At 45.7% G+C, this 72,089-nt stretch overlaps 3 protein-coding genes across 3 annotated transcripts in view; 1 reads left to right on the forward strand and 2 right to left on the reverse strand.

The window, feature by feature from the left end:
• Positions 1 to 22,380: 22,380 nt before the first annotated feature.
• LOC122930492 (zinc finger protein 501-like) lies at positions 22,381 to 28,987 on the reverse strand. Its single transcript, XM_044283941.1, has 3 exons — positions 28,897 to 28,987; positions 28,108 to 28,164; positions 22,381 to 23,995 (listed from the first exon to the last, which is right to left on the reverse strand). Exons 1-3 carry the CDS (start codon positions 28,985 to 28,987, stop codon positions 22,794 to 22,796), a joined length of 1,350 nt encoding a protein of 449 aa, XP_044139876.1. The 3' UTR covers positions 22,381 to 22,793.
• A 5,701-nt stretch (positions 28,988 to 34,688) lies between these two features.
• On the forward strand, positions 34,689 to 52,570 carry LOC122937907 (gastrula zinc finger protein XlCGF17.1-like). The gene is made up of 2 exons (XM_044293094.1): positions 34,689 to 34,750; positions 51,360 to 52,570. Exons 1-2 carry the CDS (start codon positions 34,717 to 34,719, stop codon positions 52,412 to 52,414), a joined length of 1,089 nt encoding a protein of 362 aa, XP_044149029.1. The 5' UTR covers positions 34,689 to 34,716; the 3' UTR covers positions 52,415 to 52,570.
• A 13,235-nt stretch (positions 52,571 to 65,805) lies between these two features.
• The window catches only part of LOC122937899 (zinc finger protein OZF-like), a 10,705-nt gene continuing 4,421 nt past the window's right edge, over positions 65,806 to 72,089 (reverse strand). The window contains exon 2 of the mRNA XM_044293082.1: positions 65,806 to 67,245. Within this exon, the coding sequence (XP_044149017.1) occupies positions 65,945 to 67,245 (1,301 nt within the window). The 3' untranslated portion in view covers positions 65,806 to 65,944. The remainder of the gene's footprint in view (positions 67,246 to 72,089) is intronic.

A 72,089-nucleotide genomic window follows, 5' to 3' on the forward strand; every position in this document is an offset into this window, starting at 1 on the left:
GGGCAGAACTAAAGCCCGCCCCTCAGAGCCGGTGACGTCACCGAACACACTGCTGGGCGGAAGTTACCGCCCGGCAGTGTGTTATTGAAAACACAAGAGCCTGTGCCCTGCGCGATCTAGCGCAGGGCACTGGAGCGCATCGGAACATGAGATGCTCCGATGCCAGGCTCAGGAGGGCTGCCAGGGTGATAATAAGGGTATGTCCGGGTTCAGCTCTGAACCCGGACAACCCCTTTAAAGTTGGCCTTTCTTCTGGCTATAGCCTCAGCCAAAAGAGTCTCTGAATTGCAGGCTTTCTCTGCAATTCATCCATACATTATTTTCTTACAGGACAGAGTGCTCCTGAAGTTTTTACCATACTTCAGACCTAAGGTGCCTACCTTTCAGAACATCAACCAGGTAATCTCTTTACCAGTTTTGTTTACAGCCTCCTCCTCTGATACTCCAGCTAGAGATCCGCTGGATATTTCTAGATGCCTCCAGATCTATGTGGATAGATCCAGAGAGTTCAGGATAGATGAGAATCTCCTTATCCTGTTTGCCGGTAAGTCTAAAGGCCGTAAAGCGTCTAAAGCCACCATTAGTCGCTGGATCAAGGAGGCCATTAGGGAAGCCTTTGTCTCCCAAACCTTAGATCCTCCCGAGTTTGTGAGAGCCCATTCTACTAGGGCGGTCTCCACCTCGGTTGCGGAAAGAAGCCTTCTCCCCTTAGAGTTGATCTGTAAGGCGGCCTCCTGGAGCTCTGAGTCAACCTTCATCTCCCATTATAGGATAGATGCTAGGATGGCAGAGTTTTCGGCTTTTGGGCAGACAGTTCTTAGTTCTGCCAGGCATGAGGACCCTCCCTAGGGGTTTTATCTTGCTATCTCCCCATCTGTGCTGCTGGTAGGACGTAAGAGAATTGTTAATTTCAAACAATAATTTGTTTTCCCTTAGTCCTAACAGCAGCACACAAATATCCCTCCCTAAATACATCATACTTGTTAAAAACACGGTGGGCTGGGGGGTGATCTCCTCCCTTTCAGGGAGCTGAAGATCGTTTATTGGTTCTTGGGCTCATTAAAATTCCGCCGGTCCTACCAGTCCACAGGGGCAGTTAACCCCATCTGTGCTGCTGTTAGGACTAAGGGAAAACAAATTATCGTTAGAAATTAACGATTTTTAATTACAGAATATGACAGCAGTATATAACCCTTGAATTTCACATGTACAGATGCAGCAAGGGCTGTTAAATTTAGTATTTTGCCAAAAAAGAATGTTTTTATTAATAGCAGAATAGAACCACAGTATGTAAAGGGTGTATCTCACACGTACAGATGTAGACTAGGCCGCAATTAAAGATTTTTGCCCAAAATGGGTGTTTTATTAATAGCAGAATAGAACCACAGTATGTACAGGGTGTATCTCACAATGACATATGCAGCAAAGACTGCAAAATTTATTTTTTGGTCCAAAAAGGGTGTTTTTTTACTAACTGAATATGACAGCAGTATATAACGCTTGAATTTCACACGTGCAGATGCAGCAAGGGCTGTAAAATTGTGTATTTTGCACCCAAAAAAGGGTGTTTTTAAAAACCCAGAAAATTAAAGCTGTATTTCTAGCTTAAATTGCACACTGACTAAGGCCTCATGCACCCGACTGTTCTGTTTTTTGCAGTCCGCAAAAAACGGAAGCCGCCTGTTCTGTTCCACAAATTGCGGAAGGCACACAGGCGGCTTCCGCCATTGTAGAAATGCCTATTCTTGTCCGCAAAACGGACAAGAATAGGACTTGTTCTATATTATTTTGCGGGGCCACGGAACGGAGCAACAGATGCAGACAGGACACGGAGTGCTGTCCACATCTTTTGTGGCACAATTGAAGTGAAAAAACTGCGGCTCGGATGCGGACCCGGACAACAGTCGTGTGCATGGGGCCAAATCCTGCAAAGGCACCAGATGTAGGGTATTGCCAAAAAAGGGTGTTTTTTTTAAAACCAGATTATTATTGCAGTATTTGAAGCTTTGACTGTCACAAATGCTCATATTCAGTGCTGGTGCACTGAGCTTGCATAAAATGGCCGCCGCCGCTGCCCACCTAACTAGCAGACGGATAAAAGTTATTTTCACTGGGCTCAGGGCAGGGTAAAAAGATTGTGCACTGCACTGGAGGCTTGGGCAGATAAGTGGCAGATGGGGTTTAACACTGATAAATGTAAGGTTATGCACATGGGAAGGAATAATGCAAGTCACCCGTACATACTAAATGGTAAAACACTCGGTAACACTGACATGGAAAAGGATCTAGGAGTTTTAATAAACAGCAAACTAAGCTGCAAAAACAAGTGTCAGGCAGCTGCTGCCAAGGCCAATAAGATAATGGGTTGCATCAGAAGGGGCATAGATGCCGGTGATGAGAACATAGTCCTACCACTTTACAAATCGCTAGTCAGACCACACATGGAGTACTGTGTACAGTTCTGGGCTCCAGTGAACAAGGCAGACATAGCAGAGCTGGAGAAGGTCCAGAGGAGGGCATCTAAAGTAATAACTGGAATGGGGCAACTACAGTACCCTGAAAGATTATCAAAATTAGGGTTATTCACTTTAGAAAAAAGACGACTGAGGGGAGATCTAATTAATATGTATAAATATATCAGGGGTCAGTACAGAGATCTATCCCATCATCTGTTTATCCCCAGGACTGTGACGAGGGGACATCCTCTGCGTCTGGAGGAAAGAAGGTTTGTACACAAACATAGAAGAGGATTCTTTACGGTAAGAGCAGTGAGACTATGGAGCTCTCTGCCTGAGGAGGTAGTGATGGTGAGTACAATAAAGGAATTCAAGAGGGGCCTGGATGTATTTCTGGAGCTTAATAATATTACAGGCTATAGCTACTAGAGAGGGGTCTTCCTCTGGATCAACTTGCGGGATAACAGGCCGAACTGGATGGACAAATGTCTTTTTTCGGCCTTATGTACTATGTTACCCACACAACTAAATCTATGTAGATCGCTGAGTTCAATTGGAGTTCTGATATCAGATTCTGTCCTATTCTCTCCCTCACAGCAGCAGCATCCTCTCCCTACACTGATCAGAGCAGAGTGACGGGCGGCGCTACGTGACTCCAGCTTATATAGAGGCAGGGTCACATGCTGCACTGGCCAATCACAGCCATGCCAAAAAGCGGCAATAAATCGCCGAACACCAAACCCAAACTTTTACTGAAATGTTCGGGTCCGGGGTCCAAAAATCCTAAAGTTCGGTACGAGCCCGAACTTTACAGTTTGGGTTCGCTCAACCCTAATAGTAATGCCTCCATTAGCCCCCTCCAGAATTAGTTCCCCCAGTAACAGTAATGAACACTCGCTGTTGGGTGGAAGCTCAGGACAGGACCTGCACTCCAGAGCGATGTCGTCTCTCCGCTCCTGTCCTCCAGCGAGCAGCGAGTGTTCACCGCAGCGCCATCAAATGGAGGAGGTCAGTTTGTTTTAAGTTTTTTTCTTAACACAAGTGTGTGTGGAGGGGGGGGGGGGGGGGTAAAGGCTGCAGTAATGAGCGCCCACAATGGAAGCCTCATTAATAACAGACCTGAGAGGAAAATGCCGGCAATTATTATTGGCAGTAGAAAAAAAATTACTGGCACCGGCCGGGTCACAACCCTACTCAGATCAGACTTTATAGTCTAGGAACTACCTGATGGAAATTTTGGATGAGGCTATGACTAGGGAGGAGCGAATCGACTTCAGATGTTTCATCGATTCGCATAAAACTTCTACTGTAAAAAACTAATTCACTTGGGAAATTGTTTCTTACAGTACAAAATAATTTATGAAGTTATTGCACGAAGTCTCGCGAGACTTCGCAAAGCAATAACTTTGTCTCATTGGAGCCAATACATTCTAATACTGTACGGAGCTCCAGCCTCGTATATCACAAGTTAAAAGCCGTCATGTGCAGTGTATACACGTGTGTGCAGTGACATGTGATGGAGGAGCACCAGCCTCTTATATCACAAGGTAAGAGCCGTCATGTGCAGTGTATACACGTGTGTGCAGTGACATGTAATGGAGGAGCACCAGCCTCTTATATCACAGGGTAAGAGCCGCCATGTGCAGTGTATACACGTGTGTGCAGTGACATGTAATGGAGGAGCACCAGCCTCTTATATCACAAGGTAAGACATGTCATGTGCAGTGTATACACGTGTGTGCAGTGACATGTAATGGAGGAGCACCAGCCTCTTATATCACAGGGTAAGAGCCGTCATGTGCAGTGTATACACGTGTGTGCAGTGACATGTAATGGAGGAGCACCAGCCTCTTATATCACAAGGTAAGAGCCGTCATGTGCAGTGTATACACGTGTGTGCAGTGACATGTGATGGAGGAGCTCCAGCCTCTTATATCACAAGGTAAAAGCCGTCATGTGCAGTGTATACATGTTTGTGCAGTCACATGTAATGGAGGACCACCGGCTTCTTATATCACAAGGTAAGACCTGTCATGTGCAGTGTATACACGTGTGTGCAGTGACATGTGATGGAGGAGCACCAGCCTCTTATATCACAAGGTAAGAGCCATCATGTGCAGTGTATACACGTGTGTGCAGTGACATATAATGGAGGAGCACCGGCCTCTTATATCACAAGGTAAGACCCGTCATGTGCAGTGTATACACGTGTGTGCAGTGACTTGTAATGGAGGAGCACCAGCCTCTTATATCACAAGGTAAGAGCCATCATGTGCAGTGTATACACGTGTGTGCAGTGACATATAATGGAGGAGCACCGGCCTCTTATATCACAAGGTAAGACCCGTCATGTGCAGTGTATACACGTGTGTGCAGTGACTTGTAATGGAGGAGCACCAGCCTATTATATCACAAGGTAAGACCCGTCATGTGCAGTGTATACACGTGTGTGCAGTGACATGTAATGGAGGAGCACCAGCCTCTTATATCACAAGGTAAGACCCGTCATGTGCAGTGTATCCACGTGTGTGCAGTGACATGTGCAGTGTCCTGAAACACACTGCTTAATACTGTGATTGTGTTTCATGTAAATTGTGCTTGTATATGAGTTCTAATAAAGTTGCATAGGAAGGCAGAGGTTCTAACAAGCATCCCAGGGCTGACCCCAACTCCAAAGTTAGCTCCATGCCTCAGCCCATAGAAGGGAAAGATTACTGAAGAACCAGGCAACTCAGAGAGGGAGTGAGAATATTGGCAAAGGAAGGTAACTGTCGTTTTTTTAGGCTCTAGTCTCCTTTACATTAGGTGGAGAGGTCCTGCCCACCATAACCAAAGACAGAAAGGCCACCTGTCAGAACATAGTAATCCTAAAGAGGATACATAAGTATATGATTATACAGTACAGCAGAGATAATCCATCCCTCCAGCCTGGAGAAACAAGGGAAAAAGATTGATTGTCATAGAAATCTGCCCCTTATGCAACTTCTGGGAACTAATCTAAATCACTATAAAAGCTGCCTTGCTGTAAATGACTTTTGCATACATTGATGACCTTTGGATCAGCTTCATAAAGTACTGGGAGTTTGTTAAGAAACTTGATCTCCTTATTCCACATCATCTCCTAATTGCACCCCACGGTGCTGGCATCACGAACACAGGGGCCCAGCCACCAATGCACCCTAAGCATACCCTTTACCATCAAGGGCACCCCAACTTCCACCTGGCTGGTGTTCCCTGCAATAGAGAGTTCCCTGGAGGATTTAGTGCTGTCTTCCCCATCACTGCACTCCGACCCAGAGAGGCTCTGCTAACTGTGAGTACCAAAAACTGATACTACACCCATCGGCCCACCGTAGCCTCACGTGTTGCCCCTGCGGAACCGGTCGTTGCAATAATTTGGGCGGTCACGAACAAGATCACTGCTGAAGCTTATAGCATCTGTAAAAACCCCATACAAGTGACTGTATTGCATTTATTTGCTGCTGGTAAAACAAGGGTTAATCAGCCATCGTGTTTTTGCTCTCTACAAACTGAGGGAGACAAACGGCCACAGAGGAAAAAAAGTGTTTGAGTGCAAGTTCCTAGGAGGACAGAAAAACCAGCTGTACCCATAGAGGAAGTGAAAGCAGCTCGACCGTGAAAGATAAAATAGAGTTCCCTTACGTCCTAACCAGTGGCACAGATGGGGTATTCTGCCCCTGTGGACTGGTTAGGACAGGTGGAAGTTTTAATGAAATAAAAGAACTGAACATATACATGCCCTCCCTGCCCCCAATAAAGAGGGGCGTGACCTCGTGTTTTTTTATGTCCTGCGGACCAGACAGGACGGGTGGTCTACTCCTCCATCCCTAGTGGTGGAAATAGTGTTTTTTTTTCCGTTTGGGAGCGCTTTTTCCGCTCCTTCTATGCCGCCTGAGGTCTAATACTCCCTTAGTTTCTGGAGCGTTCAGCCTTACCTCGTTCCAAGGACTGAGGCGGCGGTATCGGCGCCCCGCATGTTCTGCTGGGCGCCGCCATCTTGCGGAAGTGACGTCAGGTGACGTCACTTCCGGTTTTCTCCGGCCGGTTGCAGCAGATTCGGCCGGGGAGTAATTTTCTGTGTTTAGGGCTGTTTTGCGCCTTTATCAGATTTAGGGGGCCCTCTCTGGGGTCCCAGAGGATGTTTTCTATATAAAGCTAAGGAAGTAAGCTTTATAGGTTTACCTCGCCCCTTTAGTGGGCGGAACTTCTGTTTTGGCGCCCAAACACTCTATTTAAATGTGGTGAGGCTCCAGGTTCAGTCTCCTTGAGCGCAGATTTCTGTCAACCTTGAGATTGTCCGTGTGTGTTGGTTTGCTAGGGCTGTTTACTTGCAATCCTCTGTTATTGCTAAAAAGCCTTTTTTCTTGCTAGGATCTTCTGGGTAAAGATCCTGAAGCTTGCTGTTAAAGGTATTTTTTTCTTAGAATTTATGCTTAATTCATATCTCTTCTATTTTTCAGCCATGTCTTCTACCGGGGACGGTGAGCGAGAGCCCAGCAGGAAGTCCTCTGGCAAGAGACGCCACCTGCAGTGCCATGACTGCCATATCGTGCTGGAGGACACCTATGACTTTTCCCGGTGCCCACCCTGTAGGGCCAAGACACTCCCCCAGCAGGAGCCGTCGGTCCACGACGTTGTCGATTGGGTAAAGGGCTATATGGAGACCAATATGAACCAAGTGAATGCTTCCATAGAAGAGTTGAAGCATGCCCTGGTTTCTAAACGCCGTCGTCCCTCCTCTCCCCATCGGGCAATGGAGGTTTCGGGGATTCAGGATGCGAGAGACAGTTCAACCTCTTCCTCCTCTGAGGAGGAGGACATTTTTTTGTATTTTTTTCCAATGGAAAAAGCCCAGCGGCTACTAAGATCCATCCGGTCGGGGGACCAGGACGTTGATCCGGGGGAAGCCTCATCTTCTGCCTCTAAGGGGCCTAGGGCCTGTAAAGCAGATAGTTCTCTCCTATCTCTGATGAAGACGGAATGGAGAAAGCCGGAGAAAGGTCCAGTGTTGACCAAAAGATTTAAGGCAGTATTTCCGGTCAAAGAGGATCAGGTATCTTCCTGGGGGCCTGTCCCAAAAGTGGACATGGCAATTGCGAAACTATCAAGAAGGACCCTAATCCCATCAGACGACGGGTCAAGTTTGCAAGATCCAATGGATCGGAAGGCGGATTGCGCCCTTAGGCGCGCTTATTCCTCAGCCTCCGCCTCAGTCGCGATTTCTTCTTCTGAAGTGGCGAATTTCCTAAAGACAAGATTCACCTAGATTCAGTCTGACCTAGACCATGGGATCTCTAGGGACGACATTCTGGCCTCATGTAAAACGGCCAGCCTTGCAATAGACTTCCTGTGTGACGCAGCTTCACAACAGTTAAAGCTGGCATCTAAGTCAATGGCTCTCTCAACCGCGAAGCACAATCTTTGTGCCATGGCATACGAACCCGGCAAACTCTTTGGTGCAGAGCTTGACCAAATAATGGAAGGGCTGTCGGACAAGAAGGGCAAGTCCCTTCCCCAGCAGTCCTTTCGTGGTCGGGGCAAAGGGTTTGGTTCCAGGTCGGAACCTCAACCCAGAGCCCAGAGGGATTGGGGCTCCCGTAGAGGAGGAAAATCCTCTCGGGGTTCTAGACCCCCCAAGAAATCCTCGGCGCTCTGATTGCGGGCCTCCTCAAGGCTCTTGGTATTTATCCGGTCTGACTGGAAATCCCAGGCTCCCTTCTCCCCACATTCCCGTAGGCGGTCGCCTACAGCATTTTCTACCTTGTTGGCAGGATCATATCCAGGACAGTTGGGTCCTGCGCATAATTTCTCAGGACTACCTTGTGGACTTGAGCAGGCCGCCTCCGGACAAGTTCGTCCAAACAAGGCTTCTTCCCAGCAACAAGCAAGAGATTCTAGAGAATTACGTGCTAGAATACTTTCAGAAGGGGGCCTTAGAAAAGGTTCCTATCCAAGAGAGGGGAACAGGTATCTACTCCCCAGTTTTTCTGGTACCCAAGAATACCGGAGGTTGGAGGATGATTATAGATTTGAGGTTCTTCAACCATTTCACAAAATAAGTTCTGTTTGGAAACTATCCAGTCGGTGACCAATCTTCTTTTGCCGGGAGATTTCTTGGCAACCTTAGACCTCAAGGATGCTTATCTCCATATTACCATCCATCCTGGGTCCAGAAGATTCTTAAGGATCGCGGTAAACATCGGGAGGGGGTCCTAAGACATTTTCAGTTTGTGGCCCTCCCGTTTGGGATTTCTTCAGCCCCACACACTTTCACCAAAGTGGTGGTTTCTGTGGTGGCCACGCTAAGGCTTCAGGGCCTTAGTATAGTTCTATACCTGGACGACCGGCTCCTCAGAGCTCCTTCCCAAGCGATCCTGTCCCAACACATCCAAAAGGCTGTTACATTCCTGCATCAGTTGGGATGGATAATCAATTGGGACAAATCCCAACTTCAACCAGCCACCTCGGTAAGGTTCCTGGGGTTCATGGTGGATTCAGTCAGGATGACGATTCATCTCACTCCCGAAAGACGGCAATCCGTGCAATGGACAGCCCGTTCTTTCTCTGTACCAAAATAGGTAACAATTCGAACATTGATGAAGATGTTGGGACTAATGTCATCAACCGCAGAGGCGGTTCCTTGAGCATTATGGCATCTGCGTCCGCTTCAGTCGGAGGTACTAGCACTCCCTGTCTTATCATGCCCGATCCTCTCTAGGATGGTGGTCTCACCTCAAGGACGGCAAGTCCCTGATCCAGCCCTCTTGGATCATACTTACTTCAGACGCGTCCCTAGTAGGCTGGGGAGCTCATTTTCTGGACAAGACAGTCCAAGGAACTTGGACACCACAGGACAAATCATTGTCATTGAATCTCCTGGAGATCAGAGCAATCAGACTAGCTCTTTTTCATTTTGCTCCCTTCATTCGAGGGAAAGCAGTAAAGGTACAGTCAGACAGCATGACCGCTGTGCTGTATATCAACAAGCAGGGAGGCACGAGGTCACAAAGTCTCCTGAGAGAGATAGGGGTGATATTGGATTGGGCAGAACTGAACCTCACCCACTTATCAGCCGTTCACATTCACAGAGTTCACAATGTGATTGCGGATCGCCTGAGCCGAGGTCTTCTAACCGGAGAATGGTCACTTCATGCAGAGGTCTTCAAGGAGATAACGCTCAGGTGGGGCATGCCAGAGATCGATCTCCTGGCAACAAGGTTCAACACCAAGGTGGAGAGGTATTGCTCCCTTTACAGGGAGGACAACCCGGTGGCTATAGATGCTCTGTCAATCCCATGGAGGTTCAGGCTGGCCTACATCTTCCCTCCAATTTCCTTGATACCAAGGGTCTTGATGAAAATCAGGCAGGACCAAGCATCAGTTATCGCCATTATCCGATACTGGCCGAAAAGAGCCTGGTTTACCCAGATGAGTCGGGGTCAATTTCTGAGGCTTCCCCCAGAGAGAGTACTGGTGTCGGGGGACACCCAGATCTCCTCAAATCTTCAAATGTTCAACCTGACGGTCTGGAGGTTGATCAGTCCCTTCCAAGGATAGAAGGGCTATCAGGGTCAGTCTTGAGAACCTTAGAGCACTCCAGATCAGAAGCTACCAATAAGGCCTACTCCATCCTGGTGTACTAGGCATCAGCAAACATCCGCTGAAGCTTCCATCCCGATAATTCTCCAATTTATACAAGATGGTATGGACAAGGGGCTATCACCCTCTACCCTTAAAGTGCAGATTTCAGCAATCTCTGCTTGTCTCAACAGAGCTGTTTCTCAAGACCCCCTTATCAAGAGATTCCTGAAGGGAGCCTCAAGATTAAAGCCTACAGTAATCAGACCTATCCCTGTTTGGGATTTATCGGTCGTGCTCAGGGGGTTATCATCTCCCCCCTTTGAGCCCCTAGAGGAGGCGGGATTCAAGTTCCTGACCTGGAAGATCATCTTCTTGTTGGCTGTTACCTCTGCAAAACGAGGTGGGGAACTCCAGGCTTTTTCTGCCTTTGAGCCTTACACAAAGTTCCTGCAGGATCGAGTACTTCTCAAATTTTTGCCTACTTTCATTCCAAAGGTTCCTTCCTTTGACAATATCAACCAGGTGATCTCCCTGCCAACTTTGGCTCTACCCCCCTCCTCTGAGGAAAGAGGGCTCGACATTTCGAGATGTCTTAGGATTTACCTGGAACGCTCCAAGGTATTTAGGAGGGATGAAAACCTCCTTATCCTTTTTTCCGGTACCCATAAGGGGAGGAAAGCCTCTAAGCCCTCCATCAGTCGTTGGATTAAAGAGGCAATTCGGGAGTCTTATATGTCTCAGGGCTCAGAGCCCCCTGAATTTGTAAGGGCCCACTCTACTCGAGCAGTGGCCACTTCTTTTGCAGAGAGAAGCTTGATCCCATTGGACGTGATCTGTAAGTCAGCTTCTTGGAGTTCTCACTCCACTTTTATCTCACACTATAGAGTGGATGCTAGAATACATAGTTATTGCTCATTTGGCCGGACAGTGTTATCTTCCGCCAGGCATGAGGACCCTCCCATGGGGGTTTCTACTTGCTAAATCCCCATCTGTGCCACTGGTTAGGACGTAAGGGAATCGTTAATTTCTAACGATAATTTGTTTTCCCTTAGTCCTAACAGTGGCAGACAAATTTCCCCCCCTTTTTTAGTTTTATCGTAATTGTGGTTATGTTTGTCTACTTGTAATCACATGATGTCCTGAGGGTCACGCCCCTCTTTATTGGGGGCAGGGAGGGCGTGTATATGTTCAGTTCTTTTATTTCATTAAAACTTCCACCTGTCCTAACCAGTTCACAGGGGCAGAATACCCCATCTGTGCCACTGTTAGGACTAAGGGAAAACAAATTATCGTTAGAAATTAACGATTCCAACTCCCCTTCAGCCTGAGAATCATCCATGAATGTCCCAGTGAGTGTAGTTGGGGTAAATTAACCTGAATAAGGATGGTTTGGGATTACAATCTACCCTACAGAGCGCCATACTCCTCTATATTAAGCTGTCACAGGGACTATTAAAGGAGCCATGCACCAATTCTGCTGCTGTTACCCATAGCAATGCAATGCAAAAAGTATGTAAAACTGTATTTAACCTGCATTATATTGAAAGACTGTCACTGCCATTTCTGAACAAGGAGATAGTGAACAGCCTGACCTTAGCAGGTTCGCTGCAGCAGCCGCAGCTATTTCTGGCACAGCACCAGCCGCTGCAGCACTAAGTAACAATGCCTTATTTTCTAGGAGCACCCTGGTTCCCACGATATGCTGGGGAAGCTCATACTTTAAGGGAATTTGAAGATTTTTTTGGGGCTATATTCAAATTGTACCCTGTGTCAGCAGAACAGCAAATGGTAATCCTCATTGCACAATTGGAAGGAGCCGCCCTCAGAGAAGTGAAATCCTGGCCAAGCTCAGAGAAAAGAACAGCGGAGCAGATATTTGAACGACTCTACACCACTTTTTAAACCCAGGACTGTGTCAGAGGTCAAGATGAGATTCTTCAGCAAGAGACAGCAGCCCGGTGAGTCACTCAGAGACTTTGCATTATCCTTACAGGAAGCCCTGCGAGATGTTATACAGGTAGGCCCCCATGAGGCAGAGGATCAAGATAAAAAGCTGAGAGAACAATTCATTGAAGGTGTTAGGACAGAAACCTTAAAGATTCAGTTAAAGATGTTAGCTGCACAGCACCCAAGTTCTACCTTCCTAGACTTCAAAGAGCTAGCTATCAGTATTCTGGGGAAAGACCCATAACCAGAGCCTGCTAGGCCTGCTGAATGTCTGTGAATAAGCCAGCTATATCTCCAAAATGTCACTCTTTAGTCAGTCAGGAAGCCCAAGCTCCAATTCCTGATGCAGTTGCTGCCTTGACAGATCAAGTCAACTTCCTAACCAAAAGTCTGCGGAAAGTATGCCCGAATACTAGAACAGTAGGAGAAACCCTTATTGATGGAGTATGAGACACCTTGACCAAGGAAGCATTTCCCCCCTGATGATAAAGAGACTTATCCCAGAAACTCTGGTAGACGCCCCACTGACTGCTTTAACGAGCAAAAGCGACCCATTTGTAGATACTGTCACAAGCCAGGCTATACAGAAATGATGTGCTGGCAGTTAAAAGGTCAACCCCCGAGGCCAAGGACCGCCCCTCTGGAGGTAAAGCAGAAGGTCCAGAAGATCCAAGCTGGATTCCCAGATATGTAGGACCCCGTCCATAAGTGGTTCTCCGAATCAATGGGGTTCCCTTTGTTGCCTTATTGGACACCGGATCTCAAGTCACAACTATCCGACAGACTGCATTTGAGAAATACTGGGACCACAACGAGCTGACACAGCCACCCGAATCCTGGCTGAGCAATGTGTCATGGGTCAAAGTTCGGCGCTATGCAAACAAATATGTTGTGTGCAAGTATCGCCATATGTTCGCATGTTCGGCGAATCGCGAACGCGCAAAGTTCGTCACAAAACGACCGCCGGGTGAACCGCAAGGCCATCTGTAGTAATATGAACATTTTTTAATTTTTCATAAATTTCACCCAAAAGCCAAATATCCCAATTTTTTGTAAGTAGTGTATGTGTTTATAATATGTATCATCTATTCTGTCTTCTTTGGTCTTCCCTGTTAGCAGTCTGTTCCTGGGCTGTCTGGATGAATGTTGGTATGCAGAATTGATGATGTCATATGGGGTATTCTCTATTTCTAAACCTCTCTGATAATTTCTTTGATTCGATGGCAAACATGGTGTCATTACAGCAATTCCACCGAGCTCTAAGGAATTGCCCTTTAGGGACTCCCCCTTCTCAACGGATACAGATGGAAACACTTACCGACTCCATTCAGGCATCAGAATAACTCCCTGAATCAAGGACCCTTCTCCAGAAATCTAATAACTATAACCTGTAATATTATTACACTCTAGTAAAGAAATAACCAAATAATATTACACACATATAGTATGAACTCAATCTTTATTGTTTAAAAAAGAACAATTAAATACATAATACAGCAAATAATGCATATAGGGGTAGCAGTGCAAGAAAATACTGCAAAAGGTATAAAACCACCATCCCTCCAACACCAATAACTTCTATGGTTCATTTTGCACAGTCAATAGAGAGATTGTATACCAAAAAATTAATAAAAATATTGTGTAATAATCACATATAAAAGTATAAATAGTGGACATATATCATACCTTGACCACATGCCATAATAACTAGCCATACCCATTAGAGTATCATTGCATGTTAGTTAGACATAGAGTCTCCAAAGGCATACTCCAAATACACCATAAGTGTGCTAACTTAAATGCAAAAATGGATAATGGATAATGATAGGCATGAAACAAGCAATTACTGACCCGGAATAGAGAGGGGATGATGGCACCAAACCGACGCGAGTTTTGCCTCGCTTCTTCAGGGGGAGCCCCCTGTGGGAGCAACACCGTCAGAATCCACAAAGCCACACTCCTGCCTCTTCTCCTTCTCCTCTCTCCTCCCAGTTGTCCTCCACTCTACCTTCCACCGTGCCGTCGTCGAGCGAAAAAAGATGATGACGCCGGATAACCCTCTTTCCCAACTGCTAACCGCTGTCTTGTTGGAACTGCTAGCCCGCCAACTACTGCCATATAAACTGGTGGACTCGAAGGCCTTTAGAAATTTTGTGGCCATAGGAACACCGCAATGGAAGGTCCCAGGAAGGAAATATTACTCCCAGAAGGGCCTCCCAGAGCTATATGGCCATGTTCAGCAGCAAGTGAATGTATCGCTGGCACACAGTGTCGGTGCCAAGATACATCTGACCACAGACACGTGGTCTAGCAAACACAGACAATGAAGGTACATAACTTTTACTGCCCATTGGGTGAACCTTCTGACGGCCGTCAAGGATGTAACCCGTGGCACCCGTGTGGATTTGGTATTACCACCACGGATTGCATGCAGGCCTGCCTCTTCTTCTTCTCCTCCTCCTACTCCATCCTCAGTCTCCTCCTCGGCTGACTCCTCCTTTTCCGCTGCTACCGTCTCTTCCACTGCGCCCCCCAAGCTCTCCAGAACCTATTCGATGTGCCAGGAGAGACGTTGCCATGCTGTGCTGCAGCTGTTGTGCCTGGAAGCCATACCGGTCCTGCACTGCTTTCAGCTCTGCGGTCACAGGACGATCAGTGGCTAACCCTGCTCAATATGACAGTTGGTAAAGTGGTGTGCGACAACGGTGCCAATCTGCTGAGCGCGCTGAAACAGGGCAAAATGACACATGTGCCGTGCATGGCACACGTCCTGAACTTAGTCGTGCAGTGATTCGTTGCCAAATACCCTGGGGTCCAGGACGTCTTGCGGCAGGTCAGGAAAATCTCTGGCCATTTTAGAAGATCTTAAACGGCCATGGCTCGCCTTGCTGACATTCAGCGGCGACAAAACCTGCCCGTTAGACGTCTGATTTGTGACTGCCCGACGCGCTGGAACTCCACCTTGTATATGCTTGTTAGGCTGCTCCAGCAGAAACGTGCAGTTAATGACTACCTGTACGAAGTCTAAACAGAAGTCAGAGGAGGATGGTGCCGGGCGGAGGAGCAAGAAGAGCATGCTTTAAACGTTTCTGGGATCCCTGGTGTTGTCCGTAGCTGGGGGGATGAGAACGAGGACGACATTATCCTGGATGATGAGCAGGAGCCAGGCCACTCCACTGCTTCCAGTTTAGTGCAAATGGGGGCCTTCACGCTCCAGTGTTTTAAGAGGGACCCCCGTATAAAAAGCATAAAGGGCGAGGACCAGTACTGGGTGGCAACGTACTTAGACCCCCGGTACAAACACAAAATGGTGGAAATGTTATCACCATCACAGAGGGCTGTCAGAATGCAGCACTTCCAGGCCTTGCTGAGAGAGATGCTGCATTCTGCTGTTGCGGGCACTGGCAGAAGAATTTCTACTCACAGAGAAACAGTTGCGGGTACCAATCCAACAGCGCATACAAGAAGAGGGCGTTTTGAAGATGTGTTGGTGACTTTGGATATGAGATCATTCTTGCAGCCAACCCATCGACAGCCGTCCTCCGGATCCAGCCTCAGGGAACGCCTAGACCAACATGTGTCTGACTACATTGGGTTAACATCCGATGTGGATGCTCTAAGAAGCGATGAACCGCTGGACTACTGGGTGTGCAGGCTTGACCTGTGGCCAGAGCTGGCACAATTTGCCATGGAACTGTTGGCTTGCCCCTCGTCCAGTGTCCTGTCCGAAAGGACGTTCAGTGCAGCAGGGGGCATCGTGACCGATAAGCGCACTCGCCTAGCTCACGACAGTGTGGACTACCTCACATTTCTAAATATGAATGAGGCATGGATCTCGGAGGAATTCAACACATGTGACGAGTCAACCATGTTTGATTGAAATTCCTCATGACAGCCCACAAATATCCGCCACCACCCAGAACAAATCATGGTCCCTGTCTTAGGTAAATACAGCGGCATAAAAGGCCTTTTATGTCCGTTGAATGCCTAATTTTTGTGGCCTGTACTAGCCGACAGTTACATATTTATCCTGTGACCGCCTAATATACCTCCAGCCACAGAATCCAAAGTTCTTTGCTGTCAGGTGAATGCCTATTGGCTAATATTTGGGGCCTGTACTGGCCGACAGTTAAATTTTTTATCTATAGCCACATAATCACACCCTTGTCTCACTCCTCATTATGGTGGCGTATGAACCGAATTCACCATAAGGACCTTCTAATATCACAGGGTCATGTGACTGTGCCCCCCACCCTGTACTGTGCCCCTCACCCCGTACTGTGCCCCCTTATACCCTGCATTGTGCCCTCTTACCACACCCTGTGCAGTGCCTCTAGTCATTCCCTGTACTGTACCCTCTTATAGTCTTTTATCTCGTCACGGTATGGCGGTGTTATCAGGTCACTGTACAGAGGTTTTTTCCGGTCAATGTATGGCGGTGGTATCCAATATCTGGATGGCCATAACTGTATCCATTTCTCTGCCCACGCCATCCTTTTTTAGACCTGGCATGAGCGGGAAAAATATGCAGTTTGTGGTGATAAGGACCTGTGCGCCACAATCTGTCAGAAATACGCCTAACGTAGATGTATTTCTATAAAATAAATGATCATCTAATTGTATTATTATTCGGGGGGTAGGACTAATATCTTTATATTATATAGATTCTAGTGTATTATACTGGGCCCTGTATTTCCCAGTAGATAATTATCCTTGGGAAACACAGTCCTCATCCCTGACCACCAGGACCAGGTAGCGCTCTGTCAGTACATGGCGGCCTCCCTTCTCCGCCACGCTGCTCCGCTGTGTACTGGTGCTTATTCTGACACTAGGGCTGGGTTCACATCCTATTTTTGCCATCCATTTAATGTATACCAAAAATGTATGCGTTAACAGATGCCTCAGACTGATGCCGTACAGTGGCGTCCGTTCACCATTCAGTTCCATGATAGAAATAAAATTTACGTTAAAGTATGCATTTTTTTTTATAGACTCTGCAGGATACAAAAAACGTGGAGTGCTGCACATTTGTATACATGAAACCGATAGGAAATAAAAATTTTCTAGGCGCATAAAAATGGCTCCTGATTAAAATACATATTGTTTGTGGGAATTTTTGCCAATGATCCCCCTCTGGTATATCACTGTCCATGTTGTGGGACTATTTGTGCACTCATAGTTTGTATTTGGTGGCTGCAAATATTACCTGAATGTTTTTCAGGTTCGCCTGCCATTAAAGTGAATGGGGTTCGCCGCAAACTTGTGGTTCGCGAACATTTGATCGCGTTCGCGGAACTGGGAACCATCCCAGCCAATGTTCGTCCATCACTACTCATCACCAGCATCTATGCCCCTTTTAATGCTCCCCGGTATCTTATTAGCCTTGGCAGCAGCTGCCTGACACTGGTTTCTACAGTTAAGTTTACTGTCAACTTCCTAAGTCCTTTTCCATGTCAGTATTGGGGCTCATACACAAGAACATATATTTTTTCTGCATTTATCAGTGTTATTATTATTTATTACAAAGAGTAATTAATTCCAGGGCACTGCACATGAAGAGAGGGTTACACATACATAATATTAAAAAATACAAATACCATAAACATGATGTCACGGCTGTAAGTGAGCAACAAAAGCCTACACAGTGAATAGCAACTGACCGGACCCAAACTAGGGAGGATAAAGGGTGACCCCTGTCAGACCCTAAAAGCTCTCCCTAAGCTGCTATGCACATGTCCAGATCCATATGGTGGATCGAGACATGCCCGCGTACCTAAGGCTGATGACCACTGAAACCCCTACAATAGCGGAAGGGGCACGGCCACCGGTGCCCTGCTCAGTATGTGGACAGAACCGGGGTCGCCTCGGATCCAGTCAGCAAAGAAACAGAAACACACAAAGTCTGAACACTTAACTGAAGGAGCTGCGGCTGCAGTGAAAACAGATCCAAAGTCAGCAGACAATATCCGAAGTACTTGCTTCAGCAGAACACAGATCCAGTGAAAAGATATCACACAGGTGAAGTTACTCAAGCGAGAGATACAGCTCAAATGAAAAGTATAATCCGCCCCTCTACAAAGGAGGAGGGGTGATTTAAAGGCAGCGAAATCAAACACAGGAGGGACAGCTGGGAGGAAGGAAACAGAAAGTAAAGACCTCATCACAGGGGCGGAGAAACAGGGCAGAGGGAACTCCTCCAAGCTCTAGTAGTGACATCATCACAGGGGTGGAGAAACAGCTGTGAGAACGTCTCAAAGCTCTGGTAGTGACACATGAAGCCGGTACAGAGGGGAGAGGACCCTGACCACAAGAGCTTACAATCTACAAGGGAAGGAGAGGGAAACAGTAGGTGAGGGTAAAGCTGCTCATCTGGCTGTGTGGTGGCAGCATGCTCATTGTAGGTGGTAGACTTTCCTGAAGAGATGGTTTTCAGGCTGCCTATAAAGGTTTGGATGTTTGGGGAGGGTCTGATGTACTGGGGTGGCGAGTTCCAGAGTATGGAGGATGCAGGTGAGAAATCTTGTAGACAATGAACAGACAAGAGGAGAAGAAAGAAAGAGGTCTCGTGAGGATCGGGGATTACGTGTGAAGATGTACTGGAAAAGCAGGTGAGAGATGTAAGGAGGGGACAGATTGTGGACGGCCTTATATGTAGTGGTTAGTATTATAAACTTAATTTACCGGGCAATGTGGTAAACCTCATTTTCCACTTCTCTGCCCAAGCCTCCAATCTATCCAGATCCATCTGAGGCAGTATAAGTGAGCTGGATACAGTACCTACAGAATTCTGCATCTGGATGGAGGGAGGATACATATGAAACACATATATGAGCATCACTTGGTCACTGAAGTCATGTTGGCATTATTCAGGGGTTAATTAACAGATGTGACATCACCAGCGATTCCCACCAGCAATATATCACTCAGCTCCAGTATCTAGATAGGTTTACCATTAAAAGGCAGGAATGTACATATGGGGTAATTATCACAGATCACCCGGTCAGATAAATCAGTGATATAGTCATCATGCCACCAATATCACTGTCTCCGCACAGGAGGGTTAGTCTGTAGGAGCAATGAAGGTCACAGCGCTAGGAGAAAGTATAATGTGAGCCAAGAAGACAATGTCTGTCAGTGACAATGGTGACGCTGTCGTGGAGCAAATAGAAGACTTTATTTTATCTGTAAATACTGTTTGTATGAAGATGAAATATTAATATGTCCACATACGTTATAAAACTATTACACGGAGCGTCGTTACTTCTCCCCCATGTCACTCTGGACTCTCCCGCAGTGTGGGTGGAGGTGTGAATACAGTGATAAGAAGCAAGGTTCATGGGACGATTCATCTTCACTGCTCTGGAGGTAAACAAGGCTCTTCTTCTCTTCCGAGAAATATAATGCAGTTGTTTGGCTGATTCAGGATAATTCCTCCCAAAACATAAATACTCTTATTGGCTTTTAAGCTGGAGATGCACAGTGACATCAGATGATATGTTGCATTGTGACACTACATATAATGACTGTAAATGGGTTCACGACACGACAAGCTATATGTCAAGACAATTACATAAAATCCAACACTTGGATTCTTAATCGCAAATCTTATCCGACTTTCCCATGATAGTAGAAAGATCCACAGAACTCATCCATTTGAATAATCCATTGTTTTATTCGGGAGGCAGCAAACATAGCGACGTTTTGACGTGAAGTCTTTTTTGTTATATTGGTTTCCTATGATAGAACACAATGCAAGTCATGTGCAACCTGCAAGTCTTGTACAGTTTGGCAGATATTTTTTACTGCCAAATCTCAGCTCTAGAATAGCTGTAGGACAGCAAGTTGCAGACAAGTTGTGAGACTGTTCTGAGACTTGCAGTAAAGTGATGCATGTTGCCATGTAGCCCAAAACTTAATGTCTGTGAATAAGATGGGTTTAAAATAATTTTTTGCTCTTTTCGCATTTCCCATATCTAAAAAACAATATAGCGTATTTTTCGGCCCATAAGAAGGTTTTTGAGGAGGAAAATAAGAAAAAAAAAAATTTGAACTAAAAGGTGTGCTTTTGGTGGACTTTGACCTAATGGTGGTCTGTGGATGGCACTGTTATGGAGGGATCTGTGAATGGCACTGTTATGGGGGGGATCTGTGGATGGCACTGTTATGGGGGGATCTGTGGATGGCACTGTTATGGGGGGATCTGTGGATGACACTGTTATGGGGGATCTGTGGATGACACTGTTATGGAGGGATCTGTGAATGGCACTGTTATGGGGGGGATCTGTGGATGGCACTGTTATGGGGGGGATCTGTGGATGGCACTGTTATGGGGGGGATCTGTGGATGGCACTGTTATGGGGGGATCTGTGGATGGCACTGTTATGGGGGGATCTGTGGATGACACTGTTATGGAGGGATCTGTGGATGACACTGTTATGGGGGGATCTGTGGATGGCACTGTTATGGGGGGATCTGTGGATGGCACTGTTATGGGGGGATCTGTGGATGGCACTGTTATGGGGGGATCTGTGGATGGCACTGTTATGGGGGATCTGTGGATGGCACTGTTATGGGGGGATCTGTGGATGGCACTGTTATGGGGGCATCTGTGGATGGCACTGTTATGGGGGCATCTGTGGATAACACATAAAGATGCTATATATGTGTCATCCACAGATATCCCCCATAACAGTGTCCCTGTGTACAGTAAATAGTGACCCTAAAACAAGGGGGGCCGGCAACTGGTGTTAAAATCACTGCGGGGCTCGTTGCAGTCACTGTACTCTAATACACCAGGTCCCGTACATACCAGTATTCAGATGTAAACTGTAGGCAATTGATACAAACCGGATTCCAAAAAAGTTGGGACACTATACAAATCGTGAATAAAAACTGAATGCAATGATGTGGAGGTGCCAACTTCTAATATTTTATTCAGAATAGAACATAAATCACGGAACAAAAGTTTAAACTGAGAAAATGTACCATTTTAAGGGAAAAATATGTTGAATCAGAATTTCATGGTGTCAACAAATCCCCAAAAAGTTGGAACAAGGCCATTTTCACCACGGTGTGGCATCTCCCCTTCTTCTTACAACACTCAACAGACGTCTGGGGACCGAGGAGACCAGTTTCTCAAGTTTAGAAATAGGAATGCTCTCCCATTCTTGTCTAATACAGGCCTCTAACTGTTCAATCGTCTTGGGCCTTCTTTGTTGCACCTTCCTCTTTATGATGCGCCAAATGTTCTCTATAGGTGAAAGATCTGGACTGCAGACTGGCCATTTCAGTACCCGGATCCTTCTCCTACGCAGCCATGATGTTGTGATTGATGCAGAATGTGGTCTGGCATTAACTTGTTGAAAAATGCAGGGTCTTCCCTGAAAGAGATGACGTCTGGATGGGAGCATATGTTGTTCTAGAACCTGAATATATTTTTATGCATTGATGGTGCCTTTCCAGACATGCAAGCTGCCCATGCCACACGCACTCATGCAACCCCATACCAACAGAGATGCAGGCTTCTGAACTGAGCATTGATAACAACTTGGGTTGTCCTTGTCCTCTTTGGTCTGGATGACATGGCGTCCCAGATTTCCAAAAAGAACTTTGAATTGTGACTCTTCTGACCACAGAACAGTCTTCCATTTTGCCACACTCCATTTTAAATGATCCCTGGCCCAGTGAAAACGCCTGAGCTTGTGGATCTTGCTTAGAAATGGCTTCTTCTTTGCACTGTAGAGTTTCAGCTGGCAACGGCGGATGGCGCGGTGGATTGTGTTCACTGACAATGGTTTCTGGAAGTATTCCTGAGCCCATTCTGTGATTTCCTTTACAGTAGCATTCCTGTTTGTGGTGCAGTGTCGTTTAAGGGCCCGGAGATCACGGGCATCCAGTATGGTTTTACGGCCTTGACCCTTACGAGATTGTTTCAGATTCTCTGAATCTTCGGATGATGTTATGCACAGTTGATGATGATAGATGCAAAGTCTTTGCAATTTTTCGCTGGGTAACACCTTTCTGATATTGCTCCACTATCTTTCTGCGCAACATTGTGAGAATTGGTGATCCTCTACCTATCTTGGCTTCTGAGAGACAGTGCCACTCTGAGAAGCTCTTTTTATACCCAATCATGTTGCCAATTAACCTAATTAGTGTTAATTGGTCTTCCAGCTCTACGTTATGCTCAAACTTACTTTTTCCAGCCTCTTATTGCTACTTGTCCCAACTTTTTGGGGATTTGTTGACACCGTGAAAATTTGAATCAACGTATTTTTCCATTAAAATGATACATTTACTCGGATTAAACGTTTGAGCTGTCATCTACGTTCTATTACAAATAAAATATTGACATTTGCCATCTCCACATCATTGCATTCAGTTTTTATTCACAATTTGTTTAGTGTCCCAACTTTTTGGGAATCCGGTTTGTATGTTAACTGTAGGCAATCCATATTTAAACTACAAGGTAGCGTAATCCGCGTACCTTAGTACTCACTATTGAACGCCCGTACGTGCAGGCAGGCTTGCGGTCACACACTTCCTGACGGCGCAGGCTCCGCCTGCTTCATTAATAAAGTGGGCGGAGCATGTGCCGCGAGGAAGTGAGTAACTGGCCAGCCTGCCTGCAAATGGCAGCATTCGCCCCATAAGACACACTGCCATTTCCCCCCCCCCACTTTTGTGCGTCTTATGGGGCGAAAAATACGGTAGTTTTTCCTGATCTGTTGAATTTTAGTTCCTTCTTACAAAGCGTTTTCAACATATAAAACATCAAAATGGCTTATCTCATGTGTGACTTCTCTGATGAATATTAAGTCTTGTTTTAGTAGTAAAACATTTCTTAAATTCTAAACATGGATCCTGCTTCTCTCTTGTGTGAGTTCTCCTATGTTTAGCAAGACTGGATTGATCTGTGAAACATTTCTCACATTCTGAACATGAATATGGCTTTGCACCCGTGTGACTTCTTTCATGTATAACAAGATCTGCTTTCCTTCTATAACATTTCGTACATTCTGAACATGAATATGGTTTCTCTTCTGCGTGAATTATTTCATGTTTCACAAGATATGATTTTTGTGTAAAACATTTCCCACATTCTGAACATGAATATGTTTTCTCTCCTGTGTGACTTTTCTCATGTCTAATAAGATAGGGTTTAACTCTAAAACATTTTCCACATTCTGAACATGAATATGGCTTCTCTCCTGTGTGAATTCTCCCATGTATAACAAGACTTGATTTATCTGTGAAACATTTTCCACAATCTGAACATGAATATGGCTTCTCTCCTGTGTGAATTCTCATATGTATAACAAGTGTTGATTTATGAGTAAAACAGTTCCCACATTCTGAACATGAATATGGTTTCTCTCCAGTGTGACTTTTCTCATGTCTAATAAGATGGGGTTTAACTCTAAAACATTTTCCACATTCTGAACACGAATATGGCTTCTCTCCTGTGTGAATTCTCCAATGTATAACAAGACTTGATTTATCTGTAAAACATTTCCCACATTCTGAACATGAATATGGCTTTACTCCTGTGTGAATTCTCTTATGTTTAACAAGATATGATTTTTTGGTAAAACATTTTCCACATTCTGAACATGAATATGGACTCTCTCCTGTGTGAATTAGCTCATGTTTAACACAATCTGATTTACTTGCAATGCATTTCCCATTATCCTGCTGTGTTGTGTGAATTTTTCTGTGTGTAGAAACTCTTGATTGTTCTGTAAACTCTTTACTACCCTGAAACCTTTTATCCCCTTTCTGACCTGTATTTTTGGTAACAATCTGTAATTGGTCAGGGGAAGGTTCCTCATGATGAGGGGGATTATATAATAGATCTGTACTGTGAAGTCCTGGGTGTACATTAAGGGTAATGAGGTTTTCTCCTGAAGAGCGCTGCAGGACATATTCATCTTCTTCTTTGTAATTTAGTGATAATATAGCTTTGCCCTTAATAATTTTACTGGAATTCTCTGTAAAACAAAAAGTGGAATTTGCAATTATTTTTCAAACCACAGAGTGGACAAACCTATAACATCCCTATTAGGCTGTAATTAGATACAGTCAGGTCCATACATATAGGGACATTGACACAATTCTAACATTTTTGGCTCTATGCACCAACACAATGGATTTGAAATGAAACAGACAAAATGTGCTTTACCTGCAGACTGTCAGCTTTAATTTGAGGGTATTTACATCCAAATCAGGTGAAAGGTGTAGGAATTACAACAGTTTGCATCTGTGCCTCCCACTTGTTAAGGGACCAAAAGTAATGGGACAATTGGCTTCTCAGCTGTTCCATGGCCAGGTGTGTGTTATTCCCTCATTATCCCACTTACAATGAGCAGATACAAGGTCCAGAGTTCATTTCAAGTGTGCTATTTGCATTTGGAATCTGGTGCTGTCAACTCTCAAGATGAGAGCCAAAGAGCTGTCACCATCAGTGAAGCTAGCCATCATTAGGCTGAAAAAACAAAAACAAACCCATCAGAGAGATAGCAAAAGTATTAGGCGTGGCCAAAACAACTGTTTGGAACATTCTTAAAAAGAAGGAACGCATCGGTGAGCTCAGCAACACCAAAAGACCCGGAAAACCACGGAAAATAACTGTGCTGAATAACCAAAGAATTCTTTCCCTGGTGAAGAAAAGACCCTTCACAACAGTTGGCAGGATCAAGAACACTCTCCAGGAGGTAGGTGTATGTGTGTCAAAGTCAACAATCAAGAGAAGACTTCACCAGAGTGAATACAGAGGGTTCACCACAAGATGTAAACCATTGGTGAACCTCAAAAACAGGAAGGCCAGATTAGAGTTTGCCAAACAACATCTAAAAAAGCCTTCACAGTTCTGGAACAACATCCTATGGACAGATGAGACCAAGATCAACTTGTACCAGAGTGATGGGAAGAGAAGAGTATGGAGAAGGAAAGGAACTGCTCATGATCCTAAGCATACCACCTCATCAGTGAAGTATGGTGGTGGTAGTTTCATGGTGTGGGCATGTATGGCTGCCAATGGAACTGGTTCTCTTGTATTTATTGATGATGTGACTGCTGACAAAATCAGCAGGATGAATTCTGAAGTGTTTCGGGCAATATTATCTGCTCATATTCAGCCAATACTTCAGAACTCATTGGACGGTGCTTCACAGTACAGATGGACAATGACCCAAAGCATACTGCAAAAGCAACCAAAGAGTTTTATAAGGGGAAGAAGTGGAATGTTCTGCAATGGCCGAGTCAATCACCGGACCTGAATCCGATTGAGCATTTCACTTGCTGAAGACAAAACTGAACGGAAAATGCCCCAAGAACAAGCAGGAACTGAGGACAGTTGCAGTAGAGGCCTGGCAGAGCATCACCAGGGATGAGACCAGCGTCTGGTGATGTCTATGCGTTCCAGACTTCAGGCTGTAATTGACTGCAAAGGATTTGCAACCAAGTATTAAAAAGTGAAAGTTTGATTTATGATTATTATTCTGTCCCATTACTTTTGGTCCCTTAACAAGTGGGAGGCACAGATGCAAACTGCTGTAATTCCTGCACCGTTCACCTGATTTGGATGTAAATACCTCAGATTACAGCTGACAGTCTGCAGGTAAAGCCTATCTTGTTCGTTTCATTTCACATCCATTGTGGTGGTGTATAGAGCCAAAAAAAATTGAATTGTGTCGATGTCCCAATATTTATGGACCTGACTGTACATGGTATAAACCAGCTCTGCCTCTAATGCCACCAGATGTCAGGTAGCTATCCTATAAGTCAGGGTCCGACCTTTTAAACAGGTCTTGAGGCGTGACTTGGATAATGATAAAGTCAGCATCATTAGCTGCTCAGTAGATGCAGTCTCCCAGGTCCTGCAGTGAGATCCTCCTTCCTCCAGCAGCAGGTTCAGTGTGTAATTACAGCTCCTGTTATTTTACTGCAGCCTGGACTAAGCTTGTGTGAGACAGCGGGGGCGGAGGTACACTGAGAGGAGCACGTCACTTATAGGGGGTGTCTCACTTCAGCAAATAGCATTTATTATGTAGAGGAAGTTAATAAAAGCCACTTACTAATGTATTCTGATTGTCCATATTGCTTCCTTTCATTATACACTGCTTGTTTCACTGCTTGTTTCCATGGTTATGACCACCCTCTAATCCAGCATCGGTGGTCGTGCATGCAAACTATAGGGAAAAGGACTATCACGGTCCCAACCACCAGAGAGGCCGGCGCTTTTTCCTATAGTGTGCAAGCATGACCGCCCCTGATGAATTGCAGGGTGGTTGTAACCATGGAAACGAGCAGTGCATAATGTGATGGAAAAATGAATCCAGCCAGCAAAGGAAGCAATATGAATAATTACAATACATTAGTAAGTGGTTTGTATTAACTTCCTCTACATAGTAAAGGCTATTTGCTGAAGTAAGACAACCCCTATAAGGAACAGATGGACGCTGGGAAGGCACAGAGTGAGAAACGAAAATGGGAAATCGCTATGACCTCAAAGGGTTAAGACTGTAATGCGTTTTGCACGCGCGTGAGAAAAATCATGCATGTTTGGTACCCGAACCCGAACTTCTTCACAGAAGTTCAGGCTTGGGATTGATGTTCTGTAGATTGTATTATTTTCTCTTATAACATGGTTATAAGGGAAAATAATAGCATTCTGAATACAGAATACATAGTACAATAGCGCTGGAGGGGTTAAACAAAATATTATTAAACTCACCTTAGTCTACTCTTGATCGTGCAGCCGGCATGTCTTCTGTCTCCTTTGCTGAACAGGACCTGTGGTGACGTCACTCCGGTCATCACATGGTCCATCACACGATCCATCACCATGGTAAAATATCATGTGACGGACCATGTGATGACCGGAGTGACATCACCGCAGGTCCTGTTACTACAATCAGCAAAGACGGAGACACAAGAGAAGCCGGGCTGCGCGATCAAGTGGACTAAGGTGAGTTTAATTTTTTTTTTTTAAATGTAACCCCTCCAGCGCTATTGTACTAAGCATTCTGTATTCAGAATGCTATTATTTTCCCTTATAACCATGTTTTCCCTTATAACCTAGCAACCGTGCGTGAAAATCGCACCGCATCCGCACTTGCTTGCGGATGCTTGCGATTTTCACGCAACCCCATTCATTTCTATGGGGCCTGCGTTACGTGAAAAACGCACAAAATAGAGCTTGCTGCAATTTTCACGCAACGCACAAGTGATGTGCACAGCCCCAAAGAAATGAATGGGTCGGGATTCAGTGCGGGTGCAATGCGTTCACCTCACGTATCGCATCCGGGCGGAATACTCGCCCGTGTGAAAGGGGCCTAAGTGTATGGACATGACAATGTGGTCTGTATAGCCTAATGGCCGCACAGTCCCCAGATCTCAGGTTTATAGACATCTTCAGGATGCAGTGGAATAGACAGAGTGAGGTCATCAATCAGAACCTGTAATAAAGGTCTCCAGCACCTTGTTGGGTCCATTACACTAAGAATTCAGGATGTTCTAAGGGGAACGAGGGTCCTATCAAGAATTAAGACGGTGGAGCTAATGACGTGTCCTGTGAGTGCAGGTGACCATCACTGAGACGTCTGTGTCTGTACAATAATCACATGTGACATCGGAGCTTCCTGATAATCATGGAGCTGAGGACAGGAGTGCACCGGAAGGAAGGAACAAACACAACAACCAAACAGCTTTAACCACTTAATGACTAGGCTGGTTGTCATTAAATTACCTTTTTTTGAATTCTCATTGTTATATTCCAAGACATCAAACTTTTATATTTGTGTCTGTGGCCGTACGAGGACTTGTGTTTTGTGACATGAGTTGTACATTTCAATGGAACCATTTACTTGTAATTTATTGTTTTGGGTTTTGTTTTATTTTTTATAACAACATAAAAATCCCTGCAATTGTCTCATTTTGTTTCTTTTTTTTGCTGTTTTCTTTGGCGTGTTTAAAGAAATAAGTGTCACATTCTGTCTAAGGGGGCGGGGCAACACAGAGGGGAAGTCACATGGTCGGCAGATGTCAGCTGGATAAGGGGAAGACTTTATCAGAATCACTTTCCCCATTCATGATTCCATACCTGTGGTGACATCTCCTGGAATGTCCTCCTCCACCTCACTCTTACACGGGGGGTCGCCCATCATCCTCTCTTCTTCATCCTCCACTTTAATAACAGTCAGATCTTCCCCCTGATTTGTCACCTGTAACAATTCAGTACAATACAGCAGACAGGTGGGAAATGTAACAGATCCACAGAAGAGACCCCCACAATCTATGACCCCTCTATGACTGCAGGACCCCCCTATATAGATGTGTACAGGGCTCAGCTCCATCTACCTGAGGGTTCTCTGGGACCTTCTCCTCTGGACAGTCCTGGGAATACAGAGGACGGGGACATCTCTCTGGTGGATTTCTCCTCCTGGATCCATCTGTGGAGACACAAGCACACAGTGACTGAATACATGGCCTCCTGTAGATCTGTCTATAGATCAGACTCTTCTCTCAGCTCCTTCACTTCTAGGTTTAGTTATTAGGGAAAAATCACAATATTCTGCTCCTCACCACCTGTGCTGAGATGCCCACAATGGGCCCCTGAGCATCTGAAAAGGAGCAATGGTAGAATAAACATGATCTGAAGAATCACATTACATCATGTGGATGGCGAAGTGCATGTGCGAGCCACGTACCTGGGGGACAGATAGCACTATGGGAAGAAGACAAGCTGGTGAGGGCAGTACGATGCTCTGGGCAATGTTCTTCTAAAATACCTTGTCTCCTGGCATCATGTGGATGTGACAAGTACCACCCTTCATGGTAGAAGTGCCCCCTAATAGCGTTGCCCTCTTTCAGCAGGATAATGTCAGGATACACTGCAAAAACTGTCCAGGACTGAGGAACATCACAAAGAGATGAAGGTGAAGACCCGTCTCCAGATGCCCAGATCTCAAGTTGATCGTCATCTGTGGGATGTGCTGAAAAATGTCCGATCCATGGAGAATGCACTGACCAACTTATGGGACTTGCTTTAGAGATACTGGTCTCCCCTTGTCTGAAGACATGGGCTATGGTCACTGAAGGAACGTGAGGAGAATGGCTCTAAACTCCCTCCCATGGTGAGAATCCTCCTCCTGACCCATATTCTACCTCCCCTGAAGTGGGAAAGATGCCGGTAGCTCCCATCCTGACCGACTTGTATCTGAGGCAGTTACTATGGGATTCCTTTTACCCATTGACCTCTGTTCTGTCTATTACACCTTTTATGTCCTGTTCGCCATAATGTCTCTTCACTGTGAGGGGCTCTGATGGCGGTTGTGCAGGGGAAGGAGTCGCACCATTTGGGGGAATGTATTAAGTCTGGCGTTTCTTACTCCAGTGTAACTAGTGAACCCGCTGGAGTACGATGCACCCGGATTATGAAGCGGTAATGATTCTGGAGCATCTTCAGGAGTTCTTTGTGGCTGAATCTAGGGCTGCTCAGGACCTGGAGATGATTTCTGGTCTAACGTGCACCAGTTTTCTGTGCACATGCTGTTAAATGATTTGGGCCGCAGAGATGTTGGTGCAGGGGAAACACAGGAGGCGCCACTGAGCGACTGCAGGTCTGAGACAAGCCGGAGAGGGAGCACCATAAGAGAGTTACAAAACTGCAGTTAAGTCTCACCACCTCAGACATGTTGCAGTATCTTCTGGATGGGTCATCAGTATCTGATCAGCGAGGATCTGACACCCGGGACCCTTGTAGAGTAACCTAAGCCACTGGTCATGTTCATCGGTCACATGGCCTAGGAGCTCCGTCCTATTGAAGTGAATGAGTCTGAGCTGTGATACCAAGCACAACCACTATACAATGTGCAGCGCTGCGCTGGGTGAGCTCTGCGGAGGCTGCGGTGGTGATAGGAGCGTCGCTGCCTCCTCAAATAGCTGATCGGTGAGGGTCCCCGGGGTCTGACCCCCGCTGATCAGACAGATGACCTATAGTGAGGATAGGTCATCAGTATAAAAATGTCAGAAAACCCCTTCAAATGTACAGAAGACTTGCAGCTCCATAATTCAGATCCCGGAGGTTCCTCTTTCCTGGCCAGTATGGAGACAGTCCATGGTGTGGTCATGGACATCAAGGTGAGACATGGTGATCACCCTCATCAGTGATCAGATATAACCAGGCCTATGAGTATAAACATAACATCATATAAACTGCCACCAATAGTCGGATCTCCTCAGACGTTCTGCGAGCTGTTGTGTTGTGGTCACTATAGGAAACATAAACCGTCCTCTCAGCTAATGTGCTCCATAGTATGGAGACGCTGAATCCTGACATCTCACCACCTGACAATGGCCCCCAGGTCTCCGATCTTAGCGCCAGGTCACTGGACTGACCCCAGCATGGAGTTACAGCGCAGTGATAATACGATCTGAGACCGAGCAGAACCCGAGCTTCTCCACACATATGTAGACAGGACCTGGCCGCTCCTTATAGAAGCCCCTGGACTGCCCCCTGCAGGTCACTGCTGAATAGCTGGGGGCTGTTACCATAGTAACACATGGCACCGGGGTTCTGTGCACCACGTGTTACTATAGGACTGTAGCACTGACACCTCTGTCTTCTCCAAGTACTGCAGATGCCGTGTATTATAGAGCAGCCATCTATTGTGGGGGTGGGGGAGGGCAGAGATCGTCAGTGTAAGGCCTTGTTCACACCACGTCTCTACATGTCACTGCACACACGTGTATACACTGCACATGACGGGTCTTACCCTGTGATATAAGAGGCTGGTGCTCCTCCATTACATGTCACTGCACACACGTGTATAGACTGCACATGACGGCTCTTACCTTGTGATATAAGAGGCTGGTGCTCCTCCATTACATGTCGCTGCACACACGTGTACACACTGCACATGACGGCTCTTACCTTGTGATATAAGAGGCTGGTGCTCCTCCATTACATGTCACTGCACACACGTGTACACACTGCACATGACGGGTCTTACCTTGTGATATAAGAGGCTGGTGCTCCTCCATTACATGTCACTGCACACACGTGTATACACTACACATGACGGCTCTTACCCTGTGATATAAGAGGCTGGTGCTCCTCCATTACATGTCACTGCACACACGTGTATACACTGCACATGACGGCTCTGACCTTGTGATATAAGAGGCTGGTGTCCTCCATTACATGTCACTGCACACACGTGTATACACTGCACATGACGGCTCTTACCTTGTAATATAAGAGGCTGGTGCTCCTCCATTACATGTCACTGCACACACGTGTATACACTGCACATGACGGCTCTTACCCTGTGATATAAGATGCTGGTGCTCCTCCATTACATGTCACTGCACACACGTGTATACACTGCACATGACGGCTCTTACCGTGTGATATAAGAGGCTGGTGCTCCTCCATTACATGTCACTGCACACACGTGTAAACACTGCACATGACGGCTCTTACCTTGTGATATAAGAGGCTGGTGCTCCTCCATTACATGTCACTGCACACACGTGTATACACTGCACATGAAGGCTCTCACCGTGTGATATAAGAGGCTGGTGCTCCTCCATTACATGTCACTGCACACACGTGGTGTACACACTGCACATGACGGGTCTTACCTTGTGATATAAGAGGCTAGTGCTCCTCCATTACATGTCACTGCACACACGTGTACACACTGCACATGACGGGTCTTACCTTGTGATATAAGAGGCTAGTGCTCCTCCATTACATGTCACTGCACACACGTGTATACACTGCACATGAAGGCTCTCACCTTGTGATATAAGAGGCTGGTGCTCCTCCATTACATGTCACTGCTCAAACATGTATACACTGCACATGACGGCTCTTACCCTGTGATATAAGAGGCTGGTGCTCCTCCATTACATGTCACTGCTCAAACGTGTATACACTGCACATGACGGCTCTTACCTTGTGATATAAGAGGCTGGTGCTCCTCCACTACATGTCACTGCACACACGTGTATACACTGCACATGACGGCTCTTACCCTGTGATATAAGAGGCTGGTGCTTCTCCATTACATGTCACTGCACACACGTGTATAGACTGCACATGACGGCTCTTACCCTGTGATATAAGAGGCTGGTGCTCCTCCATTACATGTCACTGCACACACGTGTATACACTGCACATGACGGCTCTTACCTTGTGATATAAGAGGCTGGTGGTCCTCCATTACATGTCACTGCACACACGTGTATACACTGCATATGACGGCTCTTACCTTGTGATATAAGAGGCTGGTGCTCCTCCATTACATGTCACTGCACACACGTGTATACACTGCACATGACGGCTCTTACCTTGTGATATAAGAGGCTGGTGCTCCTCCATTACATGTCACTGCACACACGTGTACACACTGCACATGACGGCTCTTACCCTGTGATATAAGAGGCTGGTGCTCCTCCATCATGGCCTCCTTGTACAGGTCCTTGTGTCCTTCTATATACTCCCACTCCTCCATGGAGAAATAGACAGTGACATCCTGACACCTTATAGGAACCTGACAACACAATGACACCGTCATCACCCAGACCCCTCCAGTGCTGTTACTGGAGAATTTCCCAGCATTCCCAGCAGCGTCACCTCTCCAGTCAGCAGCTCCATCATCTTGTGGGTGAGTTCTAGGATCTTCTGCTCATGTATCAGGGGGTGAGGGGGAGGCTCTGTGTTGGGGTGAAGGGTCCTGCTCCGCCCTCCTGACTCCTGGAGATGGATGATGGGAGTCACACAGTCCCCCGATGTCTTCTTCACTATTGTGTACTCCTGTGGATGGAGAGAGACACTTAGGGAATAAACCCTTCAAGGGCCATGTGCTCTCCTCCGGCCCTCTCCTCCTGGTACAACGTGCCTACTTACCTTCTCATGGCTCCTACAACATGACTATTGGTCACTGGTCACATGACACATCACTCACCATTTTGGGGGCTGATCTTCAGGTTCTCCATCACTTGGAAGGTCTGGGGGCCGTTCTCCAGGACCCTGGACTCTTCCTATCACTTACTATGATGGATTCTCCTCCCGATGTCTGACTTGTTACAGAATACAATAAAGAGGAGAGAAATCTAAAAAAAATTACCTCTCCGCTTAGCAGGGAGATGATCTCCAAGGTGAGGTCTAATATTCTTCTACTGATCTCCTTCCTGTCCATCCTTGGTGGTCATTCAGGAGAAGAGGAGAGAACTGGAGGAGCTGGAGGCTTCTAGTACTGCAGGCGCCTTTGTGAGAAGAGGAGAGGAAATCATCCAGGGGACAAGACCAGATGTCACCTCCAGAACCGCACTTCCTGAGCCTGGAGGGGCCCCGCTTCTCAGAGCCCCCACCACATGGATTCCAGGGGCCCCAACATGGAGATTTCTGGTGGCTCCACAGGAGATAAATGTCTGATAGATGCAGGTCCCACCTCTGGGCTGTGCTCAGCTGTGTCCAGAACTCCTAGAGAAGAGACTGGAGAGAGCTGAGCTCAGGCCGGGCCCCGCTGCATTCATTCTCCTCCTGGAGGCAGGGGCCCCTCACCAGGACAGCAAATGATGACAACCCCCACTATCCCTACTACTCCTCCACATAATACTAAGCTGAGGAGCGGAGAAGGATTCCTTGTGTGTAATGGAGGAGAATCTCCAGAGGTGACATGTCTGAGCTCTCCACCACACTGTCTCCTCACAGCTCATCTTACCTGCAGGCTGGAGGAATGGCTGATACCAGAGAGAACAAGAGCCCTGACTACCGACCAGGACCTGCCCAGTATCTGCTGCACTGCCAGAGCTGAAGGACCTGCGGTGACGTCACCGTCATGTGATCAGGGGGTGGGGCTCAGCAGAACAAAGGACCACATGACAGTGACATCACCCCAGGTCCTAGAAGTACTAGAAGCCTCCAGCTCCTCCAGTTCTCTCCTCTTCTCCTGAATGACCACCAAGGATGGACAGGAAGGAGATCAGCAGAAGAATATTAGACCTTACCTTGGAGATCATCTCCCTGCTGAGCGGAGAGGTAAACTTTTCTATATTTATCTCCTCTTTATTGTATTCTGGAACAAGTCAGACATCGGGGAGGAGAATCCATCATAGGAAGTGATAGGAAGGGTCCTGTAGAACGGCCTCCAGACCTTCCAAGTGATGGAGAACCTGAAGATCAGCCCCCAATATGGTGAGTGATGTGTCATGTGACCGGTGACCAATAGTCATGTTGTTGGAGCCATGAGAAGGTAAGTAGGCACGTTGTACCAGGAGGAGAGGGCCGGAGGAGAGCACATGGCCCCTGAAGGGTTTATTCCCTAAGTGTCTCTCTCCATCCACAGGAGTACACAATAGTGAAGAAGACATCGGGGGACTGTGTGACTCCCATCATCCATCTCCAGGAGTCAGAAGGGCAGAGCAGGACACCTCCCCCCATCACAGAGCCTCCCCCTCACCCCCTGATACATCAGCAGAAGATCCTAGAACTCACCCACAAGATGATGGAGCTGCTGACTGGAGAGGTGACACTGCTGGGAATGCTGGGAAATTCTCCAGTAACAGCACTGGAGGTGTCTGGGTGATGACGGTGTCATTGTGTTGTCAGGTTCCTATAAGGTGTCAGGATGTCACTGTCTATTTCTCCATGGAGGAGTGGGAGTATATAGAAGGACACAAGGATCTGTACAAGGAGGCCATGATGGAGGAGCACCAGCCTCTTATATCACAGGGTAAGAGCCGTCATGTGCAGTGTATACACGTGTGTGCAGTGACATGTAATGGAGGAGCACCAGCCTCTTATATCACAAGGTAAGACCCGTCATGTGCAGTGTATACACGTGTGTGTGCAGTGACATGTAATGGAGGAGCACCAGCCTCTTATATCACAGGGTAAGACCGTCATGTGCAGTGTGTACACGTGTGTGCAGTGACATGTAATGGAGGAGCACCGGCCTCTTATATCACAAGGTAAGAGCCGTCATGTGCAGTGTATACACGTGTGTGCAGTGACATGTAATGGAGGAGCACCAGCCTCTTATATCGCAAGGTAAGAGCCGTCATGTGCAGTGTATACCCGTGTGTGCAGTGACATGTAATGGAGGAGCACCAGCCTCTTATTTCACAAGGTAAGAGCCGTCATGTGCAATGTATACACGTGTGTGTGCAGTGACATGTAATGAAGGAGCACCAGCCTCTTATATCACAGGGTAAGACCCGTCATGTGCAGTGTATACACGTGTGTGTGCAGTGACATGTAATGGAGGAGCACCAGCCTCTTATATCACAGGGTAAGACCGTCATGTGCAGTGTGTACACGTGTGTGTGCAGTGACATGTAATGGAGGAGCACCAGCCTCTTATATCACAGGGTAAGACCGTCATGTGCAGTGTGTACACGTGTGTGCAGTGACATGTAATGGAGGAGCACCGGCCTCATATCACAGGGTAAGAGCCGTCATGTGCAGTGTATACACGTGTGTGCAGTGACATGTAATGGAGGAGCACCGGCCTCTTATATCACAGGGTAAGAGCCGTCATGTGCAGTGTATATACGTGTGTGCAGTGACATGTAATGGAGGAGCACCAGCCTCTTATATCACAAGGTAAGAGCCGTCATGTGCAGTGTATACACATGTGTGCAGTGACATGTAATGGAGGAGCACCAGCCTCTTATATCACAAGGTAAGATCCGTCATGTGCCGTCATGTGCAGTGTATACACGTGTGTGCAGTGACATGTAATGGAGGAGCACCAGCCTCTTATATCACAGGGTAAGAGCCGTCATGTGCAGTGTATACACGTGTGTGCAGTGACATGTAATGGAGGAGCACCAGCCTCTTATATCACAAGGTAAGATCCGTCATGTGCAGTGTGTACACGTGTGTGCATTGACATGTAATGGAGGAGCACCAGCCTCTTATATCACAAGGTAAGAGCCGTCATGTGCAGTGTATACACGTGTGTGCAGTGACATGTAATGGAGGAGCACCAGCCTCTTATATCACAGGGTAAGAGCCGTCATGTGCAGTGTATACACGTGTGTGCAGTGACATGTAATGGAGGAGCACCAGCCTCTTATATCACAAGGTAAGAGCCGTCATGTGCAGTGTATACACGTGTGTGCAGTGACATGTAATGGAGGAGCACCAGCCTCTTATATCACAAGGTAAGAGCCGTCATGTGCAGTGTATACACGTGTGTGCAGTGACATGTAATGGAGGAGCACCAGACTCTTATATCACAAGGTGAGAGCCGTCATGTGCAGTGTATACACATGTGTGCAGTGACATGTAATGGAGGAGCACCAGCCTCTTATATCACAGGGTAAGAGCCGTCATGTGCAGTGTATACACGTGTGTGCAGTGACATGTAATGGAGGAGCACCAGCCTCTTATATCACAAGGTAAGAGTCGTCATGTGCAGTTTGTACACGTGTGTGCAGTGACATGTAATGGAGGAGCACCAGCCTCTTATATCACAGGGTAAGAGCCGTCATGTGCAGTGTATACACGTGTGTGCAGTGACATGTAATGGAGGAGCACCAGCCTCTTATATCACAAGGTAAGAGCCGTCATGTGCAGTGTATACACGTGTGTGCAGTGACATGTAATGGAAGAGCACCAGCCTCTTATATCACAAGGTAAGAGTCGTCATGTGCAGTTTGTACACGTGTGTGCAGTGACATGTAATGGAGGAGCACCAGCCTCTTATATCACAGGGTAAGAGCCGTCATGTGCAGTGTATACACGTGTGTGCAGTGACATGTAATGGAGGAGCACCAGCCTCTTATATCACAGGGTAAGAGCCGTCATGTGCAGTGTATACACGTGTGTGCAGTGACATGTAATGGAGGAGCACCAGACTCTTATATCACAAGGTAAGACCCGTCATGTGCACTGATTACACACGTTACACCCATAAACTTTATATCAAAGACCAGCACAAATTAGCAAGTATGTGTGAAGCGAAAAGACAAGGATACATGGTTTTCAAAATATATAATAAAGAAAAATCTGCGCCTTGATTTTGTGTTCAGCCCTCTGTGCTCTTTTACTGTTCTGTGTAGGTCTCGGGGGTTTGTTAGAGAACATTAGTGATCAAACAGCATCATTAAAACCAAGGAACACACCAGACAGGTCAGGGATAAAGTTTTGGAGAAGTGTACAGCAGGGTTACATTATAAAAAAATATATCCCAAGCTCTGAACGTCTCAAGGAGCACTGTTCAATCCATCATCTGAAAATCAAAGAAGCATGACACAACTGCAAACGTACCAAGATATGTCCGTCCACCTAAACTGACAGCCCAGTCATGGACAGCACTATTTAGAGAAGCAGCCAATAGGCCCATGGTCACTGTGGAGGAGCTGCAGAGATCCACAGCTCAGGTGGGAGAATCTGTCCACAGGACAACTATTAGTCGTGTGCTCCAGAAATGTGGTCTTTTTGAAAGGGGGGCAAGAAGACAGTAATTTTTGAAAGCCATAAGATTTCCCATTTGCAGTTTGCCACAAGCCATGTAGGGGACAAAGCGAACATGTGGAAGAAGGAGCTCTGGTCAGAGGAGACCAACATGGAACTTTTTAGCCTAAATCAAAAATATTATGTGTGGTGGAAAACTAACCCTGAACACACAATCCCCACCGTGAAACATGGCTGTGGCAGCATCGTGCTGGGGGGAGGCTTTTCTTCAGCAGGGACAGTGAAGCTGGTCAGAGTTGATGGGAACATGGATTGAGCTAAATGCAGGGCAATCCTGGAGGAAAACCTGGTAGAGGCTGCAAAGACTTGAGACTGGGGCGAAGATTCACCTTCCAGCAGGACAACAACCCTAAGCATCCAGCCAGAGCTACAATGGAATGGTTTAGATCAGGGATGCCCAACCTGCAGCCCTCCAGCTTTTGCAAAAGTACAACTAACAGCATGCCTGGACAGCCTACAGCACGCAGGGTTTGCACCATCAATGAGGCCAGGTGAGGCGATCTCCTCAGGCAGCACCAGGTAGGGGCAAAAGGGAGACAGCAGAAGGGCCGTGGGCAATGAACGCTTTCATTGTGGCAAAGGGGTTAAGGTAAGAAATTGAGTTTTTACTTCAGGCAGCAGAAAGGCTAGGTGCACCCCTGACAACAGGGCATGCTGGAAGTTGTAGTTTTACAACAGCTGGAGGTCCGCAGGTTGAGCATGCCTGGTTAGAACGGCCCAGTCACAGTCCAGACCTAAATCCTATTAAGAATCTGTAGCAAGACTGGCGTTCTCCACCCAATCTGACTGAGCGCGAGCTCTTCTGCAAAGAAGAATGGGCAAAAATGTCATCCTCTAGATGTGCAAAGCTGGTAGAGGTGTCCTCCAAAAAACTCACTGATTGCAGAGAAAGGTGGTCCTACAAAGTACTGACTCGGGAGGGGGTGAATACTAATGCACGCCACACTGTCCTGGTTTAATTTATTAAACATTGTGAAAACCAGGTCCTATTTTCTTCTCACTTCACACATACCTGCTACCTAGGGTTGGTCGGTCACATAAAATCTCAATAAAATACATTTAGGTTTTGTGGGTGTAATGTGAAAAATGTGGAAATGTTCAAGGGGTATGAATACTTTTTTGAGTCTCCATATAACAAGAAATCCACATATTTTGGTGATTTCCTTTCTAAACAGTTAAATCAAATAAATTAGTGAAGAAATCCCCCAATAATAACAGCGGAGAAGAAAACTCCTCATCTTACTTCTATATTTCCTACATGAGAACCGAGGAGCTACCACATCTGACAACACACAAGGTCTCCTGACAACTGCCCACAAGTCAAAGTCTAAGCATGCTGGGAGTTGTAGTTTTGCAACAGCTGGAGATCCTCAGGTTGGTCATGCCTGCTATAGAACAACCTTAGGCTGTGATATCAGCAGTCAGATGTCTATAATCTAGTGCCCACTATACAGCTCTCCGGGAACATGTCTTCTGGGGGTCTCCTATAAGGGTCTATGGAGGGAACCTTTCCCCCCTTATGCCCCCTCTCTGAGCGGTGACCGGCTGATGTCTATAATCTAGTGCCCACTATACAGCTCTCAGGGGACATGTCTTCTGGGGGTCTCCTATAAGGGTCTATGGAGGGAACCTTTCCCCCCTTATGCCCCCTCTCTGAGCGGTGACAGGCTGATGTCTATAATCTAGTGCCCACTATACAGCTCTCCGGGAACATGTCTTCTGGGGGTCTCCTATAAGGGTCTATGGAGGGAACCTTTCCCCCCCTTATGCCCCCTCTCTGAGCGGTGACCGGCTGATGTCTATAATCTAGTGCCCACTATACAGCTCTCCGGGAACATGTCTTCTGGGGGTCTTCTATAAGGGTCTATGGAGGGAACCTTTCCCCCCTTATGCTCCCTCTCTGAGCGGTGACCGGCTGATGTCTATAATCTAGTGCCCACTATACAGCTCTCCGGGAACATGTCTTCTGGGGGTCTCCTATAAGGGTCTATGGGGGAAGCTTTCCCCCCTTATGCTCCCTCTCTGAGCGGTGACCGGCTGATGTCTATAATCTAGTGCCCACTATACAGCTCTCCGGGAACATGTCTTCTGGGGGTCTCCTATAAGGGTCTATGGGGGAAGCTTTCCCCCCCTTATGCCCCCTCTCTGAGCGGTGACCGGCTGATGTCTATAATCTAGTGCCCACTATACAGCTCTCCAGGAACATGTCTTCTGGGGGTCTCCTATAAGGGTCCATGAGGGAACCTTTCCCCCCTTATGCCCCCTCTCTGAGCGGTGACCGGCTGATGTCTATAATCTAGTGCCCACTATACAGCTCTCCGGAAACATGTCTTCTGGGGGTCTCCTATAAGGGTCTATGGAGGGAACCTTTCCCCCCTTATGCCCCCTCTCTGAGCGGTGACCGGCTGATGTCTATAATCTAGTGCCCACTATGCAGCTCTCCGGGAACATGTCTTCTGGGGGTCTCCTATAAGGGACTATGAGGGAACCTTTCCCCCCTTATGCCCCCTCTCTGAGCGGTGACAGGCTGATGTCTATAATCTAGTGCCCACTATACAGCTCTCCGGGAACATGTCTTCTGGTGGTCTCCTATAAGGGTCTATGAGGGAACCTTTCCCCCCTTATGCCCCCTCTCTGAGCGGTGACCGGCTGATGTCTATAATCTAGTGCCCACTATACAGCTCTCCGGGGACATGTCTTCTAGGGGTCTCCTATAAGGGTCTATGGAGGGAACCTTTCCCCCCTTATGCCCCCTCTCTGAGCGGTGACAGGCGGATGTCTATAATCTAGTGCCCACTATACAGCTCTCCGGGAACATGTCTTCTGGGGGTCTCCTATAAGGGTCTATGGAGGGAACCTTTCCCCCCTTATGCCCCCTCTCTGAGCGGTGACGGCTGATGTCTATAATCTAGTGCCCACTATACAGCTCTCCGGGAACATGTCTTCTGGGGGTCTCCTATAAGGGTCTATGGAGGGAACCTTTCCCCCTTATGCCCCCTCTCTGAGCGGTGACAGGCCGATGTCTATAATCTAGTGCCCACTATACAGCTCTCCGGGAACATGTCTTCTGGGGGTCTCCTATAAGGGTCTATGGAGGGAACCTTTCCCCCTTATGCCCCCTCTCTGAGCGGTGACCGGCTGATGTCTATAATCTAGTGCCCACTATACAGCTCTCCGGGAACATGTCTTCTGGGGGTCTCCTATAAGGGTCTATGGAGGGAACCTTTCCCCCCTTATGCCTCTTCTCTGAGCGGTGACCGGCTGATGTCTATAATCTAGTGCCCACTATACAGCTCTCCGGGAACATGTCTTCTGGGGGTCTCCTATAAGGGTCTATGGAGGGAACCTTTCCCCCCTTATGCCCCCTCTCTGAGCGGTGACAGGCTAATGTCTATAATCTAGTGCCCACTATACAGCTCTCCGGGAGCATGTCTTCTGGGGGTCTCCTATAAGGGTCTATGGAGGGAACCTTTCCCCCCTTATGCCCCCTCTCTGAGCGGTGACAGGCTGATGTCTATAATCTAGTGCCCACTATACAGCTCTCCGGGAACATGTCTTCTGGGGGTCTCCTATAAGGGTCTATGGAGGGCACCTTTCCCCCCTTATGCCCCCTCTCTGAGCGGTGACAGGCTGATGTCTATAATCTAGTGCCCACTATACAGCTCTCCGGGAACATGTCTTCTGGGGGTCTCCTATAAGGGTCTATGGAGGGAACCTTTCCCCCCTTATGCCCCCTCTCTGAGCGGTGACAGGCTGATGTCTATAATCTAGTGCCCACTATACAGCTCTCCGGTAACATGTCTTCTGGGGGTCTCCTATAAGGGTCTATGAGGGAACCTTTCCCCCCCTTATGCCCCCTCTCTGAGCGGTGACCGGCTGATGTCTATAATCTAGTGCCCACTATACAGCTCTCCGGGAACATGTCTGCTGGGGGTCTCCTATAAGGGTCTATGGAGGGAACCTTTCCCCCTTATGCCCCCTCTCTGAGCGATGACCGGCTGATGTCTATAATCTAGTGCCCACTATACAGCTCTCCGGGAACATGTCTTCTGGGGGGGGTCTCCTATAAGGGTCTATGAGGGAACCTTTCCCCCCTTATGCCCCCTCTCTGAGCGGTGACCGGCTGATGTCTATAATCTAGTGCCCACTATACAGCTCTCCGGGGACATGTCTTCTAGGCGTCTCCTATAAGGGTCTATGGAGGAACCTTTCCCCCCTTATGCCCCCTCTCTGAGCGGTGACCGGCTGATGTCTATAATCTAGTGCCCACTATACAGCTCTCCGGGAACATGTCTTCTGGGGGTCTCCTATAAGGGTCTATGGAGGGAACCTTTCCCCCCTTATGCCCCCTCTCTGAGCGGTGACCGGCTGATGTCTATAATCTAGTGCCCACTATACAGCTCTCTGGGAACATGTCTTCTGGGGGTCTCCTATAAGGGTCTATGAGGGAACCTTTCCCCCCTTATGCCCCCTCTCTGAGCGGTGACCGGCTGATGTCTATAATCTAGTGCCCACTATACAGCTCTCCGGGGACATGTCTTCTAGGCGTCTCCTATAAGGGTCTATGGAGGGAACCTTTCCCCCCTTATGCCCCCTCTCTGAGCGGTGACCGGCAGATGTCTATAATCTAGTGCCCACTATACAGCTCTCCGGGGACATGTCTTCTAGGCGTCTCCTATAAGGGTCTATGGAGGGAACCTTTCCCCCCTTATGCCCCCTCTCTGAGCGGTGACCGGCTGATGTCTATAATCTAGTGCCCACTATACAGCTCTCTGGGAACATGTCTTCTGGGGGTCTCCTATAAGGGTCTATGGAGGGAACCTTTCCCCCCTTATGCCCCCTCTCTGAGCGGTGACCGGCTGATGTCTCTGGTCTATCACATATGTGTGACTCTGCAGTAGTTCTGGAGAAGTCACTGATGGTGGCAGTGCAGTGTGAGTGCTAGGAGTCCGGAGATGAGGCTCTTACTGCCCACCTGCCGCTGATTGACAGCTTTCTCCCTATTACTGTCAGTCAGTAGTATGAGGGGGGGCATATCTGATGAATACACTGGACTTTGTCCCCTTAAAGGGAATCTGTCACCTGGTTTGACCATATTAAGCTGTCATCACCCTCTGAGCCCAGTATCGCCTCCCTGCAGTGCCCAGCCCGCCTTAGTTTAGAGCCCAAGCACGCCTCCTCGTTATGCAGTATCGTCCCACAGTCTAGTTAACACCGCCGCCCCGTCTGCTACGACAGCTAATTCATTCAAGCCAGGCACCTGGAATCTTCAATTCGTCCATCTGAAATCTCGCGCAGGCGCAGTACCGCCTACTGCCTGCGCCTGTGCCATCCAACCGCTCCTGAGGGCAACAGCTTCAAAAGTGTCACTGGGCATGTTGCCCTCAGGAGCGGTTGGATGGCACAGGCGCAGGCAGTAGGCGGTACTGCGCCTGTGCGAGATTTCAGATGGACGAATTGAAGATTCCAGGTGCCTGGCTTGAATGAATTAGCTGTCGTAGCAGACGGGGCGGCGGTGTTAACTAGACTGTGGGACGATACTGCATAACGAGGAGGCGTGCTTGGGCTCTAAACTAAGGCGGGCTGGGCACTGCAGGGGGGCGTTACTGGGCTCAGAGGGCACCTTCAGGGTTCATTTGCATAATAGAAAAATTGCTTTTTGAACTAAATGAAAGCATGAAAAGAAGAAAGAAAACACTGCAGGAGAGAAGGTATTTTATTAAACATGGCGACAGATTCCCTTTAATGACTCATAATGGAAATGTCCATCATGTGTGTATCGACCGCAACATCTAAGTGATTGACAGGAGGGTGGGGCTTGCTTCAAGTCCCCTAGGAGGGCAAAGAAAAGTAAAGATTCTATTAAAAAGAATTTCATTAAAAAGTACCCCCCGCCCCCTCAAAAAAAAAAATCCCCTTATGAAAATGTAATATGTAAAATGAAAATATATCTATAACTCCTCAGCTACCGTACTATTAATCTGCTTTTTTTTATTGAAATCTAAAGGTGGATTTACAAAATATTCTACAAAATAATAAATTAGAATTTTAGGAGCAAAACAGTAACAATGCAGTCACATGACAGGAACCTGCAGAACTAATCATGTGCTAAATAGCTGTGAGTCCAATGTATGAGATGATTGTCCATAAAATGATGGGAGTCTCGCTTCCGAAGCTGTAGTGGACGGTGAGATATGGAGCCTGAAAGTCAAAAGTTCTAAACCTTCTTACCCTTTTGCTCGTCAGTGTAGCACTGACACTAAAATGCATTGCACCACATGAACAGTACCATGTATTTCACAAGCAACGAGAAGATAACAGTTCCCCTTGTGGGGCTATTAAATAGTAAAAAAAAAAAGTTACAAAAATGTTTTATTAAATTAAAAAATTCCAAGTACAAAAAAAACAACTTTTTTTGCATTGAAAACGCTCTTTTCAATGGAGAAAATTGCAAAAAAAAAATCTTCTCTGCGTATTTGGTATCACCACATCAGTAACAACTCGCGCTACGCAATTATCAGGTCATTTAGCCTGTATAGTGTAACTGCCTGAATGGCTGATTTTTGGTTACACGCTACAAAAATAAATAAAAAGCCATCACAAGGTGTTATGTGCCTCAAAATGATACCAGTTCAAACTACAAGTCTGCCCACAAAAATCAAGCCCTCACAGCTCTGTAGAAATAAAACTGGAAAAGTTATAGGTCTTGGGATACGGAGATGCAAAAAGATTTTCTTAATTTAAATTAAGGGGTTTTTATTGTGCAAAAGTAGTAAAATGTAAAAAAAATATGTATTTGGTATCGCTGTGATCGTAGTGATAAAGGGAAACAAGTTATCATGCCAAAAAGTGGATGCCGCAATATTTACAGCGTGAAAACTCAGTTGCACTATTGCTGTTTTTTCCCATTCGCTCCCAGAAAGAGTTAATGAAAGTTAAGCAGTAAGTTATGTGTTCTCCATAATGGCGCCATTAAAAACGACACAAAAAGCAGCCCCTCATACAGCTGCATAGACGGAAAAGTAAAAAAGTTATAGCTCTTGGAAGGCGATGGAAAAAATCACTTGGTGACTAAGAAGTTAAATCATTTACATATTTGGTTTCGGTGCAATCATAACGACCCATAAAATAAAGATACCTTATTTGTACCAAGCAAAAAACTTTTTTTTCCCCAAAAAATATTAGTCAGTAAATTTGATGGTCCCCGAAATGTTTCCAATAAAAACGACAACTCACGTGAACTGAAACAGAACATAGTTCTGCCTTGGAATGAGAAAATATAAATAAAAAATTTACATAAAATATTCTTTATTGTACAAAAAGGTGATAAATCTTCTACATATTTGGTATCGCTGCATTTGTATCGTCCAATAGAAGAACAATAAAAATAAATCCCGCATAGAACACTGGGTGAATGGCTGTGCTGTAAATAAAACCTCAACAATACATGACATATACCCCAAAATACAACTCAGTACCCAAAAAACAAGCCCTCATACAGTCACATGGACAGAAAAATACTGGCGCTCTCTCACTAAAGAGCCAGGGAGACAGCAGCTTGTACTGGTCAGTCGTATATTTCAGTAGAGGAGGAGGTACAGTAAAAAAAAACTGTCAATTAATCTCTAGCTGGTCATGATGACGGATTCTTGTAGTGAGTCCACCGATGTCATCAGGTCTAAGATTTATTTAATAACGACATTTGTAATGAGGAGTGCGGTGACAGATCCTTTTATGTGAACCTGTATTAAAGGGATGCACAAGTTGTGTTGAAGGACAATATGTGTTAGCGGGCTACACACAAATCGGCTACTTTTGTTTGCTCTCTTAACTCCTTCCCGATCTGAGCCATACATATACAGCGCTGGCCGGGATTTTAAGCATGGCGCCTGCTCCCGCACGCAGCGAGCACCATAGCCGCCAGGTGCACGCTATTTCATATAAGGCTATGGAGCAAAAAAATAAAAAAGTTATAGCTGCGTTTTTCCCAATGTCATACAATTCTGAGACAGTTTCTCGCCTCTATGATTTTTCAGTCACCAACCCAGCTGGTTTCCACTGCGGCCGGCTCACTGTCACTGGGACTGCCACAAAATTATCAACAGGAACAGTCTTACTGCCTGACGTCGTGGATTCGGTAGTCTCGGGAGACATCTCTACCAAGGACATCTCTACCAAGTTCATGTCACGGAAGGTGTACAGGAAACTAGAAGACGCAAAATGAATATCCGACTCACTGGATCCAAAACTAAGGAACAAAAGGGAGAGCCCTGCATCAGACCTGGCTCTCTCCCTGACTGCTCAGCCTATGCGAAAATCCCAATGGTAGATGATCGCATATCCTCATACCTCGACTGTATGACACCTGAACACCCTATAATAGTGAGGGGACACGGCCACCGGCTCCCTACACTTAATACGGAGGGAGTCAGGGTCACCTGGGATCCAGCAAACAGAAAAACACAAATGAATGAACAAAACTTATCTGTAGAAGACTCAGAAGTAGGATCAGCATGCACACACTCCAGGAAGGAATATAAACCACAAAGTGAAGCAGCCTGGGAAGGGATTTAAAGGGATGCAATCAGTGCAACTACATGACAGCTGAGAGAGACTAACGAGATGAGAAAATAAAAGCAAAACAAAAGGAAGCTCAAGGAGGAGGTTCTGAAAGGCATCTGTCAGAGCTTCTCAGATGTCTGGTGGTGACAGTTCACCAGCCTTCTCTTGGTTCCTGGTACACTGAACACCGGCAAACTCCTCCTCGGTGTAGTCGTTGCCATCGGAAACACCTCGACTCCAGTCTCCTTCCGTACGGTCACTCCAGTCGCACACTTTAGGACTCTGTACCAAATCGCAGAAAACACAGGCACTCCTGAGAGCCACACCGCTCTCCACCTCTTTGTCTTCCAGGCGGCATATATCTATTTTTCCTCCGGAACTCCACTCTCAGCCAAGTTCAGAGCAGCCTCTCCAAGTGCAGCACTCGGCTTCCTCAACAAGGAATTTGTTTCCCGCACCAGCTGCTCCATTACTTCCTCTGTGGCTTTGGTTTTCCGCCAAACCGGGCCACTTCCCACAGATGACATCACCTTAGGTTTCCGCCACACCGGACCATCTTTCACCCAGGTCGCCATTTTGACTTCCACAGGTCAGTCTTTCTCAGCAGACTTCTGGCCCTTTAAATCCTGCACCGTTTGCACCACACACAAAAATTCCAGATTAACGCCAGCAGCACCTGCTCCAACGAACAGGCTCCTGAGTTGTTGTTGCCCCTAGCAACCGTGTTGCTTTTTACTTTTCAGCATGGACACCTGCCCGCATCCGACACAAATTGGGAGGGATTAGCTCTCTTTCGTGGGTCATTCTCACAGATATCTTCGCCAGGCACCATGTTTAAGGTCCAAACACTGTGCTTTATTGCGGCACATCCGCGTAAACATAAACAATTATACAAAATAATAAACACTCGCCCGGCTGGGCTCTAACTAAACATAACGTAACCTAGTTCCTGACTTAACTACAGGTTACAGTTCATACCTTGCATCAGATCCGGCTTTCCCAGCCTAACAGTTCCCCAGCCTCCAGGCTGTACAAGTACAAGTCCCTTTGGGGGATTAGGATCCATCAGTCCTCCCGACTCTGACCTAGTGACCCTAGTACCACAGGCGTCACTGCATCCCCCAAAATCCAGGCTATCACCTAGCCTTGAGACCACTCTTACAGAGCCTTCAGCAGGACTATGTTGCACAAAGAATCTCCCCCTGACTGACAGTCTGGGTTGGGCTCTTATCCAAGATTGATTGTGGCACCAGGTGCTGCCTCAGAATTGATGACTGACGGGGAAGACATGGAAACTCCTGCCATGAATCTCCCCTAGCAGCCATGAGGCTCATCACTACCTCACAGTGGTTTTCACTAAAACTGTAGCCTCGTTCACTTCCGAATTTTCTGATGTATTTTCTGAGAGTGGTAACCAGGAGTTACCTCCGGGAGTATGATTGTCCCGTCAATCTTATTCCTGGAGCTAAACTGCCCAAATCTCGGTTGTATAATCTTTTGGAACCCGAAAGAAAGGCCATGCGAGATTATATCACCCAGAGTTTGGTGAAGGGATATATCAGACCATCCAAATCCCTAGTGGCTGCTGTTTTTTATTTAATTTTTTGTAATAAAAAAGAATGGTACTCTTAGGCCATGTCTGGACTTCCGTGAGCTCAACCATATTACCATCCGTTATCCTTACCCCCTTCCTTTAATTCCAGATTTGTTTAATCAGATTGTTGGTGCCAAGGTATGCTCTAAATTGCATCTGATGGGGGCATATAATTTGGTAAGGATCAAGGAGGGGGACGAATGGAAGACTGCTTTTAATACCCCTGAGGGTCATTTTAAGAATCTGATCATGCCTTTTGGGTTAACCAATGCTCTAGCGTTTTTTCACCACTTTATTAATGACATCTTTCATCATCTGGTGGGGAGGTTTGTTGTTATATATCTGGATGACATACTAATTTATTCTCCAGACATGGTTGATAAAAAATGGCTGCACAACTTTACACGTGCAAACAATAGAGCTGAGAAATGGGGATCATTCTAAATTAAAGTGGTATTATACCTCCTATAAATGGAAAAATGGAAGCTCTTAGCGCACATTTTTGATCAAACATGTGCCATCTACCAGCCGTCAAGGTGGCTTCTGCAGACGGGTACCTAACACTAATATACCCCCTCTCTTGGACTTACCTAAGCCTACATTTTCAGTGCAGTGTAGGAACTAGCTACATTTGTACTCTGCTCAGAAGCCCCAGGCAGATGGGCGTTGCTCAGTCTAAAAGAGGTGCTACCCTCAATATATACTACAAGAAAATTTAGACTAGCATATTTATATACATAGTCATAGGTGCATATCCATCAAGCAAACATGGTTGATAAAAAAAATGGCTGCATGTGTAAATTGGGCAGTCATTTTTTATCAGTATAGTGTTCTGTACTCGATTGGGGGTACAATTGTCCTTTTCTTCGGCTTTTCATCCTCAGTCGAACGGACAGACTGAACGCACTAATCAGAATCTGGAGACTTACTTGAGATGTTTTGTTTCGGAGAACCAGGAGGAGTGGTCTTTATTCTTGTCGTTAGCTGAGTTTGTCATTAATAACCGTAGACAGTTGCCGTTTTTTGGGGCATATGGGTTCCATCCGCAGTTTGGCACATTTTCTGGTTCTCAAACTTCCGGTATTCCTGAGGAGGAACAATTTTCCTCTTCTTTGTCCTCTATTTGGCGGAAAATTGAAAATAACCTGAAAAATATTGGCAACAAGTATAAGTGTGTTGCTGACAGGAGACGTATGAATGGTCCGGACCTGAGAGTGGGTGATTCTGTGTGGCTGTCCACAGGAAACATTAAGCTTAAGGTACCTTCTTAGAAGTTGGGCCCAAGATTTATTGGTCCATATAAGATCACTGCCATTGTTAACCCTGTAGCCTTTCGGCTTGAACTTCCTCAGGCTTTGAAAATTCATAATGTATTTCATAAGTCGTTGTTGAAGAATTGTGTCGAACCTGTTGAGCCGTCCTCCTTGCCTTACGCTCCTGTCATGGTGGACGGTAATTTGGAATTTCAGATCAACAGGATTGTGGACTCTCGAGTTCTCCGTAGATCCCTCCAGTATCTCGTCCACTGGAAAGGGTACGGGCCAGAGGAGAGGATGTGGGTTCCAGCGTCTGATGTTAATGCTCATCGTCTTGTGAAGGCCTTTCACAGAGCTCATTCTGATAAGGTTGGTCCTGGGTGCCCGAAGGTCACCCATAGAAGGGGGGGTACTGTCATGGCCATTCCCGTGACAGATATCAGGAGATCAAGGAGACTGGCAGAGCGTGGAGGAATATAACAGTCTCTTTGATTACTCGTGATTCAGTGTTGTTGTTGTTTGACCACACCCCTTGTTTCAGGTGTAGCTTAGTATTCATTACTTCTACCCTATTTAGTCTTACTTCCCCCTTCTGACTGTGCGGTAAGATAGCTTCATTTGGTTTTGGAAGAGCTGGTGTGTTGTCCTCTCTGGAGTTCTTGCTCATCCATCTCACTACAGAAGTTAAGTGTCGCGTTTGTGTTTTGTTTTCACTTTCTAGTTGGTTGTTACTAGGCCCCAGGGAAACATAGAATGTGTAGGCAGATAAGAACCATTTGGCCCATCTAGTCTGCCCAATACAAGGAAGACGCTTGTTTCTTCATCTGGGAAGGAACGAATTGTCTCAGCCCTGCCTATATCTATAGGGCTCTTTAGGGTCTCCAGGTTACAGTGTATGGGCATTCCTACCTTCAAGGGGTGCCCAAACGGTTATGAGTCAGGGCCAGGAGTAGGGTTTTCTAGGAAGTGACATTTTCCTTTCCCTAGCGTTGAGGCCTAGTGGCTTTCCATTTCCCTCCTGGTTGTCAGTGTGGTGTTTCCTCCTATACCTCATCCGTGACAATATTGCTGCCCATCAGATTTACAGTGCTATATTATTTTTTTTTCATAACTCGGACAACCTCTTTAACTTCCAGTCAATTGTCAGATCTATTGACTGAGATATAAAGGGTTGAGCCTCCTTACCTCTCTCTGAGTTAAGAAGGATATATGTTCTGAAGATATATACCCTTCCCAAGTTCATTTACTTCAAGCCTTACTGATCCATTTACGAAGGAATTTTTTCCACGCTCTTAAGAAATCATCACAGTTTATCTGGAAGAGGGGTGGGTGGTACTGGGTTTAAAACTATACCTTTCTTTTGTCTGTATGTTAAGCAGCAGCAGAGATACCTGCATTTCTATTCAATTGCAATGAGCACATTGGGACTGAATCCTTGAAGCACCTGTTTTTGTAACAGCCTTGTGTTTTGCACACTCCACCCTCCCCTTGATTGACAGGGTTAGACATCACCATGCTGAGGGCAGATCTGTGTCCTACAGCTGTGTCCTAGCAGGTACCGTAGATCTATTATATACAATTCTTTCTATAGCCCTACTATACTGAGAAGAGAGGTTTTCTATGCTTAGAAAGCTAATACATATTACTGGTTCATTCACAAGCACAATAAATGATTATAAAGGCACCAGTAATGTTAGATTTTTTTTGTATAGAAAAACATTATTCTTTATGTGGTAAGGATATAGCATTGTGGTAAGTGGTCTTGCAAGCCTTGCATGTAGAGATCCTAGGTTCAAGTCCTAGCAGAGATTTTCATTTTTTTTCTGTTATTTTTTAGTCACCTATTTAACCCATAATAAAAGGCTATAGCCTTTCTATATTGAGAATAGTGTTTTTATGATTAGAAATATAATACATACTTGTTTATTCATATGATTATAAAGAAACAAGTAATATATATTATCTTTCTAACCATAAAAATACTATTTTCAATATAGCAAAGCTATGGACTTTTATTATGGGTTAAATGACATAGAAAAAATATCTGAAGAAATGAAGGCAAGCCTGACCACTTACCTCCAGGCTACAACAATATCATATTGACAGTTGAGATTTTTCTATGCTTAGAAAGCCAATATATATTATTATTACTATGGTAAGGATATAGTAAGTAGTGTGTATAATCTGTACATGTTAGGACACATCTCTGCCCTCAGCATGCTGATGTCTAGCCAAGCCAGTTAAGGACTATGTAGAGCATTAAGGTTTCAAAAGCAGTGCTCCATGGATTCAGTCCTGTCCCTTGGATAGGCTCTTTAGGGCATTCCAAATAAATGGCGTATACCTCTTCTTCCTGCTGGGTCCACTTCCAGCCTAATATGAATGTTATAAGTTTGTCTACTCTGTAGTTTGGAAAAAACACAATTTTCAATTTTTTATCTCTACAGAAAATCCAAGTAAGAATTCTGAGGGAAACATTATGTCATCACTAAATTATAAAGTAGAAGATGAAGATATCATGCAGCGCTTTTCAGGAGAAAACGTCATTAACCTTAATATAAAGCCAGGACTACACAGTACAGATTTATCCTATAATCCTCCTAATCATGAGGAACCTTCTCCTGACCAATTACAGATTGTTACCAGAAGTACAAGTCAGAAAGAGGGTGTAAGGTTTCACCGTGATAAACTGTTTAAAAAAAGCTCAAATCTTTCTACACAACAAAGAATTCATAGGAGGGAAAAGCCACACTCCTGTTTAGAATGTGGGAAGCGTTTTATTTATAAATCAAACCTTATTATACATGAGAGAATTCACACAGGAGAGAAGCCATATTCTTGTTCAGAATGTGGGAAGTGTTTCACTTGTAAATCGCACCTTATTATACATGAGCGAATCCACACAGGAGAGAAGCCATATTCTTGTTCAGAATGTGGAAAATGTTTCACAGTAAAATCAGTTCTTGTTAAACATGCAATAATACACACAGGAGAGAAGCTCTATTCATGTTCAGAATGTGGGAAATGTTTTACACATAAATCAGATCTTGTTACACATGAGAGAATTCACACAGGAGTAAAACCATATTCATGTTCAGAATGTGGAAAATGTTTTAGACAAAAATCACATCTTGTTACGCATCAAAGAAATCACACAGGAGAGAAGCCATATTCATGTTCAGAATGCGGGAAAAGTTTTGTGCGAAAATCACATTTCCTTAGGCATCGGATAGTTCACACAGGAGAGCAGCCATATTCATGTTCAGAATGTGGAAAATACTTCACACAAAAGGCAAGTCTTTTTAAACATCAAAAATTTCACACAGGGGAGAAGCCATATTTATGTTCAGACTGTGGGAAATTTTTTACACAAAAATACAATCTTGTGCAGCATCAGAGAATTCACACAGGGGAGAGGCCATTTTCATGCTCTGAATGTGGGAAATGTTTTACACAAAAATCACATTTTCTTAGACATCAGAGAATTCACACAGGAGAGTAGCCAAACTCCTGTTTAGAATGTGGGAAGCACTTTTTAGAGAGATCAAAACTTGTTAAACATTGTAGAATTCACACAGGAGAGAAACTATTTCACATTTTTTATATTTGGTTTAGAGATTTTGCTAATTTTAATATTTATTTTTATTTTTTTATATGATTCCCCCACATTGATCATGCAATTAGATTTGGGTCCAAATAAATTCTAACCAAAACTAAAGTGCTCTTATTGCTTGTAAAAGTCTCCTTTTCTATATCTCTATCTCTTTTCTTGATTGTCCTGAATCAAATCACATAAAATAAAAATTCAGAAGAATCAGGATTTTTTGTAAAATTCTACTCGAACTTCCGCAATATAAACTCGATTTGCTCATCACTAGGTTATTTGGAGTGGAATTAGCCTGAATCTTTCAGACGACCAAATTATAGTTCTGAGTAAAGATATGCGAAGTTTGTAAAAATTCAATTCAGACAATTCGCCAAACTTACTCAAGAAATTAAATTCATTTCAAATTAATTTGTCAAGAATCAAGATAAATCTGGTATACACAGGCCCTTCTGCCGAATCATATTCATCCCACTTAGTGGTCCAATCTCAGTGTGAAGACTCGGAACTCAGGCTGCAGGGACAATGTAGGGAAAGGGTATCGCCGTGTGCATTCTGTTTTGGTGCACCCACATTCATAGTTCATTCGTTGTGTAGGTACTGTGCTATCAGTATTAGGGCTCATTTCAATGGGGCCGCAAAAGATGCGGACAGCACACCGTGTGCTGTCCACATCCGTTGTTCCATTCTGCGGCTCAGCGGAAAAGATAGAGCTTGTCCTATTCTTATCCTCAATCGCGAACAAGAATAGGCATTTCCTATTATGGTCAGATTCTGCGTTTAGGATCATCCTTTCAGTACACCTGCTTATTGGAAGTCCGACCTGCTTCCTCGCCTACTGTACCTGAAGACCTGCCTGGACCTCCGCAGCAGTATGCCAGTTTTGCAGATGTCGTCAGTAAGAAAGAGGCCAAGACCCTGCCTCCTCACAGTCCATATGATTTTCTGATTGACCTTCTGCCTGGTGCCACTCCTCCTCGTGGTTGAGTCTACCCACTATCGCTTCCCGAGACCCATCAAGGAGAATCTCGAGAGGGGGTTTATCCGAAAATCTTCTTCGCCAGCCGGTGCCGGGTTCTTCTTTGTGCAGAGAAAAGATGAATCCTTATGGCCCTGTATCGACTATTGAGGTCTGAATAAGGTCACGGTCAAGAATCTATACCCTCTTCCGCTAATCTCCAAACTCTTTGACAGGATCCAGGGAGCTAAGGTCTTCACAAAATTAGACCTGCGCAGTGCATATAGCCTTATCCGCATTCGAAAAGGCAATGAGTGGAAGACGTGACGGTTACTACTAGTATCTCGTCATACCCTTCGGTCTGTGCAATGCTCCTGCAGTATTCCAGGAGTTGGTAAACGATATCTTCCGGAACCTGCTCTATTTCTGCGTATTAGTGTACCTGGACAATATACTGATCTATTCTCCAGATCTTACCACTCACCGGAGGCATGTACTTTTAATTTTACAGCGGTTGAAAGAGAATTGACTTTATGCCAAAATCGATAAATGCATCTTTGAAAAAAAAACATACCGTTCCTGGGATACATAATCTTGGATGCCGGGTTACAGATGAATCCTGAAAAATTGAATGCGGTAATGGACTGGCCCCACCAACAGGGTCTTCGCACTATACAGCGCTTCCTTGGATTTTCTAATTTCTATCGTCAGTTCATCCTGAATTTTTCATCTCTTGTATCTCCGCTCTTACTAAGAAAGGGGTGAGTCTGGACTACTGAGGCTAAAGACGCTTTAGTCAAATTAAAAAGGTCCTTTGCTTCTGCACCTGTTCTGCGTCATCCCGATGTCTCCAGCCAATTATTTTTATAAGTGGACGCCTCCTCCATAGGATCTGGTGCTGTTTTACTACAGAAAGGTTCCAAGGGCAAGATGTTTACATGTGGATTTTTCTCCAAGCTCTATTCCTCTGCTGAGAGGAATTACTGTATAGGACATAGAGAGCTTTTGGCCATAAAACTTGGAGTGGTGTTATTTATTGGAGGGGGCCCAGCATATGGTGATAATCTTCACCGACCAAAAGAACCTTACATATCTGCAGATTGCCCAGTTTCTGAACCCTCACCAAGCCATATGGGCATTCTTTTCCCATTTCGATTTTGAGCTTCACTTTCGCCCGGCTGAGAAGAACATCAAGGCGGATGCTCTGTCTTGGTCATTTGATTTCTCCAACCAGCAGGAGGAGCCCCAGTACATTGTAGATCCTGCTCGCTTGATCACAGTTGCCCCTGTCCTGGTAAAAGACATCCCTTCCAGAAACACATTTGTGCCATCTGCCAAGAGAAAATGTATTCTAGCTTGGTGGGCACAACTATAAAATGGCTAGTCATCCAGGGTTCCACAAGACCTCAGAACTTTTTTTCTCGCCACTACTGGTGGCCCACACTGCCTAAGGATGTGCGTGATGTGTATGCCTGCACCGTCTGTGCTCAGCATAATGTCTCCAGGACCAAACCATCCAGGCTGTTGTTACCTCGTCCTGTTCCTAAAGCCCCATGGCAACACATTGCCATAGACTTTCTTATGGATCTGCCCTCTTGTGCCGGATGTAAAGCTATCTGGAGGGTCGTGGACCAGTTATCCAAGATGGCACACTTCATTCCTTTGGTTGGATTGCCGTCGGCTTCTGAACTTTCAAAACTGTTCGTGAAACACATACTCCGCTTGCATGGACTAGCTTGGCATTTTGTTTCCGATAGCAGAAACAGTTTACCTCTAAGCTCTGGAGAGCCGGCTGCTCGAAATTGAGCTAGACTTCTCTTCCGGTTATCTTCCCCAGACCAATGAGCAAGTAGACCGGGTAAATCAAATAATAGAGAACTATCTCCGGCATTTTGTTTCGGCCCAACACGACAACTGGGTACAATTGCTACCTTGGGCTGAGTTCTCCTATAACAACCACTCTAGTCAGTCTACTGGATCCTTTACATTCTTTGTTGTTTATGGACAACACCCTTGTACTCCTCTCCCTGTTCCTTTATCTTCTGGGTTACCAGCTGCAAATTCCTCTTTTAGGGATTTTTTTTGAAGATTTGCCGTGACACCAAGGACTGCATCAACAAAGCGATGACTCGCATAAAAAGGAATGCAGACAAGAGAAGAAGAGAACCCCCTCAGTTCTCATCAGGAGATAAGGTATGGCTCTCCTCTAAAAATATCTGCTTAAGGGTTCCCAGTTTGAAATGTCCTTGGACCTAGGAGTATTGAGGAGGATCAACAAAATGACATGTAAGTTACGTGTGCCTCTCTCTTTGCGGATTCCTAATGCCTTCCACATGTCCTTATTGAAACCAGTAGTTCTTAATCGCTTCTCTACGGCTCCTTCTACTCCGACTCCAGTATCTGGAGATTCTTACTGAGTTTTTGAGGTCAAAGACACTGTAACGGACACTGTATATTTAACTTGAAGGTTCAAATATCGGAAGACCCCATGATTTGTATTTTGGGGGCAACCGAACATCTGAGGTTGAATAGAGATACACGAATGGTCTTGAGTAAGGTGTTATTTCAAGCCAGACTCCTTATACTAAAGAAATGGGTAGGGGCGGACCCTCCAACAGTGGGACAGTGGAGAAAAGCAGTAGATAACCTGATTAAAGAAGAACGAGCGATGGAGGGCCACGCTAGAAAAGTAAAAAGTGTTGATGAATTATGGAAGAACTGGTTGCTTTAGGGCTAGATAGATGGTTTTTTTTTGGTTTTTTTTTTCCTCCTTGCCTCTCCCTCTCCCCCTCCCCCCACCATAAGGGTTTTGGGTGGGTAAATGGGGAATGAAGTTATATGTTTATATATAGGAAAAATTGGTATGTTTTTTTTTATATACTAAAAATATTTTTTTTTATCATGTTGAATTTTTTCTATTCTTGTTGAGATGATGGAAATAAAGAGATATAAAAAAAAAAAAAAGACATCCTGGACATCAAGAAGCATGGCAAGAAGACCTACTATATTGTGGACTGGAAAGGTTTTGGTCCTAAGGAGAGTTCTTGGGAACCAGAGGTGAACATTCATGCTCTGAACTTGTTAAAGAGGTTTCTGTCTCGTTGTGCACTCTAGAAGAGGGGGCGTAAGGGGGGGGGGGGGTAATGTAACAGCGGCTGCTGTGCACTGCTGTTCCCTTGCTTACTGCTGCCGTCCTGGGCGCCATGTTCAGTGGTGATCTGCTGGCAGTGTTTCCACATTCACTGCTGCAGTCTTGGGCTCTGTCTTTGTAGGTACTGTTTGTTCTGGGATCATCTCCACAGTTTCCTTCCAGCCCTGGCCACAGCATGCTTGCTGCTAGTTCACTGGAGCACTTCCTTAAGTGCTGGCGCTCGTTACTTCCTGTGCTTTATGGGTTAGATCATGTGACCTCGCTGACCAATCCTAGCCCTCCTGCATGTATATAAGTGTCTCAGCACCCTTTCAAAATGCCTGAGTGTTAAGGTCCTTGTGTCCTGCATAGGTTGCTTATATCTCTGCTTGTGTTCCTGTGTACCTGACTAGTGCTTGTGTTTCTGGACTCCGCTACCTGTTTGATCCCTCCCTGCCTGCTTGCCTTGACTCTCCTGTTGTCGATCTGGATTTCCTGACCTGTGCCACCTACCCTGACCTATTGCTTGTTTGACTCCACCTCTGCCTCATCCTTTGGTCCTGCACTGTTGCTCCTGGTTACGACTCGGCCTGCTGATTATGTCTGTACCTCTGGTACCTTGCTATGGTACCTCCTGGTCTGTCTGGACCAGCTTCCTCATATGCCAATCCTCCTCAAGAGGTATAGACCTGGTGTTCCCCTTGGGAAAGTCTATCCCCACCATCAGGGGTACTGAAAGAATGAGGGGTTCACTTAGACAATGCCCTTAGAGTAGGTAGGACATGTGGCACAGTGGGTTCAAACTGGCTGGTTCGTGACACTTTGCCTTCAAGAAAGAACTCAGAGGTCTGAGACTGAAAGCTGTGCAGAACTAATATGCTTTTGACATGATTCTTGCTTCTAAAGGATGAGTTTATGTAGTTATTGGAGACTCTTTCTATACCTTCATCTCAGGGAATGATCATAAGCGATGAGGAGAATAAAACTCTTGTTAAAGCTATTGAACACCTCCATTCATTTACAAAGCAGATGATTGACATGGCTGGAGTTATAAGTAACTGGTTCTCAGGGTGGTCCTTTAATCTTATATCTTTATTCTTGCCATTACTTAAAACTGTCATGCTTGAATGTGCTCCAGTATTATTACTGTGTCTTGTGGGTCTGTTGTTATTTTCATGCTGCAAAAGACTGTTCTTGAATGCTGCCATGATGCCCGCCTATGCACCTATTGCTATGCAAGAAAAGGATTAGGAGAGTAAACTTTAATCATTGGATGAGAACATTACATTATATACTGACCTGCAGTGTGTGACAGACATTGTGCTGTATAGATGCCAGTATCTGTGTTGGGAAAACCAACGTCAGGGGGGAATAAAGGAGAAATTTTAAAATATACAGCATAGTGCCTCCTAATTATGCCAGATATTACATTCTCAAGTTATATGCATATATGCAAATTTTAAAGGTGGGGTTAGTACTCACTTGGGTGAGGGACTATAGATTAGACTGTAAAGTAGGTTTGGTAATGGATAGCAGATGTTGGCTAAGAAGACCACAAAGGAACAATGTGCTATTCAAGTATGGATGTAACCTGTGGGGTAGCACAGAGAGTTTAACCCAGCCAATGAGGCTTAGACATGTATTTGTAGTCTAGGATGGTCATGTGTAGATAGAAGCTAAGTGGGGCCTTTCCCCATCTCAGCATTTTCCTTTGTGTGATTGAAAGTGTTAAAACTCCCAGCTAGCCGCAATAAACCTTATTCTTCCTGAGGACTGTGTTCTCGGAGAGTAGTTTTCCACAAAAGAGGACAGAGCCTACCATTGGTGGGCCTGCCCCCAGAAGTTAAGGGGGGGCAGACCCGTCATTCACTACCTGTAGGCATGTGCACACATACTGCTCCACCATGTTTCTGAAATGCTGCCTCCTGCTAAGACATTCCATAACAGCTGGTGGTGCTGGTTGTTGTGGCGTGCTGACAAAGCTTTTCCACATTTTGGCCATGCTAACCCTGCCTTCTGAGGTGCTGGTGGTGCCCCAGCTGTGTTGGCAACCTCTTCCTCCTCCTCCTGCCTTCGCCTTGTTCTTCCACTGTGCCCCCGCTGTCAGGTAGGAATGCCATCAGCAGCGCGTTGACCAACGTGCCCTTGTAGTCGCACATCTTCCGATCACGCTCCAGTGACGGAATTAAGGACGGTACATTGTCCATGTAACGGGGATCCAGCAGCTTGGCCACCCAGTAATAAGCACAAGTTAGAATGTGGCCAACTCAGCGGTCGTTGCGAAGACACTGCAACATGTAATTGCTCAGGTGTGTCAGGCTGCCCAGAGGCAACAACAAGCTGTCCTCTGTGGGAGGTGTATCGTCTGTGTCCTCTGTATCCCCCCAGACACGCACCAGTGATGTCCATAAGCTGGTTCGGATGCCACCCTGCTGTGAACACGGTTCTTCTCCTCCATCTCATCCTCCACCTCGTCATCCTCCAGAACTGTGCCCTGGCTGGACAATTGTGTACCTGGCATATGTTGGTGCAGGAACCCACCCTCAGAGCCACTTGTGAATGACTGGCCTGAAACCCTTGTAAATGATCCCTCTTCCTCCTCCTCTTGTGCCACATCCTCTTCCATCATCGCCCGAAGCGTTTTTTCAAGGAGGCATAGAAGTGGGATAGTAACGCTGAGAACAGCGTTATCAGCACTGGCCATGTTGGTGGAGTACTCGAAACAGCGCAGCAAGGCACACAGGTCTCGCATGGAGGCCCACTTATTGTTGGGGAAGTGGTGCTGTTCCGCCCAGCGACTCACCCGTGCGCGCTGCAGCTGAAACTCCACTATTGCCTGCTGCTGCTCGCACAGTCTGGAGTTCCACCTTGTGGGCACGTCGCATATGAGGCGATGAGCGGGAAGGCCGAAGTTACTCCGCAGCGCTGACAGGCGAGCAGCAGCAGGGTGAGAACGCCGAAAGCGTGCACAGAAGGCCCGCACTTTCTGCAGCAGCTCTGACATATTGGGGTAATTTTTCAGGAATTTCGTCACCACCAAATTCAGCACATGCAAGGGATGTGTGTCAAACTGGCTAGACCCAGAGCTGCTGCGAGATTTTGCCCATTATCACACACCACCAGGCCGGGCTTGAGGCTCACTGGCACAAACCACTTATCGGTCTGTTGTTCTATGCCCGTCCACAGCTCCTGTGCGGTGTGGGGTTTGTCCCCCAAACAGATAAGTTTTAAAACTGCCGGCTGTCGTTTACCCCTGGCTGTGCTGAAGTTGGTGGTGAAGGTGTTACGCTGACCGGATGAGGAGCTGGTAGAGGATGAGGAAGCAGAGTAGGAGGAGGAAGCAACAGGAGGCAAACTGAAGCACCCTGCAATCCTCGGTGGTGGAAGGACATGCGCCAAACTGCTATCCACCTCAGGCCTAGCCTCCACTGCATTTACCCAGTGTGCTGTTAGGGAGATATAACGTCCCTGACCGTGCTTACTGGTCCACGTATCCATAGTTAGGTGAACCTTGCCACAGATGGCGTTGCGCAGTGCATATCTGATTTTGTCCCCCACTTGGTTGTGCAGGGAAGGGATCGCTCGCCTGCAAAAGTAGTGGCGGCTGGGGACATTGTACTGTGGGATATCCACCGCCATAAAATTCTCAAAACTGTCCGTGTCTACCAGACGGAATGACAGCATTTCAAAGGCCAGGAATTTGGAAATGCTGGCATTCAGGTGCCACTGTCACTCCAGAGGTGGATGAAGAGGCTGAGACTGCAGCAGAAAAGGATGCAGGAGGAGCCAGAGACCTTTCTTGGTTTTTGAGGTGTCTACTCCACTGCAGCTCATGCTTAGCACTTAGACGCCTGGTCATGCAGGTTGTGCTCAGGTTTAGAACGTTTTTGCCTCACTTCAGACTCTGATTGCACAGCATTGCAAACCACTCGTGTCTTGTCATCAGCAAATTGTCTAAAGAACTGCCATGCCAGGAAACTCCTTGGAGCTGGCTTTGGTGTGCTCAGTCCCTTGGTGCGGTGGGCAGTAGCAGGCTTACTGTCTAGGGGACGGCCGCTGTGCTTTTGCACCCTGCTCCCTCTTTTGCTGTGCTGGTGGCTCTGTGCGACACCCCCTCCTCCTCCGAACTAAACAGGTCACTCGCATGACCTTGATTCCATGTGGGGTCGAGGACCTCATCGTCCTCCACATCATCTTCCACCCAGTCTTCACCCCTGCCCTCCTTGGTGGTCTGCACACTTTCAAAAGCCCCAGCAGTTGGGACATGTGTTTCGTCATCATCCGAGAAGTTCTACGGTGGTCCTCCCATGTACTCATCCTGAAACATAAGTGGTTGGGCATGGGTGCACTCAATCTCTTACACTTCTGGGACAGGGCTATGTGGATGGCCCTGGGAAACCCTGCTAACAGAGTCATCAAAAAGCAGAAGAGACTGCTGCATGACTTGGGGCTCAGACTGCTTGGCTGATTTGCAAGGGGGTGAGGTGAAAGACTGATGGTCATGGGATGCAGGTGCCAACTCTGATCTTTCAGCAGGGGATTGGGTGGGAGACAATGTGAAGGAACTGGAGGCACTGTCAGCCACCCAATCTACTATCGCCTGTACTTGTTCTGGCCTCACCATTCGTAGAGCAGCATTCGGCCCTACCAAATAACGCTGAAGGTTCTGTCGCCTTCTCGCACCTGAGGAAGGTGTTTAACTTGTCCGTGTAGCTGGCACAGATCGACCAGGTCCTCTCCCTTATTTGACGCTCTCCTTAGTCTTTGCAGATGGTTTATGTCAGGCCACAATGTAACCGTCAATAGTCAACAATTAAGTTCACTGACAGTAAGGCTGTGCCGGTGTCATAAATACAATTACTTCACGGTCACAAAAAATGTGAATTTGTCAACCAACAATGTAACAGCAGTATTGACTGGTTGTATTGGACTGTCAGAAATGCAGCGCAGCGAATTACCTATATTATTTTGCCTTCCCCTGGCACATATGCAGTGCAGGTGCACTTAAAAAATGGGTATATGTTGCCCACTGAACTAAAAGAACAGGATTTAATTATTGTCCCTGGCACATATGCTGTGCTGGTGCACTGAACTTGCACAAAATGGCCACCGACGCCCACCTAACTAACAGGCGGATAAAACGTATTTTTCTGTGTCACTGGGCTCAGGGTAGGGTACAAAAATGTTGCTCTGCACCCACGAACAAAATCGCTTTAGATCACAGATCTATCAAGCACTTCTGATAACAGATTCTTTCCTATTCTCTCCCTCACAGCAGCAGCAACCTCTCCCTACACTAGTAACAGCAGAGTGATGTGCGGCGCTACGTGACTCCAGCTTATATAGCGGCTGGGTCACATGCTGCACTGGCCAATCACATGCCATTAGTAGGCATGGCTGTGATGGCTTCTAAGGTCACAAGAGTAAAATGCTTGTTGATTGGCTGCCCTGCAGCCTTTTAAAAAGAGCCAATAAATCACCAAACTCGAACCTGAACTTTTGCTGAAATGTTCAAGTTTGCGTCCGGGGTCAAAAAATCGTAAAGTTTGGGACGAACCGGAACTTTACAGTTCGGGTTCGCTCTACCGTAGTTGATACCTTTTAATGGCTAAATTTAAAAAAAATGACATAATGGCAAGCTGTGGAGACTACTTAGGTCTTTTCTTTAGGTATCTTTTAATACCATATCTGAAGACTCACATATTTAGAAACATTGTCAGATATTGTCTTAAAAGTACATTCATTGTCGAACAGGAAGAGTCCAGATTACAGAGTAACATAAAAAAAAAAGTCACCCGTCCATCCAGTTATCCTGTAAAGATGATCCAGAGGAAGGCAGAAATCCTTCATGAGGTAGAAGCTAATTTTCTTCAAAATCAGGCAAATCAGAACACAGTAACTCCATGGATCAACTGCCCTTCTCCAGAAATCTAGTAACTAGCCTTTAATATTATTACACTCTAGTAAAGAATCCTCTTCTATGTTGGTGGAGAAACCTTCTTTCCTCCAGACGCAGAGGATGTCCCCTCGTCACAGTCCTGGGGATAAATAGATGATGGGAGAGATCTCTGTACTGACCCCTTATATATTTATACATAGTAATTAGATCTCCCCTCAGTCGTCTTTTTTCTAAAGTGAATAACTCTAATTTTGATCATCTTTCAGGGTCCTGTAGTCCATCCATTCTAGTTATTACTTTAGTTGCCCTCTTCTGAACCCTGTCCAGCTCTGCTATGTCTGCCTTGTTTACAGGAGCCAAGAACTGTACGCAGTCCTCCATGTGTGGTCTGACCAGTGATGTGTAAAGTGGTAGGACTATGTTCTCATCACGGGCATCTATGCCCCTTTTGATGCACCCCGGTATCTTATTGGCCTTGGCAGCAGCTGCCTGACACTGGTTTATACAGCTTAGTTTACTGTCAACTTCCGAAGTCCTTTTCCATGTCAGTATTGGGGCTCATGCACAAGAACATATATTTTCCGCATCTGATCCGCATTTATCAGTGTTATTATTTATTAGAAAGAGTCACTAATTCCATGGTGCTGCACATCAAGAGAGGGTTACACATACATAATATAAAAACTACAACTATCATAAACATGGAGCTATTATCAAGTCGGTCCAGAGGGTAGAGGACCCTGACCACAAGAGCTCGCAATCTACAAGGGAAGGAGAGGGACACAGCAGGTGAAGGTAAAGCTGCTCATCTGGCTGTGTGGTGGCACCATGCTCCTTGTAGGTGGTAGGCTTTCCTGAAGAGATGGTTTTCAGGCTGCTTTTAAAGGTTTGGATGTTTGGGGAGGGTCTGATGTACTGGGGTAGTGAGTTCCAGAGTATGGAGGATGCAGGTGAGAAATCTTGTAGATTGTGTGAAGAACAGACAAGAGGAGAACAAAGGAGGAGGTCTTGTGAGGATCGGTGATTACGTGTGAAGATGTACTGGAAAAGCAGGTGAGAGATGTAAGTAGAGGACAGATTGTGGACGGCCTTATATGTAGTGGTTAGTATTATTAACTGAATTTGCTGGGCAATGTGGTAAACCTCATTTGCCACTTCTCTGCCCAAGCCTCCAATCTATCCAGATCCATCTGAGGCCGTATAAGTGAGCTGGATACAGTACCTACAGAATTCCGCATCTGACTCCATTCATGTTCTGCAGGTAATAAAGAAGGAGGGAGGATACATATGAAACACATATATGAGCATCACTTGGTCACTGAAGTCATGTTGGCATTATTCAGGGGTTAATTAACAGATGTGACATCACCAGCGATTCCCACCACCGATATATCACTCAGCTCCGGTATCTAGATAGGTTTACCATTAAACTGCAGGAATGTACTTATGGGGTTAATTATCACAGATCACCCGGTCAGATAAATCAGTGATGTAGTCATCATGCCACCAATATCACTGTCTCCGCACAGGAGGGTTAGGCTGCGTTCACACGGACGAGATTTCCGCGCGGGTGCAATGCAGTAGGTGAACGCATTGCACCTGCACTGAATCCTGACCCATTCATTTCAATGGGGCTGTGCACATGAGAGTTTTTTTTCACGCATCACTTCTGCAATGCTTTAAAATCGCAGCATGTTCTATATTCAGCGTTTTTCACGCAGCCCTGGCTCCATAGAAGTGAATGGGGCTGCGTGAATAACGCATTGCATCTGCAAGCAAGTGCGGATGCAATGCGTTTTTCACTGATGGTTGCTAGGAGATGTTGTTTGTAAACCTTCAGTTTTTTATCACGCGCGTGAAAAAAGCATCAAAACGCATTGCACCCGCGCGTAAAAAACTGAACAACTAAACGCAATCGCAGACAAAACTGACTGAACTTGCTTGCAAAATGGTGCGAGTTTAACTGAACGCATCCGGACCTAATCTGTCACGCTCGTGTGAACTCAGCCTTAGTCTGGACTCCCCCGCAGTGTGGGTGGAGGTGTGAATACAGTGATAAGAAGCGAGGTTCATGGGGGACATTTCAACTTCACTGCTCTGAAGTAAACAAGACTCTTCTTCTCTTCCAAGAAATATAATGTAGTTGTTTGGCTGATCCAGGATAATTCCACCCAAAACATAAATACTCTTATTGGCATTTAAGCTGGAGATGCACGGTGACATCAGATGATATGCTGCATTGTGACACTACATATAATGACTGCCAATGGGTTCACAACATGACACGCTACATGTCATCATAACAGTCACATAGAATCCAACACTTGGATTCTTGATCGCAAATCATATGTGACTTTCCCATGATAGTTAGTAGAAAGATCCACAGAACTCATCCATTTGAATAATCCGTTGTTTTATTCGGGAGGCAGCAAACATAGCGACGTTTTGACGTAAAGTCTTTTTTGTTATATTGGTTTCCTATGATAGAACACAATGCAAGTCATGTGCAACCTGCAAGTCTTGTACAGTTTGGCAGATATTATTTACCGCCAAATCTCAGCTCTAAACAGCAGACAAGTTGTGAGACTGTTCTAAGACTTGCAGTAATGTGACACATCTTGCCATGTAGCCTGAAACTTAACGTCTGCAAATAAGATGGGTTTAAAGGGAACCTGTCACCTAGAAAATGCATATTAAACCACCAGCAGGACCTTATTGCAGCCTGTAGCATGATTATAAAGGTGTCTGTGTCTTTTCTGTACAATGTGCCAAAAGTCTGAAAAAATACGTTTATTCAACTGGCCACGATATGTAAACGATAGTCTTGAAGTCAAGGGGGCAGCGGCTTTCTCGCCTGAAGTCAAGCGTGCCCCGCCCCTTAGTATTTGATTAATAGGATGTCCAATTCCTTCACTGCTGGGCGCTTGAGCGTAGTCTCACGCATGCTCTTATGTGCAAGTGCCTTATCATTGAGCCTACCTCACAGCAGAGTAGAACAGTGTGCAGACGCCATCACTGCAGGGACACAGCACACATGCAAGGCCACGTTTGAGCGTCCAGTGGTGAAGGAATTGGAATTACTATCAATCAAATGCTAAGGGACCAGAAAGGGGGCGGGGCACGCTTGACTTCAGGCGAGAAAGTCGCTGCCCCCTTGACTTCAAGACTATCATTTACATAGCGTGGCCAGTTGAATAAAAGTCTTTTTTCAGACTTTTGGCGCAGTGCACAGAAAAGACACAGACACCTATAATCATGCTACAGGCTGCAATAAGGTATGGCAGGCGGTTTATTATGCATTTTATAGGTGACAGGTTCCCTTTAAAATTCTTTTTTTTGCTCTTTTGGCATTTCCCATATCTAAAAAACAATATACGGTAGTTTTTCCTGATCTGTTGACTTTTAGTTCCTTCTTACAAAGCATTTTCAACATATAAAACATCAAAATGGCTTCTCTCTTGTGTGAATTCTCTCATGTCTAACAAGGTGTGATTTTTTTGTGAAACATTTCCCACATTCTGAACATAAATATGGCTTTACTCCTGTGTGACTTCTCTGATGAATATTAAGTCTGGTTTTAGTAATAAAACATTTCTCACATTCTGAACATGAATATGGCTTCTCTCCTGTGTGACTTCTCTGATGAATATTAAGTCTGGTTTTTGTTGTAAAACATTTCTCACATTCTAAACATGGATACTGCTTCTCTCTTGTGTGAATTCTCTTGTGTTTAGCAAGACTGGATTTATCTGTGAAACATTTCTCACATTCTGAACATGAATATGGCTTTGCACCAGTGTGACTTCTTTCATGTATAATAAGATCTGCTTTCCATCTATAACATTTCCTACATTCTGAACATGAATATGGTTTCTCTCCTGTGTGAATAATTTCATGTTTCACAAGATATGATTTTTGTGTAAAACATTTCCCACATTTTGAACATAAATATGGTTTCTCTCCTATGTGACTTTTTTCATGTGTAACAAGATTTGATTTATCTTTAAAACATTTCCCACATTCTGAACATGAATATGGCTTCTCTCCTGTGTGAATTCTCATATGTATAACAAGTGTTGATTTATGAGTAAAACAGTTCCCACATTCTGAACATGAATATGGTTTCTCTCCAGTGTGACTTTTCCCATGTCTAATAAGATGGGGTTTAACTCTAAAACATTTTCCACATTCTGAACAAGAATATGGTTTCTCTCCTGTGTGAATTCTCCCATGTATAACAAGACTTGATTTATCTGTAAAACATTTCCCACATTCTGAACATGAATATGGCTTTTCTCCTGTGTGAATTCTCTTATGTTTAACAAGATATGATTTTTTTGTAAAACATTTCCCACATTCTGAACATGAATATGGCTTCTCTCCTGTGTGAATTAGCTCATGTTTAACACAATCTGATTTACGTGTAATGCATTTCCCATATTCCTGCTGTGTTGTATTAATTCTTCTGTGTGTAGAAACTCTTGATTGTTCTGTAAACTCTTTACTACCCTGAAACCTTTTATCCCCTTTCTGACCAGTATTTTTGGTAACAATCTTTAATTGGTTAGGGGAAGGTTCCTCATGATAAGGGGGATTATATAATAGAAGTGTACGTTGAAGTCCTGGGTGTACATTAAATGTAATGAGGTTTTTTCCCGAGGAGCGCTGCAGGACATCTTCAGCTTCTTCTTTATAATTTAGTGATAATATAGCTTTGCCCTTAATCATTTTACTGTAATTCCCTGTGAAAACAAAAAAAGGAATTTGCGATAATTTTTCAAACCACAGAGTGGACAAACATATAAATATTCCTATTAGGCTGTAATTGGATATATGGTATAAACCAGCTCTGCCTCTAATGCCACCAGATGTCAGGTAGCTATCCTATAAGTCAGGGTCTGACCTTTTAAACAGGTCTTGAGCTATGACTTGGATAATGATTAAGTCAGCATCATTAGCTGCTCAGTACAAGATGCAGTCTCCCAGGTCCTGGTGTGAGATCCTCCTTCCTCCAGCAGCAGGTTCAGTGTGTAATTACAGCTCCTGTTATTTTACTGCAGCCTGGACTAAGCTTGTGTGAGACAGCAGCAGCGGGGGAGGAGGTACACTGAGAGGAGCACGTCACTTATAGGGGGTGTCTCACTTCAGCAAATAGCATTTATTATGTAGAGGAAGTTAATAAAAGCCACTTACTAATGTATTCTGATTGTCCATATTGCTTCCTTTCCCGGCTAGATTCATTTTTCCATCACATTATACACTGCTCGTTTCCATGGTTATGACCACCCTCTAATCCAGCATCGGTGGCCGTGCATGCAAACTATAGGGAAAAGCACTATCACGGTCCCAACCACCAGAGAGGCCGGCGCTTTTTCCTATAGTGTGCAAGCATGACCGCCCCTGATGAATTGCAGGGTGGTTGTAACCATGGAAACGAGCAGTGCATAATGTGATGGAAAAATGAATCCAGCCAGCAAAAGGAAGCAATATGAATAATTACAATACATTAGTAAGTGGTTTGTATTAACTTCCTCTACATAATAAAGGCTATTTGCTGCAGTAAGACAACCCCTTTAAAGAACAGATGGACGCTGGGAAGACACAGAGTGAGAAACGAAAATGACCTCAAAGGGTTAGGAGTCTGAAGTCTGTACAGCCTAATGGCCACCCAGTCCCCAGACCTCAGGTTTATAGACATCTTCAGGATGCAGTGGATTAGACAGAGTGAGGTCATCAATCAGAACCTGTAATAAAGGTCTCCGGCACCTTGTTGGGTCCATTACACTAAGAATTCAGGATGTTCTAAGGGGAACGAGGGTCCTATCAAGAATTAAGACGGTGGAGCTAATGACGTGTCCTGTGAGTGCAGGTGACCATCACTGAGACGTCTGTGTCTGTACAATAATCACATGTGACATCGGAGCTTCCTGATAATCATGGAGCTGAGGACAGGAGTGCACCGGAAGGAAGGAACAAACACAACAACCAAACAGCTTTAACCACTTAATGACTAGGCTGGTTGTCACTAAATGACCTTTTTTTTGTATTCTGATTGTTATATTCCAAGACATAAAACTTTTATATTTGTGTCTGTGGCCGTACGAGGACTTGTGTTTTGTGACATGAGTTGTACATTTCAATGGAACCATTTACTTGTAATTAATGGTTTCACTTTTATTATTTTTATTTTATTTTTGCTGTTTTCTTTGGCGTTCTGTCATAAAGGGAGTTTAACTCTTAGGCTACTTTCACACTGGCGTTTCGTCTTTCCGTTTCTGAGATTCGTTCAGGGCTCTCACAAGCGTCCAAAACGGATCAGTTTGGCCCTAATGCCTTCTGAATGGAAAAGGATCCGCTCAGAATGCGTCAGTTTGCCTCCGTTCCGTCTCCATTCCGCTCTGGAGGCTGCTTGCAGCGTTTTGTTGTCCGTCTGACGAAACTGAGCCAAACGGATCCGTCCTGGCACACAATGTAAGTCAATAGTGGACGGATCCGTTTTCTATGACACAATCTGACACAATAGAAAACGGATCCGTCCACTATTGACTTTCAATGGTGTTCAAGATGGATCCGCCTTGGCTATGTTAAAGATAATACAAACGGATCCGTTCTGAACAGATGCATGCGGTGGTATTATCTGAACGGATCCGTCTGTGCAGATCCGTGACGGATCCGCCCCAAACGCGAGTGTGAAAGTAGCCTTAGGATACCAGAGTTTTTTTCGTTTTTGCGTTTTAATTTTTCTTCCCTGTCTTCCTGGAGCTATAACTTTTTTGATTTTCCGTTCACATATCCATATAAGGGGTTGTTTTTTACGGGACAAGTTGCACTTTCTAGCGCTACCATGTAGCGGGAATCAAGAAGAAAATTCCAAATGGGGTGGAATTGGAAAACAAATGCAAATCCTCCACAGTTTTATGGATTTTGTCCCTAGGGTGTTCCCTTCATTCTCTGGGTCAGTCCGATTACAGCCATACCAGATATGTACACGTTTTATAGGTTTAAATACTGAAAAAAGTTAATTAAAACCACATTCTGAACCCATAACCTTTGTACAGTTATCTCTCCTGAGCTGTGAGGGGCTCATTTTCTGCGGGATCTGTACTTTTTATTGATACCATTTTCGAGTGTGTGTTTTTTCTCACATTTTTTTTCCAATATTTTCTGAGAAGAGAAACAATGAAAAAAGTGGTGAATAGATCATTTTGATACTTTTTCCATTACGCCATTCGCCGTATTGGAAAAAAACGGTCACTGCTGAATAGCTGGGGGCTGTTACCATAGTAACAAATAGCACCGGGGTTCTGTGCACCACATGTTACTATAGGACTGTAGCACTGACACCTCTGTCTTCTCCAAGTACTGCAGATGCCGTGTATTATAGAGCAGCCATCTATTGTGGGGGTGGGGGAGGGCAGAGATCGTCAGCGTAAGGCCTTCTTCACACCACGTCTGTACATGTCACTGCGCACACGTGTATACACTGCACATGACGGCTCTTACCTTGTGATATAAGAGGCTGGTGCTCCTCCATTACATGTCCTGCACACACGTGTATACACTGCACATGACGGGTCTTACCCTGTGATATAAGAGGCTGGTGCTCCTCCATTACATGTCACTGCACACACGTGTATACACTGCACATGACGGCTCTTACCTTGTGATATAAGAGGCTGGTGCTCCTCCATTACATGTCACTGCACACACGTGTATACACTGCACATGACGGCTCTTACCCTGTGATATAAGAGGCTGGTGATCCTCCATTACATGTCACTGCACACACGTGTATACACTGCACATGACGGCTCTTACCTTGTGATATAAGAGGCTGGTGCTCCTCCATTACATGTCACTGCACACACGTGTATACAGTGCACATGACGGCTCTTACCCTGTGATATAAGAGGCTGGTGCTCCTCCATTACATGTCACTGCATACACGTGTATACACTGCACATGACGGCTCTTACCTTGTGATATAAGAGGCTGGAGCTCCTCCATTACATGTCACTGCACACACGTGTATATGCTGCACATGACGGCTCTTACCTTGTGATATAAGAGGCTGATGCTCCTCCATTACATGTCACTGCACACACGTGTATACACTGCACATGACGGCTCTTACCCTGTGATATAAGAGGCTGGTGCTCCTACATTACATGTCACTGCACACACGTGTATACACTGTACATGATGGCTCTTACCTTGTGATATAAGAGGCTGGTGCTCCTCCATTACATGTCACTGCACACACGTGTATACACTGCACATGACGGCTCTTACCCTGTGATATAAGAGGCTGGAGCTCCTCCATTACATGTCACTGCACACACGTGTACACACTGTACATGATGGCTCTTACCTTGTGATATAAGAGGCTGGTGCTCCTCCATTACATGTCACTGCACACACTGCACATGACGGCTGTTACCCTGTGATATAAGAGGCTGGTGCTCCTCCATTACATGTCACTGCTCACACGTGTATACACTGCACATGACGGCTCTTACTCTGTGATATAAGAGGCTGGTGCTTCTCCATTACATGTCACTGCACACACGTGTATACACTGCACATGACGGCTCTTACCCTGTGATATAAGAGGCTGGTGCTCCTCCATTACATGTCACTGCTCACACGTGTATACACTGCACATGACGGCTCTTACTCTGTGATATAAGAGGCTGGTGCTTCTCCATTACATGTCACTGCTCACACGTGTATACACTGCACATGACGGCTCTTACTCTGTGATATAAGAGGCTGGTGCTTCTCCATTACATGTCACTGCACACACATGTATACACTGCACATGACGGCTCTTACCCTGTGATATAAGAGGCTGGTGCTCCTCCATTACATGTCACTGCTCACACGTGTATACACTGCACATGACGGCTCTTACTCTGTGATATAAGAGGCTGGTGCTCCTCCATTACATGTCACTGCACACACGTGTATACACTGCACATGACGGCTCTTACCCTGTGATATAAGAGGCTGGTGCTCCTCCATTACATGTCACTGCACACACGTGTATACACTGCACATGACGGCTCTTACCTTGTGATATAAGAGGCTGGTGCTCCTCCATTACATGTCACTGCACACACGTGTATACACTGCACATGACGGCTCTTACCATGTGATATAAGAGGCTGGTGCTCCTCCATTACATGACACTGCACACACGTCTACACACTGCACATGACGGCTCTTACCTTGTGATATAAGAGGCTGGTGCTCCTCCATTACATGTCACTGCACACACGTGTACACACTGCACATGACGGCTCTTACCCTGTGATATAAGAGGCTGGTGATCCTCCATTACATGACACTGCACACACATGTACACACTGCACATGACAGGTCTTACCTTGTGATATAAGAGGCTGGTGCTCCTCCATTACATGTCACTGCACACACGTGTATACACTGCACATGACGGCTCTCACCCTGTGATATAAGAGGCTGGTGCTCCTCCATTACATGTCACTGCACACACGTGTATACACTGCACATGACGGCTCTTACCTTGTGATATAAGAGGCTGGTGCTCCTCCATTACATGTCC

This window comes from Bufo gargarizans, chromosome 1 (genome assembly GCF_014858855.1).
Source record: "Bufo gargarizans isolate SCDJY-AF-19 chromosome 1, ASM1485885v1, whole genome shotgun sequence".
In the NCBI taxonomy this organism is placed as follows: Eukaryota; Metazoa; Chordata; class Amphibia; order Anura; family Bufonidae; genus Bufo; species Bufo gargarizans.

What these genes read in the sequence shown, in the direction of transcription:
- LOC122930492 (XM_044283941.1), bottom strand. Translation starts at nt 28,987, where the DNA reads ATGACGATCAACTTGAGATCTGGGCATCTGGAGACGGGTCTTCACCTT. An exon ending in TCCTGGACAGTTTTTGCAGT is followed by an intron (nt 28,165 to 28,896) that starts GTATCCTGACAT and finishes AGAGGATGATGG; the next exon opens with GCGACCCCCCGTGTAAGAGT. An exon ending in TCCAGGAGATGTCACCACAG is followed by an intron (nt 23,996 to 28,107) that starts GTATGGAATCAT and finishes TTTGTTTTACAG; the next exon opens with AGAATTCCAGTAAAATTATT.
- LOC122937907 (XM_044293094.1), top strand. Translation starts at nt 34,717, where the DNA reads ATGATGGAGGAGCACCAGCCTCTTATATCACAGG. An exon ending in CCAGCCTCTTATATCACAGG is followed by an intron (nt 34,751 to 51,359) that starts GTAAGAGCCGTC and finishes TTATCTCTACAG; the next exon opens with AAAATCCAAGTAAGAATTCT.